Source organism: Myodes glareolus, chromosome 4, assembly GCF_982192425.1.
Source record: "Myodes glareolus chromosome 4, mMyoGla1.1, whole genome shotgun sequence".
In the NCBI taxonomy this organism is placed as follows: Eukaryota; Metazoa; Chordata; class Mammalia; order Rodentia; family Cricetidae; genus Myodes; species Myodes glareolus.
The window spans coordinates 119,513,105-119,585,193 of record NC_142029.1 but is presented as its reverse complement, the minus strand read 5'-3'; the positions used below and the strand labels follow the sequence as shown (position 1 = coordinate 119,585,193).

Genomic DNA, 72,089 nt, shown 5'->3' with positions numbered 1-72,089 from the left:
CCAAGCTGTTTTCAACACTGTTGCTCTGTAATAGAGTTTGAAGTCAGGGATGGTAATGCCTCCAGAAGTTTCTTTATTGTATAAGATTGTTTTGACTATCCTGGGTTTTTTGTTTTACCATATAAGCTTGATTATTGTTCTCTCAAGGTCTGTGAAGAAGTTTGGTGGGATTTTGATGGGAATTGCATTGAATCTATAGATTGCTTTTGGTAGAATTGCCAGTTTTACTATGTTGATTCTCCCAATCCAAGAGCAGGAGAGGTCTTTCCATTTTCTGGTATCCTCCTCAATTTCTTTCTTCAAGAACTTAAAGTTCTTGTCAAATAGGTCTTTCACTTTCTTGGTTAGAGTTACCCCAAGATATTTTATGCTATTTGTGGCTATCGTGAAAGATGATGTTTCTCTGATTTCCCTCTCTGCTTCTTTGTCCTTTGTGTATAGGAGAGCAACCGATTTTTTGGAGTTGATCTTGTATCCTGCCACATTACTAAAGGTGTTTATCAACTGTAGGAGTTCTTTGGTAGAATTTTTGGGGTTGCTTATGTACACTATCATATCGTCTGCAAATAACAAAAGTTTAACTTCATCCTTTCCAATTCGAATCCCCTTGATCCCCTTATGTTGTCTTATTGCTATTGCTAGAACTTCAAGCACTATATTGAAAAGGTATGGAGAGAATGGACAGCCTTGTCGTGTTCCTGATTTTAGTGGAATGGCTTTTAGTTTCTCTCCATTCAATTTGATGTTAGCTGTCGGCTTGCTATATATTGCTTTTATTATATTTATGTATGATCCTCGTAAACCCAATCTCTCCAACACCCTTATCATAAAGGGGTATTGAATTTTGTCAAATGCTTTTTCAGCATCCAATGAAATGATCATATGTTTTTTTCTTTCAGTTTATTTATATGATGGATTACATTGATAGATTTGCGTATGTTGAACCAGCCCTGCATCTCTGGGATGAAGCCCACTTGATCATAATGGATGATTTTTCTAATGTATTCTTGGATTCGGTGTGCCAGTATTTTATTGAGTATTTTTGCGTCAATGTTCATGAGTGAGATTGGTCTATAATTCTCTTTCTTTGTTGTGTCTTTGTGTGGTTTTGTTATCAGAGTAACCATAGCTTCATAAAAAGAGTTTGACAATGATTCTTCTGTTTCTATATTGTGAAATACATTAAGGAGTATAGGTATTAGCTCTTCCTGGAAGTTCTGGTAGAATTCTGCATTGAAACCATCTGGTCCTGGACTTTTTTTGGTAGGGAGATTTTTAATAACAGCTTCTAATTCTTCACGACTGACAGGTCTATTTAGATTGTTCACCTGGTCTTGGTTCAACTTTGGTATATGGTACTTATCTAAAAAAAATGTCCATTTCTTTTACATTTTCCAACTTTGTGGCATATAAATTTTCGTAGTAAGATCTAATGATTCTCTGAATTTCTACTGTGTCTGTGGTTATGTTCCCCTTTTCATTTCTGATCTTATTAATTTGCATGCTCTCTCTCTGCTGTTTGATTAATTTGGATAGGGGTTTGTCAATCTTGTTGATTTTCTCCGAGAACCAGCTTTTTGATTCATTGATTCTTTGGATTGTTTTCTGTGTTTCTATTTTGTTGATTTCAGCCCTCAGTTTGATTATTTCCAGTCTTCTAGACCTCCTGGGTGTATCAGCTTCTTTTTTTTCTAGAGTTTTCAAGTGTGCTGTTAAGTCTCCAATGTGTGCTTTCTCTGTTTTCTTTAATTGGGCATTTAGTGCTATGAACTTTCCTCTTAGCACTGCTTTCATAGTGTCCCATAGGTTTGAGTATGTTGTGTCTTTATTTTCATTAAATTCAAGGAGGACTTTAATTTCTTTCTTTATTTCTTCCTTGACCCAGTGGTGATTCAGTAGTTGACTCTTCAACTTCCATGAATTTGTTGGCTTCCTGGGGGTAGCGTTGTTGTTGAATTCTAACTTTAATCCATGGTGGTCTGACAAGACATAGGTGGTTACTAATATTTTTTTGTATCTGTGGAAGTTTGCTTTGTTACCTAGTATGTGGTCAATTTTCGAGAAGGTTCCATGAGCTGCAGAGAAGAAGGTATATTCTTTCCTATTTGGGTGGAATGTTGTATAGATATCTGTTAAGTCCATTTGATTCAATACCTCCAATAATTCTCTTATTTCTCTGCTAGGTTTCTGTCTGATTGACCTGTCCATTGGTGAGAGGGGAGTGTTGAAGTCTCCTACTATTAGTGTGTGTGGTTTGATGACTGCCTTGAGTTCTAGAAGTGTTTCTTTTACATAAGTAGGAGGCTTTATATTAGGGGCATAGATATTCAGGATTGAGACTTTCTCCTGATGAATTGTTCTTGTTATGAGTATAAAATGTCCATCTCCATCTCTTCTGATTGATTTTAGTTTGAAGTCCATTTTGTTAGATATTAGAATGGTCACACCCACTTGTTTCTTAGGTCCATTTGCTTGGAAAACCTTTTCCCAGCCCTTTACTCTGAGTAGATGTCTGTCTTTGTGGTTGAGGTGTGTTTCTTGTAAAGAGCAGATTGTTGGATCCTGTTTTCGCATCCAATCTCTTAGTCTGTGCCTTTTTATAGATGAATTGAGTCCATTAATATCAAGTGATATTAATGACCAGTGGTTGTTGACTCCGGTTATTATTATTTTTTGTTTGTTTGTTTAATAGTGTTTGTATGTGTCCCTTCTTTGAGTTAAGCTTGTGAAGGGTCACTAGATGTCTGAGTTATTGTAGGCAGTGTTGGCAATGTTGGATTCCTTGGGTTGCGATTTTCCTTCTATTACTTTCATTAAGGCTGGGTTTGTGGCTACAAATTGTTTAAATTTGTTCTTATCCTGGAATATTTTGTTTTCTCCATTGATAGTGAATGATAGCTTGGCTGGGTATAGTAGTATGGGTTTGCATCCATGGTCTCTTAGTTTCTGCAGTACCTCTATCCAGGACCTTCTGACTTTCATGGTTTCCATAGAGACGTCCGGTGCAAGTCTGATAGGTTTACCTTTATAAGTTACTTGACCTTTTTCCTTTGCAGCTCTTAATATTCTTTCTTTAATCTGTATGTTTTGTGTTTTGATTATTATATGGCGAGGGAATGTTTTTTTTTTTTTTTTGATCAAGTCTGTTTGGTGTTTTGTATGCTTCTTGAACCTTCATAGGAATATCATTCTTTAGGCTGGGAAAGTTTTCTTCTATAATTTTGTTGAATATATTTTCTGGGCCTTTGATCTGCAGTTCTTCTCCTTCTTCAATCCCTATTATTCTTAGATTTGGTTTTTTTAATGTGTCCCAGATTTCGTGAATGTTTTGTGATGAGAATTTGTTGGATTTGCTGTTTTCTTTGATCTGAGCATTTATTTTCTCTATGGTATCTTCAGACTCTGGGATTCGTCCTTCCATCTCTTGTATCATATTGGTTATGCTTGATTCTGTAGTCTCTGTTCGTTTACCTAGATTTTCCATATCCAGCTGGCCCTCGTTTTGTGTTTTCTTCATTGCCTCCATTTCAGTTTTCAATTCTTGAACTGTTTCCATTACCTGTTTGATTGTTTTTTCTTTGTTTCCCAGTGTATCATTCACAGATTTACTCATTTCTTCAAACTTTTTGTTATACTTCTCATTCATTTCTTTACTCATTTCTTCAATCCTTTTGTTGTACTTCTCATCCAGTTCTTTAAGGGAATTATTCATATCCTGTTTAAGGGACTCTATTGCTTTCATAATGGCACTTTTTTCCACTTCTTCTGAATTAAGAGGTTCAAGTCCTTCTATTGTAGGGTCGTTGGGATCTGGTGATTTCATGTTGTTTTTTAGATTGTTGGAGGAGTTCTTGCCTTGGCGTCTGCCCATCTCATCCTTCAAACGCTCTATATTGGATCTTCTGGTACCAAGTCAGGTTCCCTTGTTGGGCAGGGACTTCACTGACAGAAGGTCTACCTTTCCTCAGGCAGTCTATTGAAACATAGGCACTCCCTCCTGCCTGGTTGCACTCACAGCCCTGGCCCAGCACACAAGGGAGCTGCTCTGGGGAGATCTTGTGGCCCAGGGGAAGGGGGGAAGAGAGGAAGGTGTATCTGGATGAAGGCTGGGATGGGATTCAGGAGAGCTCCACAGGGTGGAGCCACCACTGCAGGGTGACCAGAAAGTCGAGGGGGGCAGGGAAAGTCTGAATTCCTCCTAGCGGAAGCCCTGGGGCCAGGAGCAAACTGACCCCTCCTCCAATGGATGTCTACTAGAAGTTCGCTGTCTCTTGTTGGCCAGGAATGTGGCTGAGCTGATTCAGGGCCTGCATGTCCTCAGGCAGGCTGTCAAAGCACAGGAACTGCCCCTGCTGGGAGTACAGACAATAAGAGAAACAATGAATAAATGGGACCTACTGAAACTGAGAAGTTTCGGTAAAGCAAAGGATACTGTCAGTAAGAAAAAAAGGCTACCTTCTGACTGGGAGAAGATCTTCACAAACCCCTCATCAGACAAGGATCTGATCTCCAAAATATACAAAGAACTCAAGAAACTAGACACTAAAACTCTAATTAACCCAATTAAAAAATGGATTACTCATCTGAACAGAGAATTCACAACAGATGAACTTCGAATGGTCAAAATGCACTTAAGGTCATGCTCAACCTCCTTAGCGATCAGGGAAATGCAAATCAAAACAACTTTGAGATATCATCTTACACCTGTCAGAACAGCCAAACTCAAAAACACCAATGATAGCCTATGCTGGAGAGGATGCGGAATGAGGGGAAGACTCATCCATTGTTGGTGGGAATGCAAACTTGTGCAGCCACTGTGGAAATCAGTGTGGCGGTTTCTCAGGAAACTGGGAGTCAACCTCCCTCAGGACCCAGCAATTCCACTCTTGGGAATATACCCAAGAGATTCCCTAACATACTACAAAAGCATTTGTTCAACTATGTTCATAGCAGCACTATTTGTAATAGCCAAAACATGGAAACAACCTAGGTGCCCCTCAATAGAAGAATGGTTAAAAAAGGTGTGGAACATATACACATTAGAGTTTTACTCAGCGGTAAAAAAACAATGACATCTTGAATTCTACATGCAAATGGATGGAAATAGAAGACGCTTTATTGAGTGAGGTATGCCAGACCCAAAAAGAGGAACACGGTATGTATTCACTCATCAGTGGATTCTAACCATAATTAAAGGTCTTTGAGCCTATTATTTGTGATCCTAGAGAAGCTAAATAAGAAGGTGAACCTGATGAAGATTATTTAGCTATCTGCCAGGAGATAGGAAATAGACAAGAGTCCCAGGTAACCTCGGGTGCATGGAGGGGTGGGAGGGTTGTTGGAAGGGGAGAGGGTTAGAGAGAAGGGAGTAGGGGAGGAATGGGGAAAGCTCGGTGGACCGGGATGGGGGGGAGGGAGGAAGGATAAATATGGGATCAGGGAAGATTATATTTCAACTAAGGGAGTCATTTTAGGGTCTACAGGAGACTTGATTATATATGGGAGCCCAGGTCCAAGGAGAGATCCCCGGATTGTTCTCTGGACAGAGGAGAGTGTACCTGATCTGGCCTTGGCCCATAACCATACTGATGAATATTTTGCTTATCACCATAGATCCTTCATCTGGCGATGGATGGAGATAGAGACAGAGATCCACATTGGAACAGTGGACTTAATTCCCTAGGTCCAAAGGAGAAGCAGAAGAAAAGAGAACGTGAGCAAAGAAGGTAAGACCAGAGGGAACCTTCATCCGACGATGGATGGCGATACAGATGGAGACCCACATTGGAGCACCGGACTGAGCCCCCCAAGGTCCAAATGAGGAGCAGAAGGACGAAGAAAATGAAAAAGTAAATCAGGACTGCGAGGGATGCGATCACCCACTGATACAAGGGGACTGATCTAATGAGAGTTCACCAAGGCCAGTTGGACTGGGACTGAACGAGGATGTGATCCAACCAGATTCTCTGAATGTGGCTGTCCCGGAGTCTTTCTGAAAAGCCATTGACAATGACACTGGGACTTGTTTCCTCTGCATATACTGGATTTTGGATATCCAGTCTGTTTGGATACTCACCTTCCTGGACCTGGAGGGAGGGGGGAGGAACCTGAACTTCCCACAGGGCAGGAAACCCTGACTGCTCTTAGGGATGGAGAGGGAGGAGGAGAGGGAGTGGGGGGAGTGGGAGGGTGTTGGGATGAGGGGCGGAAACGGAAACTTTTATAATTTATAAAATTACTTTCTCAAAAAAAAATGAAATGAATTTGCTTTGTTTTACACAGTTGGGCATTCTGGAACACATCTATAATCTAAGCACATGAGGGGTGGGGATAAACTACAAGGAGGCCATGCCCAAGTTAGGTAACATGACAAGTTGTCTCAAAAATAAGTAAGAAAATATATAATTATTTTTAAAATTATTAAATAAAACAGAAAGATATATGCAAGCAAAATTTTTCTTTAGTATTAGAAATATCAAGTAACAGCACAGTACTGTGTGTTACACCCAGCATATTATGCACAGCAAAGAAGAAGAGAAACAATACTTATGGGTTCCAAAAATTTCAAAACATCACCTAATAAGTGTAGTCACTGTTTAATTAGAGTTGGAGGACAAGGATTTGGGTGCCTTGTTCCTCCAGGCCGACCCAAACAGGGGTTGAAGTGGGGTGTAAAGGAAAAGAAATCACAAACATTTTTTTCACCATGTTATAGCTACAATTTTCATCAGTCAGGATTTAGAAATTAGGTATTTCCTTAAGTTTTCGATCATTGTCTACTGACATAAAATGCAACTCTTTCAGTCCAACCTATCAGAAGAATTTCTTCCTTCTGTGGCTAGGAACAGCCATAATGTTTTTAGAAAACTAGCAATGCATAACATAAAGCCAATTCCTATGGTTTAGGGAGGAGGTTGGTCAGTCAATGAAAAGTTCTCACCTTCCTTAGGACTTGACACCTGAACTTTGGTTCACCCTACAAGTAAAATGTAGTCAAGTCTAAGTACTCAGAACAAGGTACATTTGTCTCTTCCCTTCAAATAATAGAACATGTTCTGTAGAGCAATGGGGCAGTTTAGATCATGGGTGGAATGCTGTCTGGTGTTTACTGTTTATGCTTTTACTTTTTTTCCATTGAATTCTTGTTATTTGTTCATGAGCATTATAGGAAAAGAACCTAAGGATAGACAAACAAATGCTGAGTGGTGGTGGTGGTGCACACGTTTAATCCCAGTACTATGGAGACAGAGCAGATCTAAGAGTTCAAGACCAGCATGATCTGCAGCATGGCATTTTATGAAGACAGCCAGAGCTACTTAGAAAATGCAATAAGAGAGGCTGTTTCATTTAACTGTGCTTCCAAGACAATTAATCCTTCTAATCATCATACCTATAACTATAAATGTTCTGATGTTAAATCACAGCTAACTCTCTTAAATACACTTGTTGCATTTTCACTTTCTTTGAACTAGCAGATTTTTATCAAATGCAAGTTTTGTCTTAAGAATTGTTCCAGAACATTCTTACAACTCAATTTTCTCTTTTGTTTCTTCACTGAAGAGTCTCAGTTATGTAATTGTAATATTGGTTTCATGTTCAAAGTTAAGTCTACAGGAAACACAGCAGATATATTTCCTGTAAATCAAGGATTCAAATGAGAGCTTCTTGTTAATCAGACTCAGTCACATTTGTGTAATAATTGCAGAAGTAATATTTACTTTTCTAACCATTTTTTTTGGTTAGAAAATCCATCCTCTTTTAAACACAAAAAAAAATCATCTAGAAGATTTTAGCTCTGTGAAGTGATTAGACAGGCCATTGAATAACAAATGATACAATTTGTATTTTTGGAAACATTCTTCTTTTAAATAATACATTCCATAATTTTCCATCTCCAAAGAGCTCATTGCAATCTCAGTACTGCATCTGTGTGTTAGGTTCTGAAGTTCTTCAGTTCTTTATGAGACCTGGATCTATTTCTGGATCTTAGTGCTATAGCAAAAACTGAACCATTTACATCCTTTTTATCAACATGGCATGACTCAAGGCCAATAAGAATAGGGGAAGTTCTATTAACTTTATTTCAGTCCCTTGTTTATTAAAGACCATGAATTATCCTAACAAAGTATCTGCTAAGGTTTATCAAGATGAGACATTTTCTTTTATATCAGTGACCCATTTGAAAAAAAATGCAAATCTGTATGTGTTTTTCGAGTCTTGGGCTCTATGCTCATTGACTATTTAGCTCAAGTTATCACTGGTAGCTTACTGAATGTGTTTTATAATCCAATCTGAATTTTTAATGGAATAATGTTCATAATTCAAAAATAAGACAAGCCCCTGTGTGCTCGATGGAGACCAACACTTGGTGGATATAGGAAGTGACACAACAGTGGCCCTGGGACCCTAAACCCCTACTCCCTAAAACCTACATGTGGGAGAAAGGCTAGGGCCCCCCTCCCCAGGTACCTTCATCATTCTTAGCACCAGCAGGGAGCTAGTCTGCTAGACAGCAAGCTACCCCACTGCAATGCATCATTCCCTGAAAGCTCCATGGAGACTAATTCGTGGTGGACATAAGAGATAGGAGTTGAAGGAGGAGATGGGGAGGCACCATTGCAAGGACTCCTCCAATATCCTAAAAAGCAACATGGTACCACCAGAACCTAGCAGAAACACAACAGGAAGACTTGATCATCCTAACCCAGAAGATATAGAAGAAAATGACTTTAAATGTTACTTTATGAAAATGATGGAGACCTTTAAAGAGGAAGTGGAAAGCTTCCTTAAAGAAATGGAGGAGAAGACAAACAAAAAGCTGGAAGAAATTAATAAATCCCTCAAAGAAAACCAAGAAAAAGCAATCAAACAAATGAAGGAAACAGGTTGAGACTTGAAGATTGAAATAGAGGTAATAAAAAAAAACCCACAAACCTAGGGAACTCTGGAAAAGGAACATCTGGATATACATATAGGAACTATAGAGACAAGTAAAACCAACAGAATACAAAGAGATAGAAGAAAGAATCTCAGGCGCTGAAGATTATATTGAGGAAATAAACTCAGTGGTCAAAGAAAGCACTAAATCCAACAAATTCTTAGCACAAAACATTCAGGAAATTTGGGACACCATGAAAAGACCAAACCTGAGAATAATAAAGGTAGAAGAACGAGAAGAATTCCAGCTCAAAGGCACAGAAAATATATTCAACAAAATTATAGAAGAAAACTTTTCCAACCTAAAGAAGGATATGCCTATGAAGGTACAAGAAGCTTACAGAACACCAAATAGACTGCATCAAAAAAATCCCCTTTCCATATAATAACCAAAACACAAAACATACAGAACAAAGAAAGAATATTAAGAGTTTCAAAAGAAAAAGGTCAAGTAATACATAAAGGAAAACCTATCACAATTACACCTGACTTCTCAGTGGAAACCATGAAAGCCAGAAGGTCCTGGAGAGATGTGGTCCAGACACTAAGAGACCATGGATGCAAGCCTAGACTACTGTACCCAACAAAGCTTCCATTCATTTTTGTTATTTGTAGATGGTATGATAATATATACAAGTGACCCCAAAATCTCTACAGAGAACTCCTACAGCTGATAAATACCTTCAGTGAAGTGGCAGTATACAAGATCAACTCAAACAAATCAGTAGCCTTCCTATACACAAAGGATAAAGAAGCTGAGAGGGAAGTCAGAGAAATATCACCTTTCACAATAGCAACAAATCACATAAAATATCTTGGGGTAACACTAACAAAGGACATGAAAGACCTATTTGACAAGAACTTTATGTCTTTGAAAAAAGAAATTGAAGAAGATAACAGAAAATGGTAAGATCTCACAGGCTCTTGGATAGGAAGGATTAACATAGTAAAAATGGCAATCTTACCCAAGGCAATCTATAGATTTAATACAATCCCCATAAAAATCTCAACACAATTCTTCACAGACCTTGAAAGAATGATACGCAACTTCATATGGAAAAACAAGACACCCAGGATAGCCAAAACAGTCCTGTATAATAAAGGAACTGCTAGAGGCATTACCATCCCTGACTTCAAGCTCTATTAAAGAGCTGCAGTAAATGAAACTATGATATTGACATAAAAATAGAGATGTTGACCAATGGAATTGAATTGAAGACCTGTATATTAATTCACACACCTATGAACACCGGTTTTTTGACAAAGAACCAAAAATTATATAATGGAAAAAAGAAAGCATCTTCAATAAATTGTGCTGGCATAACTGAATGTCTACATGCAGAAGAATGAAAATAGATCCATATCTGTCACCATGCACAAAATTCAAGTCCAAATGGATTAAAGACCTCAATATAAATCCGACCACATTGACCCTGATAGAGGAGAAAGTGGGAAGTAACCTACAATGCATGGGCACAGGAAACCACTTCCTAAATATAACCCCAGTAGCAGAGACAATAAGAGCATCAATAAATAAATGGACCTCCTGAAACTGAGAAATTTCTGTAAAGCAAAGGACACTGTCAATAAGACAAAAAGTCACCCTACTGAATGAAAAAAAAATCTTTATCAACCCTGCATCAGACAAAGAACTGATTCCCAAAATATGTAAAGAACTCAAGCAATTAGACATTAAAATTATAAATAATCCAATTAAAAAGTGTTGTACTGAACTAAAAAGAAAATTCTCATCAGAAGAATTTCGAATGGCCAAACAATATTTAAGGACATGCTCTTCGTCCTTAGCTATCAAAGAAATGCAAATCAAAACAACTTTGAGATACCATCTTACACCTGTCAGAATGGTTACGATCAGAAGCATTAATGATAGCTTATGCTGGAGAGGTTACGAAGCAAGGGAAACACTCATCCATTGCTGGTGGGAATGCAAACTTGTGCAACCACTTTGGAAATCAGTGTGGCGGTTTCTCAGAACACTAGGAATCAACCTACTTCAGGATCCTACAATACCACTCTTGAGAATATATACAAAAGTTGCTCAATCATACTTCAAAAGCATTTGTTCATCTATGTACATAGCAACATTCTTTGTAATAGCCAGAACCTGGAAACAACCTTTATGCCACTCAACTAAAGAAAGTGTGGCACATCTACACATTAGAGTACTACTCAACAGTAAAAAAATAACGACATCTTGAATTTTGAAATCAAATAAATGGAATTAGAAAACATCATCCTGAGGGAGGTAACCCAGACTAAAAAAATGAATATGGTATGTACTCACTCATAAGTGAATACTAGTCATAAAAAAAGTGCAATGTGCCTATAATTCAGGATCCTGGAGAAACTAAGTAATAAAATGGACCCAAAGAAAAACACACGTAGACCCACCTGGAAATTAGAATCAGACAAAAATTTGGGAGCAGGGGGTGGGGCAAAAAGGCAAGGAGAGAAGGGGGGATTGAGGAGAACTTGGGGGAAAGGGATGGTCGAGGTGGAGGAAGGACTGATATGAGGGCAGGGAAAGAGATATCTTGATTGAGGGAGCCATTATGGTGTTAGCAAGAAACCTGGCTCTAGAAAAATGCCCAAGAACCCACATGAATGAACCCAGCTGAGACCCTAAGCAATAGAGGAGAGGGTGTCTGAACTGATGTTACCCTGTAGTCAGACTAATGATTATCTTAAATATCATCATAGAACCTTAGTCCAACAACAGACAGGAACAGACACAATGACCCACATCCGAGCACTGGACTGAGGCTCCCAGGATCCAGTTGAAGAGTGGAGGAAGTGAGAGTATGAGCAAGGAATTCAAGACCACTGAGACAGTTTGCTTGAGCTATTGGAAGCTCACCAACTCCAACTGACTGGGAGTGAATGAGCATGGGAACAACCAAGCCCCTCTGAAGGGGGTTGACAGCTGGGGCAGACTGAGGAGCCACTGATAGTGACATTGGGTTGTGTCTCTACTGCATATACCGGCTTCATGGGATCCAATTCTCTTTGGATGTAAACCATGCTCAACCTAGACGTAGTAAGGAGGGCCTGGGACTTCCCACAGGGTGGGGTGCATGGCATTCCCTCTGGGTTGGAGGGGTGGGGGTGAGGGTCTGTGGAGGAAAAGAGAGGGTATTAAGAGGAAGGGAGAGAGTGGGAATTTGGATTGATATTTTTTAAGTAGTAAAACAAGGAAAAATTTTTAAAATATAAGACAAAGATGTTCAGAGTCTCTCCTTTAAGTACTCATTAATCAGGATGATATCTAAAAAAAAAAAACCCTTAAGGCAAAATTCTCAACACAGTTGCAGATGAACATTAATTAATAATAAATGTTCAAATAGGAATAACATTTTTGTGTTGTGGATTTTGCCTTATTTTAATTCCAGTAGTTTTGAGGCAAACAGGCTAGATTACCAGAAGCATAATACCAAACTGGTCTAGTCAGCATGTTCAAGGTCAGTTCAAACTATAAAGTACAATTGTGTCTCTAAACCAAAACCCAAAAAAAACAAACCAAAAACAAACAAACAAAAAAGCGGGAGAAAGTTTTGTTAAGATAGTAAATTGCTTGAGATTCTGTGGTCAGATAGGCAGAGTCCACATGAAAAGCTAGGTTGTTGGCAGATTTCCATGACCTAAAAGATGAAGGTGGGGACAGTAACATCTTTGAGCTTACTACCCAGATAGTTACACTAAATCTGTGAGTTCCACATTTTGTCAGAGGGAATAATGGAGGTGTCAGCCAGCAATCTAACATCTGCTTCCAGTGGGTAATGCTCATGAGCACATGCACACATATCAGTCAGTGCTCTATTGCTGTGACTATACACTATGATCATAACAATTCTTATAAAAGAAGCCATCTAGTTATTGCTTGCTTACAGTTTCAGAGGGTCAGTTCATTACAATAATGATGGGGAGTTTGGCAGTCCACAAGTAGAGTTGGTGCTGGAGGAGTAGCTGAGAGTTCTATATCTAAATCCAAAGCTGAAAGAAAGAGATACTGGGTTTGTCTTGGGTTTTGAAATCTCATAGGTCACCTCCAGTGACACACTACCTTCAACAAGGCCCTGTGTAGTTGGAGGCTGCTTGTTCATTTTTAGTCACTCAGACCCAAAATAATCACACAGTAACTATATTATTTAAAATGCCGCTTAGCCAATAGCTTAAGCATATTGCTAGCTAGTTGTTCCATCTTAAATTAACCCATTTTCATTATTTTATATTTTACCACGAGGCTTGAGGGTCCAGCAGCTACATTGCCTTTCACTGACTCCATCTACTCACTCTCTTTATCCCTGTTTGGCTTTCTTACCTCATTTTATACTGCTAGGCCATTGACTGAAAGCAGCTTTATTCACTAACCAAAAAAAAACCAGCACATATACAGAAGTACTTCCCCACTATTTCCCCTGTTCTGTTTAAATAATGAGGAAGGTTTCAACTTTAATATAGTAAAATTACATAAAACAGGTATCAAGCAAGAATTCATGTTAAAACATTTATATCTACTTTATCTTTTGTAATTACTAAGAAAAACTATAACACTATCTATTCTTCAACTCCATCAAAGACTCCAGAAGGATATAATGTTACCTAAGTTAACAGGAAGTGCATTGTCAGCAACTTCCAAAACTCTAGAATTGACAGAGACATCTCTGTGTCTGAGCAGTTACCCTAAGTTCTTCTGTAACACTGGGACATCCATCTTCACCTACAGGCCCATAGTATCTGGCAGACTTTTCCATGAAGCAGAAAATTTCAAATACAGTTCCAGCTATACTGGCAGTTTGTTTCTTTCTTCTGTATCTTGCAACCCCGAAGGACTGTGTCACGTTCTTTAGGCGGTATGAGCAGTTACTTCTCTGTGGGTCCCACAACCCCGAAGGACTGTTTCACGTTCTTTAGGCGGTATGAGCAGTTACTTCTCTGTGGGTCCCACAACCCCGAAGGACTGTGTCACGTTCTTTAGGCGGTATGAGCAGTTACTTCTCTGTGGGTCCCACAACCCCGAAGGACTGTGTCACGTTCTTTAGGCGGTATGAGCAGTCACTTCTCTGTGGGTCCCACAACCCCGAAGGACTGTTTCACGTTCTTTAGGCGGTATGAGCAGTTACTTCTCTGTGGGTCCCACAACCCCGAAGGACTGTGTCACGTTCTTTAGGCGGTATGAGCAGTCACTTCTCTGTGGGTCCCACAACCCCGAAGGACTGTGTCACGTTCTTTAGGCGGTATGAGCAGTCACTTCTCTGTGGGTCCCACAAGTACAGTCGAGCAAATCAGGCAAGAGCAGTTTTTGACCCAAATGGCTAACAAATGCCTCCTAATGCTTTTCAAATAATAGTGTTACCTGATTCACATATTTCAGCCTATGGGTGCTATTTTTATTCACACCACCATATATACTATCTGACATACAAACATCAATACATACATACAGTAGATAGAAAATCAAGTTTAAATACAAAGAGAATTTCTTGATATGTTGATATAATATTTTGCTATAAGCTTGTAGACAGCTAATTATGACTAATGAATACCAAAGCTGTCACAGATTTGCCAGAGGGACACACGCAGAATCTCACTACTGCTACGGCAGAAACTTTCTTATACCAAAAAACATATTGGTGCAGCTGTTATGATTTATATATCAGAAATATTTTTATTTAACTTAAACCAAAAAGAATTCTAAGTCATGTTTACAAAGTTACAAAACCAACAGCTAGTGGTCCTGCCTATATAGTCAAATGTTTATAAACTTGCAGGAAAGTATATATTATTTTTCTAGTTTCTTAATGTGTTTCTGTCCTACCTTTTCTGCCCACTTCCTTTAACCAGGTTATTCTGGAAAGACTGCTAGCATATGATAAATGTGTGCAATGAGTAATTTACTATTTGTAGAGCAAAGTGAACAAAAACAAAAGACTTTAAAAAAGCTAATCAGCTGCCTCTGGGACATTTCATGGCCTTGAACTTGATATGTTAATTAATACTTTGAAGAGCTGCATTTTATTTCTACACCTACATAAGTGTGGGAAAAATAGAATTGTGAGAATATAAATTGCTTTCAGCAATACATAATTAAGTTTGCTCACATAGTACACCATTCATGTTTTGTGGAATTTACCAGTAAGTGCATGATCATCAGTTTAAATAATGTCTTTCCTGAGTTCCCACAGTGCATATGGCACCTCCAGCTTTCAGAAGATACATGTGCGTGGATGCTTGAATGTAACTATGTGACTGTCAGAGAGCCAGTCCAAGTGCTCCTTAGTCTCAGAGTATTCATTACACAGTTCCTGCAATAATTTGGGAATCCATTAGAAACACCATACAAAGTGTCTTATTCCTTCTCTCAATATTAATGTGATATTGGGTGTGCAACTGATATTGCCAGATTTTTCAAAACACTTTATTGATATAGTCTGATTAGAGTAGCATTATCCTGAGATGTACAAGAATAAAACAGATGGATGAAATGACAGAGCTATTTTAGGGCAAAAACTAAATAGAAATGCATGCAAATTCTTACCTGTGTGCAACATGGGAAAATATATTAAGGCCAAGAGCTTAAAAGTGTGCTGTAGATAGCTAGATCAATAAAGAGTATATGATGAGCATATAATAAGTGTATGACAGAAATTAGTATCAACAGAACTAAATTTAAATGTTGCTATTTCATAGATTGTAATTAATATGCTAATATAAATTTGTGAAATATGCACTAAAAAAGAATATTATATGCTAGATGAAAAATACAATAAATAAATTGCATCTGTAAAATTATATATTCCCCAGATTCACAGACTATCAATATAAAGTTCAGGAAACTGGGAGATATAAACTCATCTTCATCACTTAATTTCAAGGTTCTGTCCTGAACCCAAAATATATTTATAAAGTTATAAGTCTCATTTAAAAACTCAACCAGTATCAAATATTTCATCATCCATGTGATTTAATTTTCTTATTCAAAACCCAGAATTATGAATTAATAAAGCAAAACAATGAAATACATTTTCATTCATCTCAGGGTCACAGTTATGCCAGAGAGTGCTCTTCAAAGCAGTATGGCTTGAGTGCCCACCTTAAGCCCATTATCTTTCTTTCTCACCTCACTCAACATTTCTCCAATCTGACAAATCATAATAATTATGAGAGAGCTTTATGCTATGCCTTGAATATTTAATTTTATAGTATAATTACAGAATAGCCAACAATATTTCACATGAAATATGTGTTCTAATCACCACTGAACCATGGCATTTTTCTGATGGCACCCTGTCTTAGAAACTGATTATGATACTTTAGCAAGATTTCAGCCCAACTGTCCATGGTGGTGAAAAGAAGTACTTTGCATGACATTGGCAAATGACTGTGTGTTATCAAGTCTTGTGGCAAAAAAAAAAAAAAATGAAGCTTAGGACTCTTGATTTCAGCTTCAAAACTTAAACAATTCTTTGCCACACTGCATATGAAATAGAAATTGGGGCACTGCCAAAAAAAATTCCTCAATGGAAACTGGGAGTGGAAAAAGTAGTCACATATCCAATTTCTAAACATAGTTCCCAAAGACTTACTTAATATAACAATGAAGATTTGTCTAGATGGTTCAGTTTGGCTTTTTCAGTTACTCATCCAATTAACATGAACAATGATTCACTAAGATATCAGTTATAAAAAATCACCTTCCTGTAAAGAAATCCCTTTAACATATGTTAAACCAACTTGCTGTCTATCTCCTTCCTTCCATTTCAGAACTACTCTTAGAATGATGAGAGAAGAGATAAAGGATTTTTAGTTTTATAATGGAATGTCAGCTTATATAATAAATTTTGTCAAGATTTTTCTGTCTACTATTAGCTTTTTCAGGGCATCAAATTTATTTTTATTGATTAAAATCATCAATAAATGATGGGTAATATACCATTAATTAGGTCTTGTGCATCCTAGGCTAAGTATAGAAGAAACTGGATGCTTGAAAACACTAGGAAGCAAATGTTCAAAATCTCCCAAGAAGTTTTCTGTTTAAGCAAACCTCAGTAAAGATGTATCCAGATGAAGCAAAATTTTAGAAACAATTTCTCTCTTACTGTCAGACTCTGTAGGAGCTAACACTACCACTCCAACAAAGGGCTGGAAGGAGGGGGGAGCATGAAGACTTATCTGTGGCACATTGTAGTAAGCAGAGCTCCCTCATCACAGCACTGAGGAGGCATTGAGGAAGGCAGAATAAAGACCAGGTCTTTTGAATCTACTAAGTAAATTTTCCCAATATGGTATCAGTAGAGACCAATGTGGAAAGTTTTGTCCTGCTTCACTTGCCTGGGATGAAGACAACCTGCCACTTTACAAGGCATAATGTTTCAGAAAACTGTGTTGCCCACCTATAAATAGTAAGGTGTCCACTGCTCCATTACAACATTGTTATAAACCACTGAGATAGTGATATCTAGGTATGTATCACTGAAATCCAGGGAGAGCTTATTTCTCCAAGCCAATAGTAATGTGTCGTATCCTTGCAACCTCCATCATGACAGACCATTGGTATATGTTTTATCAGTTTCCCCCTGGCAAAAACATGACTGTTGATTCACAGTGAGTAGCATTAGACAAAACTGCTGAAACTCCCAAGCAAAACAAGATCAAGAGTCTCTATATGTCCATGTTGTAATAAAACATCACTCATAGCCACATGAACCAAAAATAGAAATTCCCCTTGAATGACAAAAAATAATCAACAGACTTCAACACTGAAATAATGCAAATGTCAGAATTATTGGGCAAGGACTTCAGAACACTCATCATAAAAATGCTTCAACAAGCAATTAGGAACATGATTGAAACAAGCAGAAAAATAAAAATGAAAAACTGAAAATGTAGAGCAAAAATAGAACATCATATGAAGTCAATAAAACTGAACGGTTATAAAAATCTGACAAAGTATATATGGTAATTTCCATGCATCTTAAAAATTAGATAACATCAATGGCTATAAAATATTTTCAATTTGATGGAAAAAATCATACCTTGTGTATAACTTGAAATTTTCAATAAAGATGTTAATTCTTCAGTCAGTTTTGTATATGTAATTGTGTGTGAGTGTTTGTTTGGGAGGGATTGAAAGTCTATACATACATACAAATGTACATATATTGTCTTATGCCAAAATCTATTGGCAAGGATTTTTCTACAAATATACAAGATTATTGTGTCATTTTTACTTGCAAAAAAATAAAGTAACTGGAATAGTCAATGTGGGGCAAGTGGTGAAAATAATTCCTACCAAGTTTTGTGACGTATAGCACAGCAACTATAAACAAGATTGTGTATGATGAAGGACATGAGGTTGCATCTGATAATGGAGCTCAGGTTGTATGTGATGAGAGCTGGGGATGTTACTAAGCCTCTGTTTACCAGGCAAACATAAGAACCAGAGTTAAGCTACCTTGCACTCAAATAAAAAGCTAGGTGTGGTCATGTGTATAGCTCTAAGTCCTGGAATAGGAGTGCAGATAGGAGAATCTCTGTGGCTTCCAGACTAGTGCAATGTTCAGTGAGAGATTATTTAAGAAAATAATACATAGCACAAGAGAACAAGATACTCAATATCCTGTTCTGGATTTTGTGAATGAACACCTCCTGGACACATGTTCAATACCACACACACACACACACACACACACACACACACACACACACACTCATTTGTAGAATATACAAAATACTTTATGAAATTTTGTTCCCCAGTAATATTGTAACTACATCTCTGAACCCTCACAAACACGACTGCCTAAATGTAAAGTACATGAGAGATAACAACAATCAGTGTACCAAGCTGTATAGGAGGAGACTATGATACTTTCACCCTACGCTAAGAACTATAGACTTCTAAAAAATGTGAAGAGTCTTCCCTAGAGAAAAGTGCATGGATTACTTATCTGATACCAAATGGAAACCAACATCCCGGTAATATTATACAAACTGGCAGATTATATTTAGGAATATGTATGTATGTACACAAATATGCCTGTAACAACTGTTAGTGGAAAAGATAATAAGGGCTTTGATGGAGGAAATGGAAGGGAGAAAGGATATAATTATATTGTAATTTCAAAAAGAACCTGTAAAAATATTGTATAGTATGGAGCTTTCAAATTCTACAACAAAACCAACTGTTCTCTTAGAAAATAAACAAAAATCATTCAAATGTATTTCCACAAATTAGATATTTAGAAGGAAAATAAGACTATGAAAATGTACTCGACATGAGCAGCAAGCACTAGGGGGTCCTCTGGTTAACCTGGAATTATCACCCGCCTAGGTTTCTAAAATTGAGATCTAAACAATATCAGTGTTGTCAAAAATGTGGAAAATCTGAATATCTCAAATATTGCTTATCAAAGTATAAGACATACAAATGAGCCTACAGGCAGCTTCTTCAAAATTACACATTGACTGTCATGAAATCAAGAAATGGTCCTTTTGAGAAATTTATTTAAGAAAAAATAATATAAAATGTAAAAAAAAGAAAAAATGATTGTTTATGGAAGATTTACTCTTGATAGGTCAACACTGGAAGTAATGAAATGTCATTCACAGTCAAATGGTGGTCTAAAAATGTGTTTTCATTGGTAGAGATTTGTCCCAGCATACAGGAAGCCTTAGATTCCATCCCCAGCACCACTGACACACACAAAACACACGACACATGCCTGTAATTCCACTTTTCAGGATGCCCAGGTAGAAAATGAAAAGTTTAAAGTAATATTAATCATTACTTACAAAAAAGTTTCAGATTAACCAGGGCCTCCAGGAAAACAAAACAAAAACTACAGTACAAAAGAAATGCCAACATGAACAAGGTGAAGTCATCCTTGAATGTTGACGTTTATCAATGTGTAAACTTCAACAAATCTGGTGAAAACAAGATTTCAAAATTGACTAAAAGTTAGATATGATAACAGATACTTTTTTTTTTACAACCGTGAAATTTATATGTGAAACAGAGTGGAGTTATCATTGGCAGGAAAGAAGAACAAGTGTGTAATGAATGCTCAAGATGAAATGAAACTAAGCTGGAGGTTATAGGTCTATCTAAATTGGCTTGGATGACTGCTTTTGTTCCTTGCAACTTAGCACTGCTTTCATAGTGCTTTATAGGTTTAATATGTCTTCATTTTTCTTGAATTCTAGGAAGTCTCTTATATTTTTTATTTCTCCATTGATTCAGGGGACTATCATGCAAACTAAACTATTTTGTTTTGAGTGATTTGGATTGTCATACAATACTCTTTTTTCCAAAGACAAATGGTTAATCATGCTGTGGCATATCCATAGCATAAGATACTAGAGAGAGGGAGAGAGATACAACTTTTACTATGTAGTTTAATGTTATATAAAAATTTTAATAGAGTAGACAATGTCAATAAACTTTATCAGAGTTTATCTTTACTTTAAAATAATATGTTGAAGTTTTTTTTAAATGTTGTATGAAATAATAGTACTCAGAAAGTGATGAATCTTGCAGTGTAGCTTCCAAATAACATATCTTCTCAATCATCATTTTACGATTATATAAAAGTACACAGTATTTTTTATTAAAAATAAAAGATTTATTTTATTTGTGTGTTTCTATGTGTGTGTGTATATATATATATATATATATATATATATATATATATATATATGAATGGATGTCTTCAGAGGTAAGAAGTGTTTGTGTGTGTGTGCGTCTGTCTGTTTGTACATGAGTGTATTCCACAGAAGTAAGGACTTCTTAAAGTGTCGTGTGTGTGTGTTTGTGTGTGTGTGTGTGTACATAAGTGGCTGTCTATAGAGCTAAGAAATGCTTGAATGCATATGTTTGTTTGTGTGTGTGTGCATGTTTGTACCTGAGTAAATGTCTATAGAGGTAAGAAGTACTTGTGGGCCTGTGTGTGTACACAAGTGGATGTCCATGGAGGTAAGATGTGGGCTTTAGATCCCTGAGGTCTAGAGCTGCAGGCAATTTCAAGAAATCTAATGAGGGTTACTGTATATGAAACCAGTCATCTGATAAAGTAGTGAAGTAAATAAAGTAGCTCTTAAATACTGGATGATTTTTTTAGTTCACAAAGTATGTAATATTATTAATTAAAATATCAATTAATTAGCTACATTTTAACTTCTAAAACTCTTTTATCAAAAACACAACATAGTCATTGTTATCATTCTTGATGTGGGCTGCTGCGGGTCACCTGAGGCATCAGTGCATTCCTGGTGGGGTGGGAGACTGTGGTGGGTGAGAGATAGATGCACCAGGCAGAAAGAGTTTGGGTATAGAATCTATATAGTGGGTTATGGAGAGTGAGGGGAAGGGGTAAAGGGGACAGGGAAGAAGAAGAAGGGCAGAAAAAGAGAGAGTGAGAGAGAGTGGGGGCTGGAGAGGAGGCAGGAGATCCCTTTGCCTCTGTGTAGATAAAAAGGGGAGCTTGAGGGTTGGCAGGGATTGTCTCTTAAAGGGACAGGGGTACCCAAGTGACAGACCAGGCCAACAGATTACAATATTCCCACCTTTCTCGTATAATAAAAGGGGGGGAGTTATTCAAGGCAAGTTGAGGGGATTGGGATGGTGGGTTCTCAAAACTACTTCCTGCATATTTGTGAGTGTCAAAGTATTTTTCGAGGACTTTAGAATGCTGGGTGCTGGTCACATCCTGGTCATTCTCTCTGCAAGTACATAGTAGTGACTAAACAATTTATGCTCAAAATTTCCCTTACTAAAGCCTTTATAAAAACACGGTTCATGGCCAGGGCATTGGTAGCACATGCCTTTAATCCCAGCATAAGGGAGATAGAGGTAGGCAGATCTCTGTGAGTTCTACATGTTTCTCTCCTCACCCCTCGGCCTCTCCTCTCCCCCCTTCAATCCTCCCCCAAGGTCCCCATGCTCCCAATTTACTCAGGAGATTTTGTCTTTTTATACTTTCTACTTCCCATGCAGATTGTATCTATGTAAGTCTCTCTTCGTGTTTTCATTGTTGTCTAAATTCTCTGGGGTTGTGGTTTGTAGGTTGGCTTTCTTTGCTTTATGTTTAAAAACTACCTATGAGTGAGTACATGTGATAATTGTCTTTCTGTGTCTGGGTTACCTCACTCAAAATAATGTTTTCTAGATGCACCCATTTTCCTGCGAAATTCAAGCAGTCATTTTTTTCTGCTGTGTAGTACTCCATTGTGTAAATGTACCACATTATTCTTATCCATTCTTCAATCGAGGGAAATTTAGATTGTTTCCAGGTTCTGGCTATGACAAACAAAGATGCTATGAACATAGTTGAGCACATGCCCTTGTGGCACAATTGAGTATCTTTTGGATATATTCCCAAAAGTGGTATTACTGGGTCTAGAGGAAGGTTGTTTCCTAATTTTCTGAGAAATCACCACACTGACATCCAAAGGGGTTGTACCAGCTTGCATTCCGACAAAGAATTTAGACACCAAAAGTTCACATAATCCAATTAAAAAAAATGGAGTAAAGACCTAAACAGAGAACTCTCAACAGAGGAATCTAAAATGGCTGAAAGACACTTAAGGAAATGTTCAACTTCCTTAGTAATCAGAGAAATGCAAATCAAAACAACCATGTCTTGTTTCTGATTTTAATTAAGTTTCTTTGTGTTGCTTTCTATCCGGTTTGATATTGACTGTTGGCTTGCTGTATATAGCTTTTCTTATGTTTACATATGTTCCTTGTCTCCCTGCTCTCTCCAAGACTTTTATCTGGAAGGGATGTTGGATTTTGCCAAATTATTTTTCAACATTTAATGATATCATTACATTGGTAGATTTTTGTATGTTGTACCATTCCTGCATCTCTGAGATGAAGCTGACTTGATCATGGTAGATTACTTTTTTGATGTGTTCTTGGATTTGGTTTGCCAGTATTTTATTGAGTATTTTGTGTCTATGTTCATGAATGAGATTTGTCTGTAATACTCTTTCTTGGTTGATTCTTTGTGTCATTTTCATATATGGGTAACTGTAGCCTCAGAAAAAGAGTTTGGCAATGTTCTTTCTGTTTCTATTATGTGTAACAATTTGAGGAATTTAGGTATCAGTTCTTCTTGGATGTTCTGATAGAACTCTGAACTGAAACCATCAAGCCCTGTACTCTTTTTGGTTGGGAAACTTTGGATGACAGCTTCTATTTCCTTCCAGTTTTTAGGTGTATTTAAGTTGTTCACCTGGTCTTGATTTAGTTTTGGTATATGGCATCTATCCAGAAAATTGTTCATTTCTTTTACATTTTCCAGTTTTATTGAGTACAGGTTTTTGTAGTATGACCAAAGGATATTCTGGACTTCCTAAGTGTCTGTTGTTATGTCCCCCATTTTATTTCTGATTTGTTGATTTGGATGTTCTCTCTCTGACTTTTGATTAGTTTGGATAAGGGTTTATCTAACTTGTTAATTTCCTCAAAGAACCAGCACTTTGTCTCATTGATTCTTTGTATTGATTCCTTTGTTTCTATTTTATTAATTTCATTTCTCAATTTGATTTTTCCTGTCTTCTATTCCTCCTGGGTTTATCCAATTCTTTTTGTTCTAGAGCTTTCAGGTGTGTTCTTAAGTCACTCAGGTGAGATATCTCCACTTTCTTTATGTGGGCACTTAGGGCTATTAACTTTCTTCTTAGCACTGCTTTCATTGTGTTTCATAGGTTTGGGAATATTGTGCCATTATTTTCATTGAATTCTAGGAAGTCTTTAATTTCTTTCTTTATTTTTTCCTTGACCCAGGGTTGATTAAATAGTTCACTGTTTAATTTTCATGAGTCTATTGGCTTTCTGAGAGTAGTGTTGTTGTTAAATTCTAACTTTAAACCATGGTGATCCTCTGATGAGACCGAGTTTACTAGAATTTTTTGTATCTATGCAGGTTTGCTTTGTTACCAAGTATGTGTCAATTTTAGAGACCCTTCCATAAAGTGCTAAGAAGGTGCATTCTTTTGTGTTTAGGGGAAATGTTCTATAGATGTTGGTTAAGTCCATTTGAGTCATGATGTCTGTTAGTTCTCTTATTTCTCTGTGAAGTCTCTCTTGATCTGTCCATTGGGGAGAGTGGGATATTGAAGTCTCCTACTATTAATGTGTTGGGTTTGATGTGTGCTTTAAGTTTAGCAATGTTTCTTGTACATATGTGGGTGCTCTTGAGTTAGGGGCATAGATGTTCAGGGGCATAGATGTTCAGAAACTTCATCTTGATGGATTTTTTTCTGTTATGAGTATGAAGTGTCCTTCTCTATCTCTTTTGATTGATTTTAATTTGACAACTACTTTGTTAGATATTATGATAGCTATTCCAGCTTGTTTCTTAGGGAAAAGCCTTTCTCAACCCTCTACTTTGAGGTAATGTCTGTCTGTCAGGTTGAGGTGTGTTTCTTGTATACTACAGAAGGCTGGATCCTGTTTTCATACCCTTTCTCCTAGCCTGTGTCTTTTTATAGATGAATTGATACTATTGATATTAAGAGATGTCAATGCCAATGGTTGTAAATTCCTGTGATTTTTCTGTAGTAGTGATTGTGTTTTTTCCTTCTTTGAGTTTTGCTGTGGGATGTTATCTGTTGCCTTTATTTTTGTGGGTGCAGGTAGCTTTCTTAGGTTGGGGTTTTTCTTCTAGTACTTTCTGTAGTGCTGAGTTTGTGGATGTGTATTGTTTAAATCTTTTTTTTTTTTCGTGGACTATCTTGTTTTCTCCATCAATGGTGATTGAGAGCTTTTATGGATTCAGAAGTATGGGCTTGCATCCACAGTCTTTCAGTGTCTGTAGCACATCTGTGCAGGACCTTTTGGTTTGCAAAATTTACATTGAGAAGTCAGATGTAATTCTTATAGATCTACCTTTATATGTTACTTGACATTTTTCTCTTTGCAGCTCTTATTATTCTTTCTTTATTCTGTATGTTTTGCATTTTGATTATTAGATGGTGATGGAACTTTATTTTTTGATCCAATCTGTTTGGTGCTGTCTGCTTCTTCTACCTTCATAGGGATATCCTTCTTTAGATTTGGAAAATTTTCTTCTATGATTTTGTTGAATATGCTTTCTGTGACTTTGAACTGAAGTTCTTTCTTTTCCTTCTTCTAATCTTATTATTTTTAGGTTTGGTCTTTTCATGGTTTTCCAGATTTCCTGGATGTTTTGTGTTTAGAACTTGTTAGTTTTAATATTGTCTTTGACCAATAAATCGATTTCCTCTATAGTATCTTCAACACCTGAGATTTTCTCTTCCATCTCTTGTATTCTATTGATTATACTTGCCTCTGCAGATCCTGCTCATTTACCCAAATTTTCCACATCCAGAATTTCCTCAGTTTATTGCCTCTATTTCAATCTTCAAGTCTTTAACTGTTTGCTTCTCCAGTTTTTGTTTGTTTGTTTGTTTTCTTGGGTATTTGAGGGATTTATTAATTTCTTCCAATTTTTTGTTCATCTTTTTCTCCATTTTTAAGGGAGTTTTTCATTTCCTTTTTAAAGGTCTCCATCATCTTCATAAAATTACAAATAAAATCATTTTCTTCTACTTCTTCTGGGTTCGTACGATCAAGTCTTCCTGTTGGAACCACTAGGTTCTGATGTTAACATGTTTCATTTTAGGACGTTGGATGAATTCTTGTATTGGTGCCTACCCATCTCTTCCTTCAGCAGATGCCAGCAGTTTCTTTGCATCTGGGTCCAATCCTTGCAGTAGCTTTCTGAGTCTTTAGAAATTGTTCTTGGTCTGCTCTGTACTGTCAATATTTGTGTCTCAAGGAGACACTGAGGTCTCTCATAGCCTGCTCTCTTAGTCGGCTCTCCTGATCCACTCTGTGCAGTCACAGTTGTGCTTTAAAGTTCATTTCTTGGTCCTCTCCATTGGTCCTCTCAGCAGGAAACTCTCCTTCTGGCTGAAAGATAAGCTGAGGCAGATGGAGGAGGAACCCAGGGTTTTGCCCCACTCTGGAAGACTCAGAAAGTGGTATGTCCTCCTGGGTTACTCACCTCTTGGTCCTCTCTGTATTGTAACAAGCTGTGTTTCAGTGTTCCACTGAGGTTACAGGAGGATGCATGAGTTTGGGGGCAGCATGGGGCTTGTTGCTTGTGGGGGTCTGGTGGAAGGGGGTATGTATTAAGGCAGCCTTCCATCAGGAAATTCTCCTTCTGTCTGGCTAGGGAAGCTGAGGAAGTTGGGGGAGAGGCCCAGAAATTTGACCCACTAGGGAGGTCCTAGAGAGTGGGGTGTCCCAGCAGGTGGTTGGTCACTCACCTCTTAGTCCTCTCTGTATTGTAGAAAGCCATGTTTCCCTATATCCTTTTTTTCAAATCGGATTATTTATTATTTTAGTGTCTAGTTTCTTGTTTTTTTTTTAATATTTATCAGTGATCAGTCATATGTAAGATGTGGGGTTGGGGAAGATTTTTTCCAATTATGTAGGCTTCTGTTTTGTCTTGTTGATCATATCCTTTGTTGTAAAGAAGCTTCTCAGTTTCAGGAGGTCCCATTCATTAACTGATGATCTCAGAGTGTATGCTTCCAGTGTTATATTTAGGAAGTTGTCTCCTGTACCAATTTGTTCAAGGCTACTTCCCACATTTTCTTCCATCAGGTTCAATGTAACTGGATTTATGTTGGGTCTTTGATCAACTTGAACATGAGTTTTGTGTTTGGGGATAGATATGGATCTATTTTAATTCTTCTACATGATGACTTTCAGTTTTGCAAGCACCATTTGATGAAGATATTTTGTTGTTGTTGTTTTGTTTTGTTTTGTTTTTCCAGACAAGGTTTTTTTTTTTTGCAGCTTTGGATCCTGTCCTGGAAATCACTCTGTAGATCAGGCTGGTCTCAAGCTTATAGAGATTCACCTGCCTCTGTCTACTGAGTGTTGGGTTAAAGGGATGCACTGCCACCATCTGACAAAACCCAGCAAAGATGCTTTATTTAATTTTAAAAAAAATAAGTAGAAAACTTTTTCCACTTTATATACCAATCCGGTTCCACTCCTTCCCATCCTCCCATTCCCTCTATCATCTCCCCATCCTACCCCAAACCACTCCTCAGAGAGGGTAAGGCACATTGTTTTGATAAAGTACCAAGGTGCTCTTTATTATATCTAGACTGAGCAAGGTAACTCTCCAAAGAGAATGGGTTCAAAAAAAGGCCAGTACGAGCAGTAGGGATAAATCCTGGTGCCACTGCCAGTGGCTTCACAGTCTGCCTCAGTCATACAAATGTCACTCACATTCTTAGGGCCTAATTTGGCCCTATAATGGTTCTTTCCCTGATCAGCCAGAGATGGTGAGCTTCCATTAGCTCAGGTAACTGTTTCAGTGAATATCCCCATCATGGTTCTTGACTTCTTTTTTATATTCTTACTCTTCCCACTCATTGACTGAACCTTGAGAGCTCAGCCCAGTGTTCCTCTGTGTCTCTCTATGTCTGCTTTCTTTAGCTGCTGGATGAAAGTTCTATGGTGTCATTTATAATGGCCATTAATCTGACTACAGGGTAAGGCCAGTTTGGGTAACTTCTCCACTGTTGCCTAGGGTCTTAACTGGGGTCATCCTTGTGTGTTCTTGGGAATTTCTCTAATGCCAGGTTTCCTGCTAGCTACATAATGGCTCCCACAATCAAGATATCTCTTTCCTTATTCTCCGTCTCTCTACTTCCCCTTCTTGACCATCCCATTCCCTCAAGTTCACTTCCTCCCTCCCTTTCACTCCTCTTGTTCATCCACCATACCTTCTCCCAAAACCCCCATGGTTCCTATTTTCTCAGGACATCTAGTTTATTCCCTTTTAACAAAGGAATCTCTTTATGTTTGTCTTAGGGTAATCTTTGTTTCTTAGCTTCTCTGTTGTTGTGGACTATAGGTTCATTATCCTTTGCTTTACAGCTATTATGCACTTGTGAGTGAGTGCATACCTTGTTCATCTTTCTGGGTGTGGCTTACCTCACTAAGGGTGTTTTTTTTCTGTTAAATTTATTTGCATGCAAATTTCAAGATGTCATTTTTTTACTGCCGAGTTACTATTCATTATGTAAGTGTATATTTACTTATGCATTCTTTGGTTGAGGGGCATCTAAGTTGTTTCCAGGTTCTGGCTATTACAAACAATGCTGAAATAAACATAGTTGAACAAATGTCCTTGTAGTATAATTGAACATCCTTTGGGTATATCCCCAAGAATGGTATTGCTGGGTTGTGAGGTAAGTTGATTTCCAATTTTTTGAGAAACTGCCATACTGATTTCCAGAGTGATTGTACAAAGTAGCATGCCCACCAGCAACAGAGAAAAGTTCCTCTTATTCCACATCGTCACCAGCATAAACTATCATTGGTGTGTTTTATCTTAGCCATTCTGACAGGTTTAAGATGCTATCTCAGAGTTGTTTTGATCTGCATTTTGCTGATGGCTAAGGATGTTGAACATTTCCTTAAGTGTCATTTGGACATTTGAGATTCTTCAGTTGAGAATTCTTTGTTTAGATCTTTAACCAATGTTTTAATTGAATTATTTGGTGTTTTAATGTCTAATTTCTTGATATTTTCATATATTTTAGAAATCAATCCTCTGTCTAATGTGGAGTTAGTGAAGAAGACCTTTTCTCACTCATTTGTTTGGCTGAGTGTTTCCTCTGCTTTACAGAAGCTTCTCCATTTCAGAAAGTCCCATTTATTTATTGTTGCTCTCAGTGTCTGTAGCATTGAAGGCTACTTCACACTATCTCTCAGGTTTAGTGTGGTAGGATTTATATTGAGGTCTTTAACGGATTTGGACTTGAGCTTTGTTCATGGGGATAAATATGGATCTATTTTCACTCTTCTCCATGTTAATATCCAATTATGCCAGCACCATTTATTGAAGATACTTTATTCCATTGTATGATTTCAGTTTCTTTCAAAAATCAAGTGTTCATGGGTGTGTGGATTAACATCTGAGTCTTCAAATAAATTGCATTGGTCACTCTATCTGTTTTTATGCCAATACCATCCTCTTTTCATTATGGTGACTCTATAATAGATCTCAATATCAGGGATGGTGATACCTTTATTGTGCAGGATTGTTTTGGCTATCCTGAGATTTATTTTTCTGTATAAAGTTGAGTATCTCTCTTTCTAGGTTGGTGAATAATTGTGTTTGGACTTTGATGGGGATTGCATGGAATTTATTAGAATGTTTTTTGATAGGATTGTCATTTTTATTATGTTGATCCTATTTATCCAAGAGCATGGGAGATCTTTCAATTTTCTGGTATTTTCTTTAATTTCTTTCTTCAAAGACTTAAAGTTCTTGTCAAACAGGTCTTTCATTTCTTTGGTTAGTCTTATCCCAAAATATTTTATGTTATTGTTGCTGTTGTGAAGGGTACTATTTCTTTGATATTTTTATCAGCTTCTTTATCATTTGTATATGAAACAAATTTGTTACTGATTTTTTTTAGTTGATTTTATATCCTGCCATTAAACTGAAGGTATTTATCAGCTGTAGGAGTTCCTTGGTAGAATTTGGGGGTCACTTATATATAATATCAAATTATATTCAAATAATGAAAGTTTGTTTCCTTCATTTGTATCCCATTGATCTTTTGTTGTCTTATTGCTCTAACTAGAACTTCAAGAACTATATTGACTACATATGGAGACAGTGGATACCCTTGTCTTGTTTCTGATTTTAGTTAAATCACTTTGTGTTTCTCTCTATTCAGTTTGATAATGACTCTTGGCTTGCTGTATATTGCTTTTGTTATATTTACATATTTTTCTTGTATCCCTGTTCTCTCCAAGACCTTTATCATGAAGAGATGCTAGATTTTGTTGAATGCTTTAACAGCATCTAATGAGAAGATCATATGGTTTTTTTCAGTTTATTTATATGGTGGATTACATTAGTAGATTTTTGTATGTTGAACTCTCCTTGTATTTCTGTAATAAAGCCAAGCTGATAATCGTGGATGGTTTTTTTTAGATGTGTTTTTTAAGATGTATTCTTGGATTTGGTTTGCCAATATTTTATTGAGTATTTTTGCATTTATGTTCATAAGGGAGATTGGCCTATAATTCTCTTTCTTGGTTGAGTCTTTGTACAGTTTCAGGGTAGCTGTAACCTCATAATAAGTATTTAACAATGTTCCTTCTGTTTCTATTATGTGGAACATTTTGAGGAGTATAGGTACTAACTATTCTTTGAATTTCTGGTAGGATTCTGCACTGAAACCATCAAGCCCAGTACTCTTTTTGGTTGGGAGGCTTTTGATGACATTTTCTATTTCCTTGCAGGTTACAGTTCTATTTAAATTGCTCAACCTGTCTTGATTTAATTTTGGTATGTTGTACCTATCCAGAAAAATTTCCATTTCTTTTATATTTTCCAGTTTTGTGGAGTACAAGTTTTTGTAGTATGACCAAAAGATTCTCTGCATTTCCTCCTTTTCATTTCTGATTTTGTTAATTTGGATGTTATTTCTCTGCCTTTTGATTAGTTTGGATAAGGGTTTTTCTATATTGCTGATTTTCTTAAAGAACCATTGATTCTTTGTATTGTTTTCTTTGTTTCTATTTTAATTGATTTCAGCCTTCGATTTGATTATTTCATATCATTCACTCCTCCTGGATGAGTCTACTTCTTTTTGTTCTAGAACTTTCAGTTGTTCTATTAAGACACTAGTGACACTAGTGTGAGATTTCTCCACTTTCTTTATGTAGACACTTAGTGCAATGAACTTTCCTCTTCGCACTGCTTTCATATATTTGATAATCATTTCATTGGTGACAGGAATGATACTTAGAATTACAGAAATGATAAAGTGAGACAAAGTACATGGTGATTTGAACAAAATATATATTTAAAAACCAGTTGAGATTGCACTATCAAGGCTCTTTAGATGCTGCTTTAGTAGCAGCCTGGTTGGCTTTGTGATGCTATTCCTCTTTGTTTCTTGAAGATAGGTGTAGAGGTCAGGAAATTAAAACCTTGGTGACAAACACCTCATGTTGATTTTCTCTACTTAGCTGTTTTTAAAAGTATTTCTTGTTCAAATCACTATGTACTTCATATTCTTCCAAACACAACAAAAAGTGCATTATGATTTAATTGTTTTTTGAGAAAAAAAATAGCACCTCAACTTATGTTATACTTGAATGAATAACAAAAAAAATTCATTTGGAGCATGAATAGCATTGCATTAACCCTGTTCATAATCAATCATGTTAGCAAAAGTTCCTCAAGAAATGATTGATAAATTTTTTTCAGATACATGACACATCAGTAACCACTGTATAAATCCTGCTATTCTCATGTGTAAAATATGTATATGTCTCAAAGATCACATGACAGTTGAAAACTGCACGTTAGTCTATATCTTCCAATAAAATTTTAACAGAGCTAGACAGAGAATAGTTTGGAATTTTGAAATCTAATTTCCCACATTTATCACTTTCTTTAATTCATCTGTGACAGGTATCATTCTTGTCACTGATGAAATGATTGTCAAATATGTGACTTTCCACTAATTTTTCCACTAGTCCCACTCTTGAGAAATAAATATAACCCATGGATTTATCATGATATACCTGGAAATCATTTTTTGTCAGACTTGTCTTTTTGTATGTATGCATAATAAAACTAACTATTGCTTTACCTATTCAAAACGTTACCAATTCTGCCTTCCCCAAGTATCATATTAGCGAATCAGTTAGCAGTGTCAAGCTCATGACACTTGATGTCCTTGTATGACTGGCCCTGCCTTTCCACTCATTGGATCCTATAACATAGGCTTCTTTTGCTAGGGCATCCTTATGAGGGGAATGATTCTGAAAAAAAAATGTGTCTAAGACAAATGTACAGGGCTCTTTCTCCTTTCCAAAGGACAGTCTTAAACTAAGACTGAGCCTGGGGAGAGAGAAGAAAAATGCTGAATGCAATTAGAAGGCAGGTATTTCATTTAATTTTTTATTCCACATGAGGCTTACAATAAGAGTAAAAATACATAAACATTCTGATAAGAGAAAAGAGAAATTATTTTTCTCTTTTACTTTTTAAAGTGTTGTAGTTGAATGACTAGACTCCACTTCTAAAAGAATTGGCATTTGAGACTATCCTTCAGAGAGATAATATCCGTTTTCAAAAATCATGATTCCTTTGAGAGTCAGAGAGATAGAAACATGGATGCATATAACAGGGAAAGGTTGACAGGAAGAAGTACTCTCATCTACTGCAGAAACATACCAGAACAGCTTTGTTTCTTTATCTGGAATGACCACACTCCTTGGAAAGTGAAGGAAGGATACTTTTTAAATGGAGTCATCCAATGTGCCATTTGAAAAGGATGATCAGTTCCTGAAGAATTGGTAGTTCTCTTGTAGTTCTCATGGCCTTTCTTTCTTTAATTATCTTACCATAGAGGCTGATAAACAGATAAACAATACTCACTTTCAATTTTTTAATTCTGTCTCCCTTTATGTCTATCTATCTCTCTCCTTCTTCTCGGCCTCTCTCCACTAGTCCCTGTCCTTCTCCCTCCCCCTTCTCATTGTGCACACATGCTCTCATACATGTGTGCATGTGTTTATGTGAGTTTGTGTGTTGGGAGGGTCCTTAGGATCAAACTCAGGTCATATAGACTGCTGTCACTTTTATTCACAGAGGCACCTTATCAATCTGACTAAAGTTTTAAAAGGAATAAAGGCTAATTAAAGAAGTTTCTCACTTTCTTATATATTATGCTTCCCAACATGTATGTGGAATATGCCTAGAATATGAACAGGATACTCCGAGAGTGTGAATTACTTCCCAATACATAAGAGAGATTCTCAGAGAATGTGTGTGACTTAATATGGTAAAGACTCAAGAAGATAGTTTTCCGGATTATTTGCATGGCTCACAAGTAGGGCATATTCCCCTGTAGGTTAAGATGTCAGCAAAAACAACAGGAGTATGTGGGCATTACTAGATAACACAAGCTTGTATATGTTTATAAAACATAATTCTCATTCTCCCAATCAGTTTGGGTTAGTAGTAAACTGTTATACTTCTGGGGATTCTTTTTTTCTGACAAAGGGTATATCAAGAAGATGAGCTACATTAAGATCATTTTAGGATTTCTTTCAATCCTAATTTAACTCAAAATAAAATTAATAATAGAAATAGGTAGATTCTTTAATTAAAAAAGATTTTTAAAATGCATAGTGTCTACTTTGAGTCATGATTCTTCTTAAAATTCTTATAAAATAATCCTCAGAGACAGGAAACGAAAATGCATGAATGCTTCTTAGACATCATGGCACACCTTCTTCTGAAAGACTGCCAAAAGAAATAAACACACACACACACACACACATACACATTAAAAAAAAACAGCAAAGGCAAAAAGAGCCCTTTTTTGTTCTGTGATGTAGCTTGTATCTGGAGGAGAAAGCATAGCCCATACCAGGTGTCCCTGAACAATAGTGCTTCCTGCAGCTCTACAGCAAAACCCATCTTTTTCTGCAGGCTAGTATTATTCTCTCAAGAAGAAGCATCTAAGTTATCATTTAAAAGTCCCACTTGCAAGCATTCTAAACATGAGTAGAAAAAGACAGTGGTGTAATAAGTATCCAGCTTCCTACTTCCTACTTGAGAGGACATCTGGAAGAGGCTCTTCTGAGGAAACCAACTAGATGCAAGAGGTCAGCAGGTCAAAGCACTCTGCACCTCACCTGTTCTGTGTAGCGCCTTTGTTCTTGGTGTGTTCTAACACATGCACCTCTATGACTTAGTGCCCATGCTCCCCTGTCTATGGCACAGAAAGTTATCTCAGCTGCAAGGCAGAATGGAGGATATCGACCTTCTACAGCTTTATTTTACAAGGAGAGTTGAAAGTTAATAGCAAAACAGAAGCTACTGTGCAGAAAATCCATAAGCTCAAAAACAGTTTCTGAGGAAATTGTATTAGTCTATCAGCAGAATTGAGCACTGTTCCCTATATACTGTGCTTTGATTCCTCCAGGAAGAAGAGGAGGGACTAGGTGAGAAAGCTCAGGCATGTACCCTTGCTGCTGATCAGCTGATGATTTCTTCAGTCCAGTTAGTCAGTAGCCTCACCATTGTCAGAAGGTGAAAATGGGTTCCTAAGATTGAACTAGTATCTAAATTTCTCAAATAGGTTACCCTCACATAACAGACAAGAGAGAGAGAGAGAGAGAGAGAGAGAGAGAGAGAGAGAGAGAGAGAGAGAGAGGATAAATGGATAGATGGATGCATATATGCATGTTTGCATGGAAGTATGGATAGATAAACTCCCAAAGTATTGAAGTTACTTAAAAGAGCAGCAAAAATTTGTATCCTGGAAAAGTAAAAGTTGGACAGGTAACAGAGTCCATGTAGACAACTCCTTAGTCTGAACAAACAGTTTGCAGATGACCCTGACATAAGCAGGATAAAAGAAGGCATACAGATATAGGCAAAGCACAGCCGATAAGGGAAACTACAGATGGCTGATGCAGGGCCAGAGGACAAGCTCCTCCAAATTCAGGGGCCCTGGCCAAAGAATAGAAATTGCCACTGCCCTGACACACACAGAAGTGCCAGAGATAGAGGCATACAGTTCCTTACCAGAGGAAGTCCTAGTCCACAGATCATGTTGTCATATATAGTATGATTTCTGTGAAATACTGAAATAATAAAGAAGAACCCACTTGAAACTTCTAGGCAAAATTTGAAAATACTAGGCTAACTCTTATTACTGTGGCTGGATATTATTATTGGTTTTCTGTTAATATTTAAATTCCTGCAATGCTGAAGTAAATATCAACTGATTTGATTTGCTATCGTAACTTAAACTACTAATACTAGCTAAGAAGAATGACAAATTTTTGAAAATATTGAAGTAATGAAATCATTAAACATGGATGGCTTTCAGTTCATTATTTCATCATGTTTGACTTGCACATATTTTATCTGATGTGATTGAAAATTTTAAAATAATGTGCATAGTTGAGTGTGTGCATGAGTTTAACCACATGAAAATAATTAATCTCATTGGCCAGATGAGTGTGTTGGACCTTTTGAAGTTGGAGTTTTGGGTGATTGTGAACTTTCGGATTACTCTTAGCAATCGAGGGAGCCTGACAGCCTCTTGCTGTACTATTTAAGTGGAGTTTTTGTGAGTTTTTTAAAGAGACAAGTTACTTTTACTTTCAAGCAATTGAAATTCATCCCAGACTTGTATAGTTTGAGTCCCTTAGTGGGATTCTATTCTAATGATGAATAACCAAATAAGTGAACATATAATTGCATAAATATTGCTAAATTTGAGGAACACTGATATAAATATATATCTTGCTGCAATAGTATGTACCTTTCAAATTCAATAGAACATAAAAATATAGGAACTCGATTAAAAGGTTTGTACAGAAAAACAAGGTCAAAAGAAATAGAATTTAGTTGAATTCATAAGCAATCTCCTAGCCCTTTTGAAGACAGAATCATCTTTTTCTGGAGTGGTTCATAAGCACTCTTTAGTACTTGATCTTGTACACTTACATAGCAATAGCAGTACATGCTGAACATTGCATGAGAGCATATATTAACATAGGTCATCTCTGGCACTGCTAGCTCTCTGTTCTCTTACAAACATACTCCAGGCTCAGTGCATATGATTATGTTCAAAGGTAGAGTAAACTGAAAAATGCACGGACTTTTCCCCTAAAGAAATATATTTAATAGATATTTTTGCTAAGTCTTTTCAAAAGTATTTGGCTAAACTTGAAGGAATGTGTTATTATTATATAGAGAGAAAAGTTTTAGGCATCTAAAGACAATAATTATGATTATTCAAATTAATCCTTAATGAACATAAAAGTCTAACAGTTCATAGTGATTTTCTCAAAACATGTTGTTGTAAGGTATGCAAGACAAAACAACACACACTAAAATTAAAAAAAGCCCACACCTCCCACTGCCTCCTACTATAAGGTAGGTGATTGTTGTTGCTACATGCATTACATCCTTAAAGATGAGAAATAAGGAAAAATAAACAAAATGCACTCCCCAGATGAACTGATTAAAGTCAAAGTTGATTAAAGAGAGGAGTCGGGTAAATAAGCTCATCATCTGAAGAGGGGTAAACGCTACTTTATTACCTACAACACTTTGTAAACATCTGCACTCTATTCAGAAATAAAAGCAACATCAAATCTGGATATATAGTGTGAGACAGAGTTCAGATTCTTGATTATACTATTAAAAGCTGATTTGTGATTCAAGAGACAAAAGATATAAAATCTAGAGGAAAGCCCTAAGCCACTCTAACATTTCACCAAGGGTTCTTTGGAAGTCACTAGACATTTTCAGAGAGATCCATAGCAATAGAAAGGCAGATAGTGAATATCTGTAAGGTTTCTAGTCCCAAGTGTGATATTGTACATAAAGCTGAGAAAGCATCACGAAGAAGAAGGTGCACAGGTTATAACAGCCTGAGAATCACAATGGCTGCTGTAGAGGAGGATCTTCTGAACAGAACGGGGTTGTGGCTCCAATGAATTCTCAACAATGTGGTTACCTGTACATGACTTGAAAAGAAAACATCAATTGATAGGTCACCCTGGGTGGAGGGAAAGGTCACGAGGCCCCATCATTGGATAAAGAGCTGAGGCACTCAGCAGCTATTGAGGAATAGAGGATCCAGGTTTTCTATTTCAGCAATGAGACTACAATCTTAAGGAGTTGGCCCTAAAAATGTGCAAAAGGAGAGCATTAATTTTGAACTGATTAAAATATATATCATGAATTCAAGAGGGGAAAAGAGGAAAAAATGTTGGGGGGCAGATAAGGACTTGGGCATAGTGATGTATTATTTATGTTTTAATAAATAAGGCTTGTCTAAAGAACAGAAGGGCAAAGCTAAGCCACTAGAGATCAGGCAGTCATGCCATGCACCTTTAGTATAAGAATTTTGATAACAGAAGCAGATGAATCACCTGGCCTTGAACAAGATCAATACAGAAACAAATTCAGGTGCTGGTGTCTCACACTTTTAATACCAGGGAGTCACATGCTTTTATACCCAGCATATGAAATAACTTTAGAAAGAATTTCTGAAGAAGTAAATAACATTTTGCCTTATTGGGAATAAAAAAAAATTGTGCCTGGAAAAAGTAGATTCTATTAATTATTTAGGCTATTAAATAAAGTTACAGAAAATTAGACCCCAAAAAGGTGAAATTTAGAAGAGATTGATTGCAAAATCTTAATGATTTCCATAGATTGCTAGGAGACATTTCCCAGCTATGGCACATTATTCGTACAAAACTGAAGAACAGATTCACTTAAACAAAACCTTAGATGGTGACAAATGCTTAAATAGTCCCTGGGAGTTATCAGAAGAAACTGAGAGAGAATTGACTTTGACTGAAAAGAAATTACAGAAGACACACATAGATCATGTGAATCAAAATCTTAGCTTTATTATGGTCATATTACCCTCCATACATTCCCCTACAGGAATTTTAATGCAGTGGGAAGATATTATCTTTGAATGAATCTTTTTACAACATAAATTCAGTAAAAAAAAATTAAAAACTTATGTGGAAAAGTCTCTGAGATTATTCTAAAAGGGAAATTGAAACTCTTGTCAGTTAACAGGAATAGATCCAGCAGAAATTATAGTACCTTTGACTAATGATGAAACTAACAAATTGTGGGAAGAAATTAAACCCCAGGAAAGAGCGTGTAGTAATTTTTTTAAGAGTTTAACAGCAAGTATCCCAAAAGTGAGAGAATTTGACTTATAAAGGGAAATTGTTGGATCCCTTCTTGCAATGTATGGGACACATCAATAATTGGGGTCCCTACATTCTATACTAATATATAGGTAGGAAAGGCAGGTTACAAATCCAAAAATTTACAAAAAGTGGAACCAAGCTCTTATGAATCTTTTCAAAGGTCAGAATTATGGTCTATTCTCTCAGTACTAAAAGATTTTAAAGAACCTCTCAGCATAGTTACTGATTCACAATATGCGAAAAGAGTTGTTTTTCATATTGAAACCACAGAATTTATAACAGATAATACAGAATTAATTTCATTAGTGATTCAGGTACAAAATATAATGAGGACTAGGTATCATCCATATTCATAACTTATATCTGATACCATGTGGGTCTGCCAGGTCATTTAGCATAAGGTAATGCAGAAATTGATCAATTATTGATTGGAAATGTACTGAAGGCCTCAGAATTTCATAAAAACATTATGTCAAGAGCAAAGGTTTAAGAAAGGAATTTTCCATTACATGGCAACAAGATAAGTAGGCTATAAGGACACATTCTACGTGTTCTTTATAAAACCAAACACCACTATCTGCAGGAAGTAACCCAAGGGTACTCAAAGGAATGAAATCTGGCAGATGGACATGTTTCATTTTCAAAAAATTTGGAAAACTAAAATATGTACAACACACCACTAACACATATTCAGGCTTTCAATGGGCAAATGCCTTGAGTTTGGCAAAGGATGTTTTGTTAATCACATATTTGCTAGAAGTATATCGATCTTGGGTATACCTGTACAAATAAAGACAGACAGTGCTCCAACATATATCTCTAAGAAAATTTTTTTGTTTATTATAATATAAAATATAGTACATGTATACCACACAATCCCACAGGATAGAAAGTTATAGACAAATCAAATATAACTTTATAAGATATGTTAAATAAACCAAAAAGGATGCTAAAGACCCCTCCAAAAAGCTTGTATAATGCTTTATTTATTTTGAATTTTCTAAATGCCAATGAGAAAGGAACAACAGCTGCTAAGAGATTTTGGAGAGTAGAAAAAAATTACAGAATTAAATTAGCCAGTATGTTTTAAAGATGTACTGTTCTCAGAATGGAAACCAAGACATGTTTATATTGTCAGAACATTGTGTTACATTGGGGAAGGGGTTTTGTTTTTTGTTTCCACAGAAGAAGAAAAGTTATGAATACCATTAAAATTGATAAAGATTTGATTTGAAATGGAGACAACACTACTTTAATTAGAAGATTTGATAGTTCATTAAGCACCATGGTCATTTAATCTGAACTAACCTATAAAACTAGCAAATGTGTTGAAAACCATTTTTGACAAAACTCATACATTCCAAAGTAGGAACATGAAGATCAGAATAATTAGGCAAAAGGAACAGAGATATAGGGAAAATAAGAGGCTAAAACACAGGACATTACTTGGAGGGATATTCAGTGAATACTGCATCTGCCCTTATGTTCTTCCTCCACACTTATATACTTCAGATCCAAAGGCCACAGACTTCATTAGCTTGGCACAGGAGCAGACTTGAGCTCTCCCACCCTTGGTCCACATGAAAGAGATATACTTTAACACTCGAAATACTTTTTACCCACTGCCTAAGCCAGAATCTCTTGTTTGTAGCCACACCCATTGTTGAGAGAAAAATAAGCTCAAATCCTTTGACCTTCAGACAAGGTGGACAATGTTCATATCTGTGTGTGCTCTGACACTTCTTCTCTTATTTTTATATTTAATAACACCTGTGCTTCTGCTATCAGTCAGATGATCGTGCTTGTCTTGAGAGTCATTTTTCCTTTTTCCTGACTTACCTGTCATTGGTACATACACTCTGTCATGGATGTCCTGTCTTAAATTGCGTAGGCAGAAATGAATTTACCTGGCTCTGATTACCAGTCTTTGTGAAAAAAGGATTAAGCGAGAATGCATGCACTTTTGAGTAAATTTTCTGTCAAGAAAGTTAATCATATGCAAGCAGATAACACTCTGTGACACATCTATTCCTTTGACTACAATATATGACCAGAGGTAAGATTGTTTTCTTAAATTGGTCTCGGATATCATTACCAGTTTTAACAAACAAATTTCAAATTTATTCTTTTAAACATATCAAATCTAAGAACATGTTGAAATCTCAAAATTCTCTCAGACAAGTTCTGAACTTTTTCTATTCCGTAGCATTTTCATAGTAATTGCATACATTAACAGGTTAATACCATAATTCTAACATAAGCACACAACTTGTCAAATCACAATTCTCTTAAATCCATTCTAAGTAAAAGATAAGAAAATGTGTCCGTGATGGGAGAGAATTCATTTGCTTTGCTGCTTCTCAGTAACTGTCCCAGTCTCTAAGCTGCAGGAAAAACTCTTAGGTTCTCCTCCTCATCTCTGAAGAGGGGCTGCAGTCAGTACCCCTCTACAATAGTTTTCCATTGCCTCAATAAGTCTTTTTCCCCTCAGAGGGGAAATTTTCTTAGGTCTCAGTTTTCATGTCCTTTATTTCAACAGCAGGCTGAATACCACACTGGTAGAACAAATTGTGTCTCTAGGTATAGTATAGATAAACTGTCAGATATTTAACCAGTGATCCTGGAATGACTCCAAAGTGAACAGGACTCACTAAGGTCTAGAAGTTTGTGCAGTAGGTCACCAAGAAACTAGAAATCACCAACCATTACTACGACCTTTCTTGCCTTCTCAGTCTGCTGCTTTAAGCCAGAAACATGGGTTCAGAAACTTCATTTAGACACTTCTTTGGGTTATCAGTGCTGGAGATGTCACCTAGGCTGGCATACCTCTGTTTTACATGCAGCTTTTTCAACGAGCTTTCCCATGAAAAAAAGCACAAATACACCTTCAACCCCACAGGATAGGGTTCTTTCCAACATAAACTGAGGGTATCATTCCTAATTTGTTTAGCAACTTCCAGGAGCTGTCTAACAGAATTAAAATCATTTATTCCCTTTAAGAATACAAGCTGCCAGTTTCCCTAGCTGACACCTGGCTCAAGGTGCACTTGTATTTCAATAGACACTTGACTGAGTCTGGAGGCTACTTGAGGTTACTTGAGGTTACTTCTCTGAGCTCATCAGTCACACTGGGGACTGGGAGCTTGGCTCACAGCTGAACCTGGATCACATGCTCTTGGCAGCTGATAGGTTCCTTATGAACCAAAAAATGACCGCACATGAGGCTGCAGCTCCCAAAGGCCTCAGTGGATTTGCTGTAGATCAGCAGTGGCAGCAACAGCTTGCAAACTTGAAATGTGCCGGCTACAGCACATGGGAACTGCCACCACTTAGCTAGGCCATTTTTGCTACACTACATTAATCACAATATTAGGAGAATTCCTGAATCCTCTCCTCCTTTAAAAGCCCTGCTGACTGGTTCTGTGACTCAAGGCAGACATGACTCTGATGGCTATAACGTCCATGAGAGCTACATTCTCAGTGACAACCCAGATGTTTACATTACCTACAAACTCTACAAATCTCTGCATTTGTTTCTGCTCCATCCCTTTTTGTTCCTCTTGCTTTCAAAATATACTCAAGCAACTAATCAGAATATTGAATACGTTTTGCCCCATATTTACAAATATATACAAATTTTACTCCCAGTATAGTTCTCAGCCTTTCTTACTTTATTATCGTTTATTTTCCATTATTGACCTTTATTCAATTCTCACCTCTACACCTGTGGTATAAAATTCACTTTGCAGGCACTTCATGTACCTTCTGTACTGATAATCAAACCTCTATGGGTTAACCTCAGCCCAACATTGTGATGTCATATGTCAAAAGTGCCACATTGAATTAACATCAATAAGCCCAACATTTTTGTGTTATATGTCGAAAACCAGCTTTGACAAAACTTGTCCATTCCTGGGTAGGAGTGTGAGGATGAGAATAATTAGGTGAAAGGAACAGAAACATTGGAGAAATAAGAAACTGAAACAGAGGACAGTATTTATTCTTCCACATGCTTATATACTTCACTCCAATAGGGAAGGGGGTAGGAAACAGACATCATTATCATGACACAAGGAATTGACCTGAGTTCTCTGACCCTTGGTTCAGATAGAAGAGATATACTTAAACACTCAAAATACTAATTAACCACTGCCTACATCAGAATCTGTTGTTTGTAATCATAATTGTTGTTGAGAGAAAAATAAAGTCAAACTTCAGACAAGGTGGAATGAGCTCACACCTGTGTGTACCCCAACACAAATGTTTTTCATTTGATGAGATATAACATGCCAAAAGAGAATATGCCCAAAATTAGGGTTAGGGCAAAAATAAAGGTATCCAGCAAAGGAATTTGAAGACTACTGGACAAATGAGACATCTGAAGAAAAAGAACAAATCATTCAGAAAAAAAAAAAATCTTAAGAAAAGGAGTAAATTGGCCTATTGGTTTATTACATTTCCAAAAGAGAAAGTTTTATAACTCTTCTCAAATGTTTGTTTCTGCTGTTCTCTGCAGACATACAATGCAAATTTTTGCATACTTTTTGTAGTCCCAGTCCAATAAAGATTAAAGCTGGCTTTCAAATTGGAATGTGGCTTTCTCATTCTGTAAACCCAAGCATGCTTATTATAGTGAAATTCAAAATCTCTGTTTCAGTTCAGAAGAGCAACCTGATATCAGATAGAAGGAAAAAAGATTAAGGACTATTTTATTGTTACCAATCTCATAAGTCTTTGGTTTTATATTGGCCTTTTGAAAGTTTTCCTTAAGATATAAGATTTATAAGATTGATCTGTATGTATATGTACATGCATATATACATACATATAAAACATTTTGTCATGGTTATATATATATTACACATTTTGTCATGGTAATATAGAGTGCAAACCAATTCTAGAAAAAGGTTTCATCTACCTTCCTGTACGTGATTTCGGGTTTGAGTCTCTATCCATTTTCACCAGTGAACCACGAACACACCTAACAGTGACCTTTGAAGTTTCCATAAGGAAGATGGGGCCACATAATGATGACACCTCCAGAATTATGATAACACCACTAAGCTGAAAAACACCAATGAAGGATCAGCTTTGGACTACAAACTGCTCAGAATAATTTCAAGGTGGCTAATTGAGATGATACAACCTAATAATCTATTCTAGCCAGGACTTGAAACAAGCCCCACACTTTCCCATTACACATAGACTGGACAAAAAATGATCTCTGCCAGATCTTGACAATTAACCTAAATTTTTTATTATTATATTATTAAAAATTTCCACATCCTCCCCTTTTCCTCCACCTTCTCCCCTCCCTCTCTTTCTCCAGTCCAAAGAGCAGTCAGGGTTCCCTGCCTTGTGGGAAGTCCAAGGTCCTCCCCCCTCCATTCAGGTATATAAAGGTAAGCATCCAAACAGACTAGGTTCTCACAAAGCCAGTACATACAGTAGAATCAGAACCCAGTGCCATTGTCCTTGGCTTCTCAGTCAGCCCACATTGTCAGCCACATTCAGAGATGGAAGAATGGATAAAGAAAGTGTGGAATATATATGCATTAGAGTATTACTCAGCGGTAAAAAAACAATGACATCTTGAATTCTGCATTCAAATGGATAGAAATAGAAAAGACTATCCTGAGTGAGGTAACACAGACCCAAAAAGATGAATATGGTATGTACTCACTCATAAGTAGATTCTAGCCATAAATAAAGGGCATTGAGCCTATAATTTGTGATCCTAGAGAAGCTAAATAAGGTGAAACCAAAGAAAAACATATGGTTGTCCTCCTGGATATTGGAAGTAGACAAGATTGCCAGGCAAAAATTGGGAGCTTGTGGGTAGGGGTGGGGTGGAGGTAAGAGGAGATGGGGAGAGAGAAGGGAGAAGGGGAGGGAGGATGGGGAGAGCTTGGGGGAATGGGATGGTTTGGATGGAGGAAGGGTGGATATGGGAGCAGGGAAGTAGGTATCTTAATTAAGGGAGCCATTTTAGGGTTGGCAAGAGACTTGACTCTAGAGGAGTTCCCAGGTCCAAAGATATGTCCCCAGCTTGTTCCTTGGGCAACTGAGGAGAGGGCGCTTGAACTGGCCTTATCTTATAGCCACACTGATATCACCATAGAATCTTAATCTGGCGATGGTCGGAGATAGAGACAGACACCCACATTGGAGCACTGGACTTAGCTCCCAAGGGCCAAATGAGGAGCAGAAGGAGTGATAACATGAGCAAGGAAGTCGGGACCGCAAGGGGTGCACCCACCCACTGAGACGGTGGGGTTGATCTAAATGGGAGCTCACCAAGACCAGCTGGACTGGGACTGATGGAGCATGTGATTTTCCTAAATTTTTCTTTTCAGGATCCTGTAAGGATTCCCTCACCCTCAAACAACAGGAAGTAAACTTAAGAATACGATGCCCACATTCCCACTGGGTGGGAGGGATGTTTTGTTATTCAATAGATTATGGATATTTGTCATTGTTTAGAGGGTTAGTTACAAGTTATTATTGGCAATAGTTACAAAAAAAGCTAAACAAAGAAAATTAAATTCAAGGTTCTTGTTTTGAAAAGAAAAAATGGGAACATAGATATGATATGATAAAAGGGTAGATTATTGACTCTACTCTGAAAAGGAAAAAAGGAGGATATAGATATGATAATATAAAAAGGTAGATTATTGAATATACTTTTAAAAAGCAACTGCCAGTTTTAAATCTTTTACATTGGATTGGAGTTTTGTTTATTGTATACAACTTTTGTATATTGAGACTAATGGTGGTAGAACGTACTGTTCATACATATCTATTCTTCTTCAAGTTAGTATACCTATATAACTCATTTAACAATGTAATGAAAATTTCTAATCATTGAAAGTTATTATTGCCAACTATTGAAAGTTATTATTACCAACTATAAGGAAATGCAGGTTAGTAATTAGCCACCTTTTATAATTGAGTTTATAGTCGCATTAGGATGTTCTCAAGATCAAACAAAGATTTATTTTAGACAGGTGGGGAATCGTCAACCACTTTAGACACCTACAGAACATGGTATTTAAGTTGTCTTAATAAAATAGGCTCTTTTTTTATGAAAATGAGGCATATCTTCTTCTGACAGCACCAATCTACTTCAGAGACAAAAATGAGCTTCATAGAAATTTCACATGGAGTTTACTTTCTTTGCGGCAAAAGTAAGTCAATAATCAAGAAAATCCCCATATCTCAACTGTTGACAATATGCTGTCTTAATTGTACAAGCTGGACAAACAATAAAGTGACTGTGAAACATTGTTTAGACTAGGAGGCCTACAAAATATTCTTCTCCACAAAAAAGTCTGTCAGATATGCTTGACCAGTCAGCTGAATATAGATGTCCCAATGTTGCAGAGAAACTTTGGGTGAATCTTCAGGCAGCCAGCTGTTTTTATCAATACTCACATTTTTGGAAGTCCTTGCTCACACTTCCCACTTACTCAGTTAATATTAATTCCTTCTTAGGTCTTTGAGGGAGTAGAAGATTAGATAGTTATAGTTATAGTTTTCCTTGCTTACCTGACACAGAAAGCAAGTTATGATAGAAAGTAAACTAGGTACAAGACTTTGGACTCACCAAAATAGGATAGATATGGAGTATTTTCTCTGAATTTGTCAAATGCAAACGGACAAGACATCGTTGATATACTTATTGCCTGTATATATTGCATATAGTCATTGTACTTACTGTATAAAGTTTTTCTTCTATGAGATATAGCCTTCTTTTTTATTTTTTTATTTTAGACAAAATGGGGAAATATTATAATTTTTTAATAAATAAACCTTGTCTAAAGATTAGAAGGTCAAACCTAAGCCACTAAAAATCAGACAATGGTGGTATATACTTTAATCCCAGGATTTGGGAGACAGAGGCAGGTGGGAGCTCTGTGAGTTCAAGGCTATCCTGGGTTACACAAGATCAATACAGAAACAAATCCAGGTGGTGGTGGTTAACATCATTATTCTTAGTCGAGTGCCTTAATTACAACACTGGAGGGATTATAAAATGAGTGGAAAAAGAGGTTTAGTCTGCTTAGTCTGTAGGTACTCAGCCTTGTCAGAGGTAAAACATCTCTAGTGGCTTGGCTGCTTTTTTTCCCTGGTTTTTGGGTTGACCCCGATCTGTGACTCTGGATTTTTATTTTTCACACTACACTTTGAGTGGGGCTATAAAGGATGAGAATACAGTAAATTCATGCATGAAATTCTCTACTTAAGAAAATCTTGACATTTGTAAACATAACTGTGAACAGAACAGCATAAATTCATAATAAAAATCTTTCTAATGTAAATCTAAATCTATACTTTACATAACATCTAAGCAGAAATTGGCCTGTTCCTATTTAGTAGGCATAAAACTTTGAGGGGCAAGGCAGAAATTCCAAAATCCTCTGACTGCCACTCTTTGTACTGCTGGTGTTAACAGCAAATGGTTCCCTTGATTCATGGTGTAAGAATGTGTGTGGGTGGAAAATTTATGGCTTCCTACCCACATTCTAGGGCATTTGCAATTCATAGCTTTCATTTACTATAAAATGAAACTCACACTAAGTCTAAAACAAGATTCTCCAGGCTTCGTAGATGGTGTCTAGTTTCCTTTTAGCCAGGGGAAAGTTTGCAGATCAAGGATCTCTTGAAAAATAATAAATCAAGATCAGATAGCTCCATCAGAAGTAGAAATTACACACAGAACTAGGGAATAGGGCATGTGGTCAAGAAGAACAAGAATCAACACCACAGACATATATGAAAAATTTTGATGTCCATGTTCCTTGAATACTAGGATATATTTTATATAAACAATATCCTCTAGCCATAACATCAGTATTTTGGGAAAAGATGCCTGCATCAAAATGTTGACTGGATCATCACATTGTTTATATACTTATTTTTTAAACAACTAGTTGTGATATTCCCTTCTCTTAATAAGAGCAACTGGGATATTTGTCTTTTAGCTGAAATTAATTTGGTGAATATATAGCTTCATCTATTTAGTGAAAATGGCCAATTGTTAGGCCCCCAAGTTGTACAGCATTGCAATCATGGAAGGTGCCATCCTGCTGCCAGTGAGTGGCCTGAACAGGTAAATATCCTGCATGTTCAGTGTGATAACCAAGGTCATTATAAAGTAGAACAGGAAAAAACAAGTTTTGCAGTAGCTGTGAACATAAATACAGGTCACAGTGACTCTCAGAAACATTTAGAGCTATGTTTTATTATGCCACTAATTTTGTAGTAATGCATGACAAAGGTGTAGAAAATGAGTCTCTCATATGTTCTTTTTATTGTATACACCACAACCAGCAATCCTTTTATTTAACCTATCATAGTCTTTGTCTTTTTTCATAATGGCATGTAGTCTTTATGAAGTCAAAACTTTTATGTGTGCTTTAATTGGCCATGTTGGTTAGGCTTTTAAGATAGAGTCATTTGATAAGAGAAAACCTTAACTAAAAGAATGGCTTCATCAGATTGGGCTCTTATCAAATTTATAGGGGTTTTTCTTGCTAATGGTTGATGTGAAGGACCCAGTCCTCTGTGTGTGGTGCCACCACTGAGCAAGTGGTCCTGGAATGTATAAAAAAGCAAATTGAGGAAAACTACCTGCATTTTCTTCAGGTTCACCTTCTTATTTATCTTCTCTAGGATCACGAATAATAGACTCAAAGACCTTTAATTATGGCTAGAATCCACTTATGAGTGAATACATACCTTATTCCTCTTTTTGGGTCTGGCTTACCTGACTCAGTAAAGCGTTTTATTTTTATTTTTATTTTTTTTTATTTATTTATTTATTTAATTTTTACTGGGAACCCCTCCAGAATCAAGTCTCTTGCAAACCCTAGAATGGCTCTCTTAGTTGCGATATAAACTTCCCTGCTCCCATAACCATCCTTCCTCCCCCCCCCCCCATTCCCCCAAGCCATCCCCAATTCTCGCCTTCTCCCCTCTCCCTAAACATCTTCCCTTACTTCCATCCCCCCACCCCCCATGCACCCGAGTTTGCTTGTCAATCTTGCCTAGTTGTATTATCCAGGAGGATAGCTATATAAATTTTCTTCAGGTTCACCTTCTTATCTAGCTTCTCTAGGATCACAAATTATAGACTCAAAGACCTTTAACTATGGCTAGAATCCACTTATGAGTGAGTACATACCATATTCCTCTTTTTGGGTCTGGGTTACCTCACTCAGTACAAGAGTTCCAGGTAACCATGGGTGCATGGGGGGGGGGTGGGAGGGTAGTTGGAAGGGGAGAGGGTTAGAGAGAAGGGAGCAGGGGAGGAATGGAAAATGCTCGGGGGACTGGGAGGGGGCAGGGAGGAAGGATAGATATGGGTTCAGGGAAGAATATATCTCAACTATGGAAGTCAGTTTAGGGTTTACTAGAGACTTGACTGTAAATGGGATCCCAGATCCAAGGAGAGATCCCCAGATTATTCTCTGGACAGAGGAGAGGGTGCCTGAACTGGCCTTGGCCCATAACCATACTGATGAATATTTTGCTTATCACCATAGATCCTTCATCTGGCAATGGATGAAGATAGAGACGGGGACCCACGTTGGAACACTGGACTTAACTCCCTAGGTCCAAGCGAGAAGCAGAAGGAAGAAGAACGTGAGCAGGGAGGGCAAAATCAGAGGGAACCTTCATCTGGCGATGAATGGCTATACAGACAGAGACCCATATTGGAGCACCGGACTGAGCCCCCCAAGGTCCAAAGGAGGAGCAAAAGGAGGAAGAACATGAAAAAGAAAATCAGAACCGCAAGGGGAGCGATCACCCACTGATACAAGGGGACTGATCTAATGAGAGTTCACCAAGGCCAGTTGACTGAGACTGAAGGAGCGCTTGATCCAACCAGATTCTCTGGAGGAGGCGGGATTCCCTGAGTGTCGCTGACCCGAAGTCTTTCTAAAAAGCCATTGACAATGACTCTGGGACTTGTTTCCTCTGCATATTCTGGATTTTTGGGGATCCAGTCTGTTTGGATACTCACCTTCCTGGACCTGGAGGGAGCGGGGAGGAACTTGAACTACCCACAGGGCAGGAAACCCGGACTGCTCTTAGGGATGGAGAGGGAAGAAGAGAGGGAGTGGGGGGAGTAGGAGGGTGTTGGGAGGGGGGGCGAAAATGGAAACTTTTATATTTTAATAAACTTTAAAAAAAAAAGGCAAATTGAGTAAGCCAGAAGGGAACAAGACAGTATATAGTGTTCCTCATTGGTCTCTACTTCAGTTTCTGCCTCAGGCTTCCTGCTTTAAGTTCCTTCCCTAAATTCCAGTCAAAATGGACACCCATCCAAATAAACACTCAGTGTTTGCCCTTACCAATTCCTACCACTTCATTAACTACTGTTTGCATTCAACTAGGCTACAAGAAATATGTTGGAGAGAGATGAACAAAGTCAAAGACTGTATTAAGTCACTCAAGCTAATACTAAAGTTAGAGAAAATTAAGCATCCCAGCACTTTATTCTTTAGAGAAAAGCAGTGTCAAGCCTGTTTATGTAGTAATACACGATTCACTGCGTGAATTACCTGCCCACATTGGGGAGACATTGTTTGGTAACACCACAGTGTTTTTTTTATCAACTCGTATGTCTACATTCTTAGTAGTCAACAACAATCATTGATAGCAAAGACAACAAAGGGTGTATGCTCTAAATCATTTTTCATATATGTCATCTACCAAATAAACTATGAATATATATTTAATGGATAAAAATGTATGAGATTTATTATTAAAGTAATTCATTCATATTTGTGCTTCCTATATCTATTTTTACACTTCAGGTTGCATTTTAATCTGCAATATTATATTTTCTGTTTGTATTCATATATATGAAACGTTTTATATTCATTATTTCTGAAGCCTATCATATTATACAATATGTCTGTCAAATACCCTCAACACATAAATTACTATTATAGTTGATGTGGTTGGAGAAGCACAGGTGATAACTCAACACAAAGTCATTCTCTCTTTTATTTTTGAGTGCAAGGCCACTCTTCTTTGGGAACATATTTTGCAATAAGAAACTAGCAAGTAAATAAATGATTAAAAATTTCAATTGGTCACAAAACTAGTTTTATTTACATAGACAATCTTTGATGTATAACAGACATTATCAACTAATGTCTGTGTGTGTGTGTGTGTGTGTGTTTCTTGTTTTACTAAGGAAATTGTAATTTCCATGCTTCCAATGAAAAATAAGATCATAATATATGTCTACAGGCATGGAGTGCCTTTCTTTCTCTTATATTTTTGCATGAAGTAGCTAAGGTTTTGTAGTTAAAGATGTGAACTTAAATTTTATCTCCATCAATCAGTAGCAACATGATTTGTCTACAAGAATTTAGTAGGAGGCTTAGATTTGTAGTATGAATGTCAGATTTCTTTCTGCAACAGAGGTATACCATTGTCATCTGCACAGGAACATGAAAGAGCAATGTCATACTGAATGCAAAGCAGCCAGTCAGTCTCGTTCTTAGTAAGTTCTTATATAAAGTTCCTTTCTTTTCTCACTTACTGTAGAAACTTTCACTAACACCTCTTTGGATTTTTGAAATCCTATTACAGTATGGTGTCCTATCGTGTAATGGGTTTCTCTAAACCTCTGCATCCTCATTCATAGTTTTCCTGTGCTCATGAGTTTGTTCCTCAAACAGATCCTCCCTCCGTATGACCTTCTTTGATTTCTGACTGACACAATGATATTGAGAGAGGTACACTATGGTATAATATACAGCTGGCCTGAGGAAGAAAAAAATAATTCTCATTCAGACTCATCTCTTCCCTCTGTCAGTATGAGTCTCATTATTCAGCACAGAAAGAGGCTGTAATGTGTTTGCCATAGGACTCACAAGATTCTTGTGATGATAAGGTATATAAAGCTCAGCAGGTAATATATGACACAACATCTTCATTTAAAATATAGTATCAGTAATCTAACTATAAAAACAATGAACCAAACTGTAACTGTGTGTCATACACCTGACACCAATTCTATCAGGCTGAGACACATTCTGGTATTGCTGTGGAATATTATTTTAACTAGGCAAATATGTGTTACATTTGTGCTGTGGCATGTTTAACTGTGTAAAGGTATGTTACATTTGTTTCTGTTGTCTCTGTTAGTGATGTAAAGATGTGTTACATTTGTTTGTGCTGCATTTGTTCAATTATGTAAAGATATGGTACATTTGTTTCACCTTGCCTGCATAAGTCACCTAATAAACAGCTTGATGGCCAATAGCTAGACAAGAACAGTAGCTGCAGCAGGAAGTCAGAGAGAAGAAGTAGGAAAAGGAGTCTAGATGAAGGGGGGGAGAGAGGAGGGAAGAAAGACATGGGTGGGGAGTAGCCACTGGCTAACTTTCTGTCTTATCTGGCATCCCTGGAAGCCAGTCTCCTTCCATACTGCCCCAACTAAAATCCCCATGATAGGTTCCTCTTTGCTACTTCCTGTCAACTAGTTGCTAACTCTATTTCTTTAAGCCCAGGTTAGCTTTGTCTAATTAATGCAAATGCTGCACATCTCTACATAGTTAAACAATTGTAAGACATTTTTGCCTAGCTAACAAATACTCCACAAGATTTCTTCCTTTTTCTAAATAAAAATAAAGGTTTTAACTTTAACATAGCAGTACTATATACAATATGAACAGTGATCAAATGAAAATTACATTTACAATATCCAGTCCCTGTGCATTTGGCAAAATTGGAGAAAGCACTCTATTATCTATCCTACCTTGATGAGTTCAAAGCTCTGCACCCAATTTATCTTCTGTTATAACTATGGAAAATTTTAACTATCTAGTTTTTAACTCCATCAAAAACCCCAAAAGGACATAATAAAATCTGAATAAAGAGAAAGTGCACAGTGTGCAACTTTCAAATCTACAGAAAGGATAGAGTAATTTGGCTGCCTACATAATCACTCAAAATACCTCAGCAACACTGGGGCATCTTTCTTCTGCCTACAGGCATAGAATATCTGGCAGACTTTTCTATTTAGAAGGACTGCTATGTGTTATTTTGACAAAGTTTGGCAATCCTGTTCCTTTGTGTCTTGCACAAAATCTAGATGGTGTACTGATGGCAGTCAAGACAAGGAAAGTTTCTTGGCCAAGTGGTTAGCTTTGCCACATTAAAATCAAACTCCAAATATGCTGGAGTTCTTGAACATACAATGCATATGGCAATTAATAATTCAGGTGTTGACCTACCAGACTCTGATTGAGATAATCCTGTTTAGCAAGGATTCCAGGACCACTGTTTCTGAAAACTGTTTACCTGTACCTCTCTCATGTGCCACCTTATTTCTTCCATGGAATAGCTTTGGGTTTTTTCCCACTACTTGAGTGTTTATTGTGAAAATATTCCATCTACTGGGCACATATATCTGTGGGTGGTCAGGAAGATGACATTTCATTTGGCTGTATAGTTATGATATATAGAATATATTCTGTGACATGCTTCACAGCTGGATATATTTGCCTCACAAAGACTATGGATACTTAACAGCCAGTTTTTTTCTGTTTTTTTTTTTTTTTTTTCTCAGAATAACTACACAATTTGCTTACTCTCACCTCAGGGCAAGTAGAAACTAGACTAAAGTTATTTTTGTAAACAGAACATAAGCTTGAATCCGTACAGCTATGTACAAGGTCAGAAACAGTGACATCCGACCAAGATTACTAAGAAAAGCACGGCAATTCTTCATTTGTTAATCTTCTAACAAAGGATCTGTGCTCAAAGTTGTCATTGGGCACTGTGCCCCACCGATCTGCTTGTGGTTTGGTCCTTTGGTCTTGGAACCTTATGTTGCCATGGTAATAGCTCAGTTCCCTAAATGCTTACTCAAGGAATGTGCTCTTGACCCCCCAAAAATTAATTAACTAAAAATTTAAAAAGGTGATTCTTATAATTTCGTTATTGCTTCTAGGCTTCTGTAGAAGAATTTTTAGAACAGAAGAAGCTAGAGGAAGGAGCAAACAGCAATTAGAGGTAGTACAGTGTAACAAGAGGACCGGCTTGCTTGTGTTTCTGTCCTGTTCTGTTCCCCCAGCGGTTTAGTCCCTGAGAAAAATCAACCACACAGAGGACTCTATAAATTATAATGCTGATTGACCCATTAGGTCAGGCTACATATTAGCTAACTCTTACATCTTGATTAACCCATTTATCTGATCTATTTTAGCCATGTGGCTCAGTACCTTTTTCAGTGGGGCAGCTCACATCCTGCTGCTTCGGTGGCCTGGGCAGGAGTGGGAGGAATCAGCTTCCTCCTTCCCAGAATTCTCCTGCTCTCCTTGCATCATTTCCACTTCCTGTGTGGTTTTCTCACCTACACTTCCTGCCTGGCCAATCAGCATTTATTTAAAACATGATTGACAGAATACAGACAATTCTCCCGCACCACTTCCCCCTCTTTTTTAAAAAAACAAACAAATAAAGGAAAATATCCATAGTCCATTTGTTGGGAATGTGGGCGTAGTATTCCAGGTTACTTCCAGCTGGTTGGGGGCTCTGATAATCTTATGGGGACCTAAAGAAAATTTAGAGTTATGATCAAGTCCTGACTGAAGTATCCTGTGAGTCTTGATCATCTCAGGCAGCAGTCTTGAACCTGCTCTGGATGAAGAACTCAGACATCTGGGCCATCTGTTCCTACTGGAGATTGCTCAGGTGGTCTCCTTTGGTCAAAGATGATTTTTCTTAACTCTGAATAAATCCAGAGCCTCTCATTTTCTGTGGAAACAAAAGCAAAATCTCTTCTCCAAAGTAACATACCTTTTGACTTCAATTTTGAAGCCAAGGTATTTTTAAAATATCTATTTTGGATTGATTCTGCAGCATTTATAAGCAAATATCTTTTAGTAGCTGTTGCTTCTTCCTCAGCATTTAAACAATTCAAAGAGAGCATAATAACATACAGTATCAAGATTCTCTGTGTATTTCCCATCTTTATGTAGCTTTATTTTAACCTCTATTTCTTTTACTTTTAACTTTAGGCTTTTTGAGACAGGTTCTCTACATATCTTTGTCCTGTAATAACTCTGTAGACCAGGCTATCTTTGAACTCCCAGAGATCCATCTGTCTCTGCCTCCCAGGCTACACGTAGTTCCCTAAATGCTTACTGAAGGAATGTGCTCTTGACCCCCCAAAAAATTAACTAAAAATTTAAAAGGGTGATTCTTATAATTTCGTTATTGCTTCTAGGCTGCTGTAGAAGAATTTTTAGAACAGAAGAAGCTAGAGGAAGGAGCAAACAGCAATTAGAGGTAGTACAGGATTATTAGAGCCAAAACAGAACAATAAAAAAATGAATGCATAAAGGTATACAGTGGAGAAATCATTTTGCCTTCAGATATTTTTTAGTAGTTCCCTCACAGATGTAGTATCCTGACTGGACTCAGAAGAGGTCTAAGTGGCTGGTACCTGAAGGACCTCAATATATATGGAGGTCCTTTGAAGCCCAACATACTTTCTGTGTAAATTGGTACTGCCAAGATCAAACATGTCTCACCATCAATGAAAAGACCCATTAATAAACATTTTTAAATGTCATATTCTGTAGGTATTAGAAGTGTTTGAAAACCTTCTATCTATCTAAAATATACCTCTGGATAATCTTTAAAAAACATATCTAACATAACTACACATTTAATCATTAGAGGTTACTAACTACTAACCTCTGTTTCCTTAGTATTCTAAATGGTTTTAAAGTATAGCTTTCAAGGACTAGAATTTATGTTACTTTTTAAATAAGCTGCATACATATAATGCCTTAAACAGGAGGAGAAACATGTATATAGTACATTATAACAAAAATAAACTTAACCTTTATCAATATACAAAAATTAATATCAATGTAAAATATTTGACATTAAAACAGTTGCTTTATAGTTTAAAGCAGATGTAATAATTTACATTTTTATTCTATCATTTTTATATCCCTCTTTTTCTTTACAGAAAGAGATCCTTGAATCTACCTTCCTTTACATAGTTTTCATGACTAGTAATAATTGCAACCAATCCTTCTAAATGATTACAAACATCCACAAGACCAAAAACAACTCATCCCAACTCTTGGGAATGTGGGTATCATGTTCTTAAAATTAGTTTCTTTTATCCAGGAGTGACAGTGTCTTTAGGAAACTGAGAAAATTGAGATAATGACCAAGTCCTTGGAAAACTAGCTGTAACATTTGTTGTCTAGTCTCTGAATAACAGGAAAATGTAAGGCTGATCTAAAGTCCTGGCTAAAGCAGTTTCTAAGGCTGGACCCTCTAAACCAGCAGCTTTGAATATGTTCTGAGTAGTTAGTAGTCTGAAACTGACTACTGAGTGGTGTTTTTCAGTTTAATGGCATTAATCAAGGTGGAATTATTGTTATAGCTTCCCATCAAATTTTAGAGACTTCAAATTAACTGTTAGGAATGAGTATGGTTCATAGCAGAAAATTTAAACTTTATAAATGTCATATGCTGTAGAAGCAGATCTTGGAGAGGTTAAAGTACCACAATCTAATAATTATATCCAGGGTACTCAAACTTTATTCTTATTTACTTGCCTCCACCTCAAGTCTGAAATCATGTACACAAAGCTAGATGAAATCTATTTCTAGAATTAGTATACCATTAATGTCACAACGATATGTGGGATTCTCCTCTGTATGATGTGAATATTATTGATTAATAAAGAACTGTCTTGAGACTGTGCAGGGCAGAATAGAGATAGATAGCAATGTGGATGTCTCCTCTGCATGTTGCTTGTATTGGTTAATGAATAAAGAAATGGCCTTGGCCTGATATGGCAGAACTTAGGTAGATGGAGAACTCAATTCTGGGAGGAAGAAATCATAGTGAGAGAGACACTATGGATTAGCCAGAGACAGACACTGGGAATTTTACCCAGTAAGCCACTGCCATGTGGCGATACACAGATTAATATAAATTGGTTAAATTAAGATGTAAGAATTAGCCAATAAGAAACAAGCAGTGATTTAACTAATACAGTTTCTGTGTGGTTATTTCGAGTCTAAACTAGCCAGGTGGCTGAGATGAACAAGCGGGCCCCCTCCTTGCAACAAGGCAGGGTAATCTAAACTGAATCCTGGGAGAAAGAAGGCAAAGTCAGTGAGAAGTCATGTAGACCTGCCAGAGACAGATGCCAGAACTTTACCTGGTATGCCACAGCCCCAAGATAATACAGAGATGAATGGAAATGGATTAATTTAAAATGTAAGAGTTAGACAGAAATATGCTTAAGCTATTGGCCAAACAGAGTTGCAAATCAAACGATGTCTGTGTGATTATTTTGGGGCTGAGTAGCCAGGAACTAAGTAATGGCCTACTACACATGCACACACACACACACACACACACACACACACACACACACACACATACACACGTGCATACACAAGCACATGTGCACACTCGTGCATATAAATATGGACACACACATACACACACACACACATGCACACACACACAACTTTAGAGCTGATATCTATAGCTTAGAGATTAAAGGCAATAGACTAGTCCCTAATTTTTGTTTTTATTTGTTTCATACCAGGTGGCTCTTCTGACATGAAACAAGAATTGTGGATTTTCCTTTACCAAGTGTGCTTGGTTTTAGAGAGGTAGAGAGTCATACTCTAACTCCAAAGCCAGCTTTGATTTTTAATTGAATTGGAACAACAAAAAGACCATTTGCCTCTTTGGATTACAAAGAACAACAGAAATAACTACTTGGGAAGATTTATGAAGTCTTATCATGTTGGAAATTTTCTATACAATTAGATCAATTTTATTTTTTTTGGTACTTTTTTTTAGAATAATTCATCATTTCTCTTCAGATGTCTCATTTGTTCAATGGTCTTCAGATTCCTTAATTGAATGCTTTTATTCTCCTAGAAATAGACAAATAAAATCCTGCCTCAACACTAACTTTAGGGAACTAGATTTTTTCTCATATTATATTTCTCATATTATATTGTATTTTCGTTAAGATAAAATATTTTGTTACTTTTTTATACCTGATCAAATAAAAGACATTTGTGAGGCTTATAAGTTAGCTTAGCTTGATGACCTATCCCTTTTCCTCATAGGAAGATAATATCTTTTCTCTGCATAAAAATTCATGTGGGAGCATGAGAATGCAAAATACCTAATATACAATCAACTTTGGATCAAGTGATCTACATATACATACTGTAATTTTTTTCTACCAGAGCAAATTCTCTCTCAACTTCATCTGATAATTTTCTTAGACTATTTAAGTGCTTATCACCTTGTAAGTTTGAAATGAATTACTTAATTCTTGAGTTGTTAATCCAACTATAGGCCATAGTCAACTAATATCTCTCATCAAGTTTTGAAAATCATTAAGTGTCCATATTTCATCTCTACTGATCAGTAATTACTGTGATTGAGTTTTCTGTAAACCTATCTTATATCCTAAATAATTAAAAGATTCTTCTCTTTGTGTTTTTTCAAGAGTAATTAGTAATCATTAATAAGACAAAAATTTTATTTTTTTCATCAAAGTTTTTTAAAATGTTTGTGTGTCTGAATCAGTTAATAAAATATCATCCATGGTATGATAAATTATAGATTGAGAAAATTTTTTATGAATTAGTTCTAATGTTGTTGTACAAAGCATTGATATAAGGTAAAATTTAACTTTGCTCTGTAAAAACCTTTCAATGGTATCTTTTAACATGATATGAATTAGAAATAGTCACTGTGAAAGCAAATTTTTCTCTATCCCATTCCTACAAAGGTGTAATTAAAAAGTAGTATTTAAAATAAATCACTAAAATGACAGTCTTTTAGGTAATAAAAGAGGCTCCTATTGGCTTAATCACCATATTTATGGGTCTTAAATCCGTTAACACTCTCTATTTTTCAAATTTTATTTTAATGACAAATATTGAAGAATTCCCAGGACAGGTTGATTCTTCAATATATGAGAATTTAACTGATCTTAAACCAGCTGTTCTAGTGACTGCAATTTTTTAAGGGAAAGGCCATTGTTCCACCCACACAAGTTTGTCAGTTAACCATTTTAAAGGTAAGACTGTTAGTACCTTTGAAATACTGACAGCAGTTATATCCTGCTTATACACAACTTGAATGGTTTGTGACTGTCTGATAATACTTTTACTATTTCTCTCAGAAGCATTCTTTATTTTATAATTTGTTCCTGAGGTTGGGGTGATATTAATCTGCTTTTTTTCTATTGCTGCAACAAATTTATTCCCCATAAATTCATTGCTATATTAGCCACTTATGGTTTTAATTTACTTGTCCTTCTGGCTCTATATATTTGACCATTCTGTACTTTGCTTTATGTGAGATAAATTTCCAGTCCATTGAAATTGAACACTTACCTGCTGAGCTAGCCAACATGGATGCCAAGATTTTGGTACAATATTGTTATATCTGTACCTCTGTCTACCAAACCCTCAATTACAATGTCATTTATTCATATTTTTATCATTGGTCTTGATCATTTATAGACATTTTGCCAAAACACTTGCATTATGTTTTTTTCCTAAAAATCTTGTTTTATCTAATGATTCTTATGTTTTAAACAACAACCATTGACTATTTTAGTTACTCTATGGAGGGTTTCCCCCAATGCTGACAGGAAGTGATTGAACAAAATTTGATATTGGAATCTGCGGGAGGCCCTTCAGGGCATTTCCCAATGGCAAAGTGTTACCTTGCTTGTCCTCTTTAGGACTTCATTCATTAGTTCAATTCTAGCCTTTGCACACACTCTTCATATTCCAGGAGGATAGGGCCTTCTATTTGGATTATTTCTAAAACAAATATTGCTTTTGTCAGTACCTTGACTACAATCCCTTTTCAGATGACCTTGTCTCCCACAATTAACACACCTAACATTTTGCCTTTTTCTTGATAATTTTAGACAGTAGAGCTCCCATCCAAAATGTGTGGATATTAGATGTGTGGATAGAATCTCAACTGTATTTTGGATATGTTCTTATATGGCTGCTGATTTTACCTTTAAAAGCCTAGTGACCCTTTTGCATTCTGAATCAACATTTTCAAAAGCCAAAGATTCAATTAATATCTGTCTAACAACTGGAACAGTTGTAAGATGTAATATCAATCTTTATTTTTAAAAAAGTCAGTAAAGGCTCCCTTTGGATCTTGTGCAATTTTGTATAATGAATGGTTCAGTCCTCTTTTCTGATTCTTCACCCCTGCCTCAAGCATTCAAAGCTGCTACATGCCATACAACCAGATATGATCATCAAATATAGCCTTTTCAAATCAGCATACTTATTGCTATGATTTATCCTGTCAACTGGTTACCCTGTCCCTCTAGGAAACAAGCTTGAGCCACTTTTTCCTTCCACTAAGGCAAGTGGATTTTCTACCTCCTCCAGCCTGTGTGCTCTCCACACCCCTTCCCAACCCCATCCCAATTCCGAAGAGATGGCTACTGCCTCTTTCTCTCTCCCCTCTCTCTTTTCTCCCCCTCTCAGTTCTCAGTTTCTTTCTCTCTCTCTTTCTCTCTCTCTCTTTCCCTTTCTCCCTCCCTTCCTCCCTCCCTCCGTCCCTCCCACTTTCCTTCCCTTCCATAACCCACTAAGTAAACTCGAGTAAACTCGACACCCAAACTCTCTCTGAATGGTGTATCTGTCACCTGCTGCTGTCTTCTACCTTCCTGGGACCCACTGAGGCTTTGGGCTATGGGACCTGCTGCTGGACCTTGGGGAACTGCAGCCCCTCTGCAAACACCCACTGTTTTTTGTTTTTTTTTTTTAAAGAAACAATAATATTGGTGAAAAACAATAACACTTATCCTCATTGAGAGTTTGGTCTTGGGAAATCTCATGACCTCTAGCCCTTCATTGTTGTTGCATGACCCTAGCTTTCTGTCATCACCATGTTCTCCATTATAAATGAGGACCAGCTTCCCACAGCATTGTAATTAAATATTTCCAGTCTTGTTGAATAATTTTGTTCCTGGTTACCCATGAATTTAACATCCGTTTTATAAAAGGTGAATGCATACCATATGGAATGACTACTTCTTTAAATTTTCTAAAATTTAAAATTTCTATGAGATGCCAATTAACTTCTGCATAATCTTGGTGGTTCTTATAATCTGGTGGTCATTATTGTATAGTGGCTGTATATTACCATATTATTACCAATATTAAGATTGGTTGTAGTAACCTTAAGCTTCTCCTCTTAAGTTTTATAATTAATGGTGTGGTAGGTCCTACTTTAAATTCATCTGACCATGTGTGAATATTTTTCTTATTTGCATTAGTAGGACTTTATAAAACCTGCATCTTATCAAATTATCATATTTGATAGCTATCAAACCACTTTTAATGAGACAATATTAATTACATAACTGATAACAATTACAATTGACCTTATATCAAACCCAGCTAGAATATTTACCTCTGCATTTTCATTTTCCATTAAACAATCCATAGTAGTACTGTACGGGTTCCTAATAGCCTGTATTATGATGTTCCTCATTCTTTATGTAGAAAAGATCTATCTTAAAGGATTTCCAAGATATCTTTCCATATCTGCTGACTTCTTCATTTTCCTATATGTAGGCAACAAAGTCAAGACCCTCCCACACTTTCCAAATGCAAGGACTAGCAAGTGTCAACCACCTGTTGTAAATGCTCATGAAGAAAGGCCCAGATGGCAATTGCAGCAGAGGTGACCTGCCTGACCTGTCAAACATCTGTGTGGTTGTGTCAAGTGTTGAAGTTCCAAAATTCTGTTTTACCTCCATCACAGTGGCTGTGCTTTAAATTACTGGTAGCCTGGTTACTAAAGCCGTTGTCTGAGAGAAATTCTGCTTCCCCTGACAATGACTATGTTGCTGTCACTAAAAGCAGCTTTAACTAAATCTCTATTTTTGTAATAAAACTCAAAATTCAAAAGATAGGATAAAAACCAATGAGCTCAGAAATTTAGAGTAAGCAGTGGGCTCTCTTTCTTTCTTAGCTGGAGTCCCAGGAAACTTTTCTCCTTCCATACCAGTATAAAAAAAAAAAAAAAAAAAAAAAATGCTAAAGTTCTCCCTGCTACTTCCTGTTAACTCTTTACTATCCCTGTGTCTCTGAGCACAGGTTAATTTTATTTAGTTATTGAAAATTCAGTACATTTCTACATAGTTGAACAAAGGCAGTATAAATAAATATAACACATATTTTCCTTGTTAAACAAATACTCTATAGCAAGGGGGTATGCCAGATATGCAGCCTAGTGGGATTTTCCTTTCATTTTGTGTAGGAGGCAAATGTCAAGATATATAAACTTATGTCCAGAGGTTTTTTTTATGGATCTTTCCTGAAGTACCAAATGTCTGAATATGACTGAGTTAGAATTTGTATGGCGGATCACATCATGGTCTGCTGTCATTAAGAAAAAGATGGGAAAATAACACTACTCAGATTAGCATTCATTCTTAGTACCATAGATTTTTTTCCCATACAGTTGCACAGGTTTATTACTTGTTTTTTCCCAAAACACTACTAGTACAACAACCCAGGGAAGAACAGTCTTGTTTTGAGTCTGGTGGGTCAGAAGTCTGAGAATGCCTGCCTATGGCTTGAGAAAAGAAAGAAATGCATTTGAGATACAATACAAGTACATTTCTTTGGGGTGCCTGAGGACCGAAGAGGAAATATAGAAAAAAGAAAGACCCAACTGTTAAAAATAACAGGATGATAATGCTCTAGGTGATTATCATTTTCAATGTCATTTGCTTCCAAGACATAAGACACTGAAGGTTAAGAGGAGAGTGTGTGTTAGCTTACTGTCTAAGGACACACTTATTAACTTGTTAGGGAATGTACTAAGTGCAAAAATGCTGAATCGAGAGGAGGCTGAAGGAGTGAGCAAGGAAGAGGTTTCAAGCACAGGCTAGGCTTGTGATTTGATTGACATTGTGGTTCACAGAGGACATCAGGCCTGTGAAGCATTGATTGTGCATATCTGCACAGAAGATGCTGCCCTGACTAGTCATTTCAAATTTTGTACAGATAATCAATCAGTTAATTAAATTGGGAAAAGCTACATGTATTTGTGGAATAGAATGTAATATTTAGACATAACACATATATGCCTTACATAGTTTTTTTTCTGGTGAAGACACTTAAAATATAATCTCTGAGTAAGATTTTTAAGTACACATTATTGTTAGCTATCCACACAAGCACTCCTTGGATTCCTTATATTATTGCCAACAGTATTTTTTTGCTTGTTTTTAATTCAGTAAATAGAGATCAGCCAACCTTACCCTCGCATCCTTCCTCTTCTGGGCTCTAGGCTTGCAGGCCTGCTCTAACCATTCTCTGATTTATATATCAAGAGATTCTTATGTTTTATTTTCTGAAACTTTAAAAATTTTACCATAGCCATGCAGTTCTTTAGAAATACTTTACAAGGTTTACCTTAAGGCCTCTTCTTAAATAAGAGTTAATACTCTTTCCCCTTGGTCATTGAAAAATAGATTATTGTGACTCCCACAGTTCCTCCAGGACATATCAGACATGCATTTCCTTCCCACATTACTAATCCTTTGACTTATGTACTAATCCATAACCATAGACTAGAGGTTCTAATCCAATCCTCTTCCAAATATTCTACCCTTAAAATATTTTCCAGTAGAAGCGAGGTAAATACATTATGCCTGTAATAAAGGCAAAGTACACAGGACGTTAAAAGTCAGGGATATTAGAAACATTTTCCACTGCCTTACCTTGATAATTAACTGAATTTGATTAACAAAAAGTGCTACACAGGAACTACAATAATAAGAGTAACAAAAATCAGCACACAGCAGACCAAGAGGCGAGTGATTAGCCAGCCAATTGTACACCCCTACTCTCTATGCCCTCAGTACCAGAAAAAAAAACCTGGGCCCCTCCCTCACCCACTTTAACTTCACTAATCAATCAGCCAGCAGGCAAGCTGCCTGCAGGTAGGTAGCTCTAACAACTCTCCATACACATTAATCAGACCCTGTAAGCTACAAGGATCACTACACCCCAAAATGAACCCACCGCCAGAAACCTCAGAGGAATTCTGAACCACAAGATGCAGCTGAACACAGAAGTGAGTGATCAACCAGCCAGTAGGATACCCCATTTTCTAGGTCCTCAGTACCAGGGCAAAACAGAAAATATATTCAACAAAATTATAGAAAAGGTTTCCCAGCCAAAGTAAGGATATCCTTATGAAAGTACAAGAAACTTACAAAAGACCAAATAAACTGGACCAAAAAAAAGTACCCTGGATGTATAATAATCAAAATACAAAGCACACAGAATAAAGAAAGAATATTAAAAGCTGCAAAGAAAAAAGGCAAAGTAACATAAAAGTAGATCTATCAGAATTACACATGACTTCTCAATGGAAACCTTAAAAGCCAAAATGTCATGGACAGATGTGCTGAAGACACTAAGAGACCATGGATGCAAGCCCAGAATACTATACCTAGTAAAGCTTTCAATTATCATTGATGAAAAAAACCAGATATCCGTGAGAAAACCAAATTTAAGCAACACCTATCCACAAATACAGCATTACAAAAAGTAGTAGAAGGAAATCTCCAACCCAAAGAAGTTAACTACACCCACAAAATCACAGGCAACAGATAACCTCACACCAACAAACACCAAAGAAGGGAAACAAGTCAAAAAAAAAAAAAAAGAAAGAAAGAAAGAAAGAAAGAAAAAGAAAAACACCCAAAATAACAAGAATTAGCATTCACTGCTCCTTAATATCTCTTAATAACAATGGACTTTTTTTTTTGAATTGACAAAAAAAAAGACACAGGCTAGGCCAGACGGTGATCACACACACCTTTAATCCCAGCACTCGGGAGGCAGAGGCAGGTGAATACCTGTGAGTTTGGAAACAGCCTGGTCTACAAGAGCTAGCTCGAAGAATCTCTGTCTCAAAAAATCAAAAAAAAAAAAAAAAAAGACACAGACTAAGAGAATGGATACTTCCTTCTTTCTGTTGTTTATAAGAAATGCACCTCAACTTCACAGATAGACATTAGCTCAGAGTAAAAGGATGGGAAAAGATTTTCAAATCAAATTGACCAGTGAAACAAGCAGGTGTAGCTATCTTACTATCTAACAAGATAGACTTCAAACTAAAATCAGCCAGAATAGATGGAGAAGGACACTTCATAGTCATCACAGGAAAAATCCATCAAGATGAAGTCTCAATCCTGAACATTTATGCCCCAAATACAAGAGCTCTCACATAAGTAAAAGAAACATTGCTAAAGCTTAAATCACACATCAAACCCCACACACTAATAATAGGAGACTTCAACCCCCTATTCTCTCCAACGGACAGATCAACCAGACAGAAACTTAACAGAGACATAAGAAAACTAACAGATGTCATGACTCAAATGGACTTAACAGACATGTATAGAACATTTTGTTCAAACACAAATGAATATACCTTTTTCTCAGTACCTCACGAAAGCTTCTCTAAAATTGACCACATTCTCAGAACAAAACAAACATCAACAGATTAAAAAAAAAAACATGTAATAACCTCCTTATATTATTGGATCAGCATGGTTTAAAGATAGAATTCAACAACAACACTAAAAGCAGAAAATTTACAAACTCATGGAAATTGAACCATGTCAAATTAAATCACCACTGGGTCAAGTAAGAAATAAAGAAAAAAATTAAAGACTTTTTAGAATCCAATGAAAATGAAGGTACAACATGCCCAAACCTATGGGACACTATGAAAACAGTGTTAAGAGGAAGTTCATAGCGCTAAGTGCCTATATAAAGAAAATGAAGAAATCTCACAGTAGCAGCTTAACAGCACATATAAAAACTCTAGAACAAAAAGAGGCAGACTCACTCAAGAGGAGTAGACAACAGGAAATAATCAAATTGAGGGCCGAAATCAATAATTATAAAAAAGGAAAACAATGCAAAAAATTAATGAGACAAAGAGCTCGTTCTTTGAGAAAATCAATAAAACAGACAAACTAATCAAAAGGCATAGATAGAACATTGAAATTAAGAAAATCAGAAATGAAAGGGGGAACATAACAACAGGCACTGAAGAAATCCAGAGAATCATTAGGTCATATTACAAAAACCTGTACTCTACAAAATTGGAAAATGTAAAAGAAATGGACAATTTTCTGGATAAGTACCACATACCAATATTAAATCAAGAAAAGGTGAACAATTTAAATAGACCTATAATCTACAAGAAATAGAAGTTTTCATCAAAGCCTCCCAACCAAAAAAAAAACCCAAGGCATGATGGTTTTAGCACAGAACTATACCAGAACTTCAAAGAGCTAATGCCTATACTAATCAAAATGTTGCACAAGATAGAAACAGATGGAATATTACCAAACTCTTTGTATGAGGCTATAGTTAACCTGATAGCATAACCAAATAAAGACTCAAACAAGAAGAATTACAGACCAATATCCCACATGAACATTGATGCAAAAATACTCAATAAAATACTGGCAAATCAAATCCAAGAACACACCAAAAAATCATCAACTATGATCAAGTCTTCTTTATCCCAGAGATGCAGGAATTGTTCAATATACAAAAATCTATCAATGTAATCATCATATAATTAAACTGAAAAAAAATATGGTCATCTCCTTATATGCTGAAAAAGCATTTGGTAAAATCCAACATCCCTTCATGATAAAGGTCTCAGAGAGATCAGGGATACAAGGAATGTATCTAAACCTAATAAAAGCAATATACATCAAACCAACAGCCTACATCAAATTAAATGTAGAGAAACTCAAAGCAATTCCACGAAAATCAGGAACAAAGCAAGACTGACCACTCTTTCCATATCTATTCAACATAGTTCTTGAAGTTCTAGGTAGAGCAATAAGACAATAAAAGGAGATCAAGGAGATATAAATTGGAAAGGAAGAAGTTGAATTTTCATTATTTGCGGATGATATGATAATATACATAATGACCCCATAAACTCTACCAGGAAACTCCTACAGCTAATTAATACATTCAGAAATGTGTCAGGATACAAGATCAACTAAAAAAAATCGATAGCCCTCTTACATACAAATGATAAAGAAGCTGATAGTACCATTCCCAATAGCCACAAAAAAATATAAAATATTTTTTGGTAACACTGACCAAAGAAGTGAAAGGCCTGTTTAGCAAGAACTTTAAGTCTTTGGATAAAGAAACTGAAAATGATACTAGAAAATGGAAAGATCTCCCATGTACTTATATAGGTAAAATCAACATAAAAATGCCAATCCTGTCAAAAGCAATCTACAGACTGTGGAGCCACAGACATTGAGACCAGGATTTATCTCTACCACTTGTTCTGGCTCTTTGGAACCCATTTTCTCTGGAAGGATATTGTGTTTAGTCTAGATATAGTGGGGAGGGCCTTGGTCCTGCCTCAAAGCAATGTGCTTGACATTGTTGACTCACCTTACCCTCCCTGAGGAGTAGATAGGGGATGGGATGGAGAGTGGGGGAGGGGAAAGGTGGGGAGGGGCAATGGAGGGGAGAGAGTGGGAAATAGATTTTGTATGTAAAATGAAAAAAATTGTTTTTTTAAAGAATTATTTTTAAAAAAAAAAGGAGTAAAAAGGTCAAAAAATCTAGCAAACAATAAAGCATGGTCCCACAATTTAAGTAACTTTGCCCATCTCTTATCCTACCTCTAGACCATGACTAGGGCCTTCAGTTTGTAATCTCAAAAACATTCCCTATACCTATAACTTCAACTTCTGCTTTCCTTTGAGAAAATTTGTTTGTCCTTGGTACATTGAATATCTTATAATAAGTGTATGTTCATTTCAAGGCTCTTAAAGTTCTAACTATTATTAAGGTCAGGATGTCCTGGAATTTAACTTACTGGTAGCAAACTGTTAGTAAAATATTTTAATAAAAAATTAACCTTAAGTGTTTGAATTCAGCAGTTCATTCTTAATTCATGTTCTTTGTAAACAAAAACTTTCACTTACAGTAGAATCATCTGAAGCTTAGAGACAAAAGATATTAACATGAGAGGCAAGGCAGAGTTTCCAGTGGGAAAGAGAAAAACTTGCAGAAACTAATTGCAGACCCTCAGAAGAGATGTGGAAACTCTAAGATGAATAATGAAATGCTAGAATGAAGAAGGGCTGTGATTTGTGAGATGAAGATGTCATGACCATTGCCAGTACTGCATTGGTCTTATGAAGTAGAACCACATGCAGAGAGTGCAGTAACTGAGGTCGTTTGTATCAAGGTACTGACAGACAGACATGGGGCATTTGAGATAGACCTGAAAATAGAATATACTGTTGAGTTAGAAATGAGAACACATATAGACAGGGCTTTGATCATGTCCATTCACACAAAGTATAATTCTACCCGAATATTATTTTAGGTGAGATGCTGTCCTAGATGGTTTTGTGTCAACTTGAAACAAGGTAGGGTCATCAGAGAGGAAGGAGTGTCAGTTGAAGAAATGCTTCCATGAGATCCATCTATAAGTCATTTTCTCAATTAGTGATCAATGTGGGGAAGGGCCCGCTCATGATGGGTAATACCATCCCTAGGATGGTGTTTGTGGGTTCTATCGGAAAGTATACCGAGCATGTCAGGGTGAACGAGCCAGTAAGCAGCACTCTTCCATGGCCTCTGCATCAGTTTCTGCCTCCAGGTGCCTTCTCTGCTTGAGTTCCTATCTGGACTTCCTTTGGTGGTGAACAGCAATGTGAAAGTGTAAGATGAATAAACTCTTTCCTTCCCAACTTGTCTATTGGTTATGGGATTTTGCTGCAGCAATAGAAACCCTAACAACAACAGATGTGAAGTGACTATAAAAATTATTCATGCCAGTAAAATTATTCACATGTTAAAGGTAATTGTGGAATGAAGAAATCTCTTCCATCTCAAATATTTCCTTATAAAATGGATTATGTAGTAAGCCGATAAAGAATCAAAGTTTTTAGAGTAGCATTTTTTATACCCTTGGCTCCCAAAGAGACAAGACAAAAAGATGTCATTTGAGGTGAGTTTCTAAAGTGAGGAAAATCTGAATAACCATGTAGAAAAGTCAGAGGAGTCATTATTAAGGAAATGTATGGAATGAATGGAGAATGGCAGGGGAGAGGTGAGGTGAGTGTTGTTTCAGTATGCCATGGAGGAAACTCTGGCTGCTTTGAGTGGGGTGACAGGTGTGAACAGGCAACAGCAGACAGGAGGGTCATATACCATGTGTAAAGTGCATAAGACAAGGTGGGGAAATGGATCTGTGGAACAAACTGGACAGAAGAGGGTGAGAAATACTAAAGTCAAAGAAGATTCCTGGACTTAGGAGACGGGACTTGGTGAATAGATTGCAGTGTCCACTTTTAAGAATCAAAAATCTGGAGGCTGGAGAGATGGCTCAGTGGTTAAGAGCATTGCCTGCTCTTCCAAAGGTCCTGAGTTCAATTCCCAGCAACCACATCAGTGACTCACAACCATCTGTAATGAGGCCTGGTGCCCTCTTCTGGCCTTCAGGCATACACACAGAAAGAATATTGTATACGTAATAAAATAAATATTTAAAAAAAAGAATCAAAAATCTGTTTGGAGATCTAGAGTTTTGTTAGTACATATTAAATTCAAGATTCCTGTTGTAACAGGAACTATTAAGGAAGAAGATGGTTGTCAGATGGACATCAGAATGGTTGGTTATAAAATATTCTGAGTTTAACATCATTGGACTAGATGAGATTATCCTGAGTAAAGGCTGGGATACCTAAGACAAGTCAAGGGGTCAACTTTAGGAGTCTCTGGAGCTAAGACCCTAATTTCTAGTGTTCAGGAAAGATCCCTCAGACTCAATAAGCTACGCCACTGGATGCAAACAGCAAGAGGATTCTTTATTATCGAAGGCACCAACGAGCAATTCAGTACTCCAGTGAGACTGAGCCCCACTTGTATTTTTCCAGCCAGTATTTATACGGTCTCAGGGTTACATACTGGGGAAGCATAGCAACAGCAACATCATTGGTCAACTCAAGTTAAATTAACATATGGGGTGGATCAACATCAGGACAAAAACAAGTCTACAAAAACAAGTCTAAATTAAGCTAGTTTCAGACAGTTTCTGCCCACCTTGGGTTTCGATACACAAAGGACTGGGTGTTCTTCTCAAGACTGCTTCTGCTGCCCACAGATATTTTGTTTTGCCCTGGCCAGTTTGCTCAAAACATACATCTTAAAATGTAGACTAGGGCTGGGGTCTTTCAATCTTAAGATGGAGACTAAGGTTGGGGTCTTTCATTTAAACATATTAAGATGGAAACTAAGGCTGGGGTCTTTCAATCTTAAGATGGAGACTAAGGTTGGGGTCTTTCAAGGGCTACTCTAAATTCTTGATTAAATCAATTTACCAATATATAGCAGGAAGAGCAGACAGAGTAAATTGCTACATTATGATTAATTAGAACCTGTGTGTATATAGTAGCTACTTAAGGTTCCATTGTGTCTGACTTCATATTACATTTTTAGTAGGTACAGAACAACAATCATGTAAACACATATAAGATTCCTCACCCAGGTATCCAGCCCCCAGCTCTCCCAGGGTCCCTGTCCTCCTTCCAAGTTCCAGTCACCCCTCCCCAATCAGTATCTCTTCCAAAGACCAGGGATAGAGGTTGAAAGACCCCAGGAAGAAGAGGATGGTGAGCAGGGTCCCCAAAAGATGATCAGGGTTGGACCATGTGAACTCCACCACTTGGCCTTGGCAATCTATTCCTCTCTCCCCTCCTCCTCCAGGAACCCACCACACATCCCTGGGCCTGGTCAGGCTCCCTGTTCTCCCTGCAGACCCAACTCTTTCTTGACCTGGTGGCTAAGGCCCAGTCCCACCCCCGAGAAGAACAGAGGGCCACCTTCCACACTCCTATGGTCCCCTCAAGGCTGGCCCCAACCCCACCAAGGATTCTCAAGGACAAAGAACAGCTCTACCATTGCCAGCGTCAGAGCCACCCTCCCTCTCCTGCCCCCCCCCCCCGACACCCAGGGGACAGGAGCTCCTGAAGTTGCTACTGAGAATTCAGGGTGGAGGTTGAATGAAGGAGCAGAGATCCCGGCCCCCTCCACACACCTGCTGAGACCTGAACTCCTAACCAGTCCTTCTCTGGGACTCAAAGCAGGGCCACCCGGCATGTCTTCAACCCTATGTGGCAGGGGTATCAGAAACCAGAGACTGAAGACCCAGCAGTATTCACCACCCACTTCCCCAAAGAACTGGTCTTGGGTCAAGTACTCTAACCTTGAAAATAAGCAAGGTAGGGTGGACACAGCTCCCTAAGACAGTTAAGATTCTCTATCCTGAGCTGTCAAACTACTAAACAGGGTGTGAGGGTTGAGGCCTTCCCCTTCCTGTCTAGTAAGAAAAGGAAAGGAAAAGAGTAAGACAATTTTCCACCACTAGCACCCCAAGTCCCAAGGAAGAGGGGCCCAGTGGCCTTAATGAACCTTAGCCCCACCCACCCACCCTGCTGCTAAGTCTGTCTGATATTTTGGTTGTATGAATAAATATAATACCCCTCTGGGGAAAAAAAGAATCCTGATATACTCAGACAGCACCCTAAACATTTTCATCTATTAACTTATGACACAATACTCTAAAATATAGTTTCATTCTCACTTCCAATTGAGAAAATTGATGAACACAGACTTAAGTAACACAAGTTCACATACCTACTGTATGAGAATCAGGATCAAACCTGTTTCCAAACTTATCTTTATAAATATTATATGATAGTGAATCTAGTGTGAACAAAGCTTTGGAAACCCAAGGGTGCTGAACTATAATTCTATACAAACACTGCTAATACTAATAATCCTTACTGTTGTGGGACTTACGCTTACTATAGCCCCACCTTGGAATACCAAAATCTTATTTTTTTGTTTTTTAATCTTTTGGCTCTTTTGGGGGCCTGCCACCCAGCTCCCAGATAAATCACACATGGAGTCTTATTCTTTCTTATAAATGCCCTGCCTTAGCTTGGCTTGTTCCTAGAGAGCTTTTCTTATCTTAATTATACCACCTACATTTTGTCTCTGGGTTTTTCCCTTTTCTTCTATAATCTTACTCCATGGTTCTCTAGGTGACTGGCCCCTTCTTTTCTTACTCCTTCATCTCTCTTGCTCTCCCTTATTCTCCTCCAAGACTTCTCCTTTTGTTTATTCTCTCTGCCTGCCAGGCTTACCTATCCTTGCTCCTGCCTCATGATTGGCCATTTAGCTCTTTATTAGACCATCAGGGATCCGAGCTTCACAGTGTTAAACAAATGCAGCATAAAAGAATGCAACAAATCTTTTCATCATTAAACAAATGTTCCACAGCATAAACCAATGTAATACACCTTAAAATGATATTCTACATCTCTCTGCTTCAAGTTTATAGTAACTAAAGCAAAGACCAACTAAACAAACAAAAGCCCATCATTGTCTGTCTTATCCTTTTATATTCTTTGGGAGTTCATCTGGAATTTGATCTTCATGGTAAAATTAAATTCTCCATTCTAAAATTGCCTTCATAGTCATTTTCACTGCACTTTCCCCAGTTCAATGACCACTGAGTCTTGGATACCCCCCTCCTTCACTTACCCCATTGGTACCTTAAGTGCTGCTTTCATCATGGCCACTAATACTTGGAAGATACAGTTACATAATTAAACTGAAAACCTAATCTCTATTGTTAAGTGAAGTAAGGCCTGTAATCCTTAAAGTATCCTTAAATAGAAATCTGAGAGAAGTAGGAATCTAATGTTATTAAGTGAATTCTGACAGAGAAGTGCTGTAGATCTCTCTGGGGCAAAGGTCATTAAGCTTTGTTCTTACAAAACCAGCAAGAAAACTAATGATTACATCAGTTTTCTCAAGAAACTGGATATGAAGAGTTTCTTAATAAAGCTTTCAGAGTTAAGAAAAATCAATAAACCAGGTTACATCTCTTTCTGTCTTCGGCGAGAATTACATGTGCAGATTTAGGCATCTTTGGATGATCTCATAACCAGATAGTTTTTCTTACAAATGAGATACAACTTTTGCTTTACCACATTTCACATATATGACAAGGTGTTCAACAAAACTGCATCGTCTACCATACAAAATAATTTTCTCTCAATTTTATGTTTTAATTTCAAAATACTGTAAAGTATCTACGATGAGGATTAGGTGACTGAGATGAGGTACAATACCAAACAAGAGAGTGACAGTAT

General features: G+C 37.0%; 1 pseudogene; it reads left to right on the top strand.

Annotated features, from left to right (window-relative positions):
* The first annotated feature begins 14,130 nt into the window (after positions 1-14,130).
* On the top strand, positions 14,131-69,971 carry LOC125397096 (G protein-signaling modulator 3 pseudogene; annotated as a pseudogene).
* The last annotated feature ends 2,118 nt before the right edge of the window (positions 69,972-72,089 follow it).